Source organism: Erpetoichthys calabaricus, chromosome 2 (assembly GCF_900747795.2).
Source record: "Erpetoichthys calabaricus chromosome 2, fErpCal1.3, whole genome shotgun sequence".
Taxonomy (NCBI): domain Eukaryota; kingdom Metazoa; phylum Chordata; class Cladistia; order Polypteriformes; family Polypteridae; genus Erpetoichthys; species Erpetoichthys calabaricus.
In genome coordinates this window covers 78812930-78885018 of record NC_041395.2, presented here as the reverse complement: position 1 = coordinate 78885018, position 72089 = coordinate 78812930, and positions in this window count along the sequence as shown.

Here is a 72089-nt window from a genome sequence, read left to right as displayed (position 1 = left end):
TTCTCGACTGGAGGGGTTGAGGGCGAATGTTGACTTGGGCGATAATCAGCTGTAAATGTCAAAAAATACCCAGTTTCGGTAAAGGTAGACTCTCTTTGCTTGGAAGAATGTTAGACTCCTTGACTTGACATCTAATCAATGCATGTGCATGAGTAGCGAAGACCAAACAACGGCAAACGTAACAGCAGCATCTGGAGAGAGAGCAAAGCGAATGTGTACAGCAAAATATTCAGTGGACCACATTTTGCGTATTATCGCTGAATTACAACATTAGAACATTGTAGACGAGAACAGGCCATTCAGCCCAACAAAGCTTGCCAGTCCTATCCACTTATTTCTTCCAAAAAAACATCAAGTCGAGTTTTGAAAAAAGTCTTACTCTCTACCACAGTACTTGGTAGCTTATTCCAAGTGTCTTATCATTCTTTGTGTAAAGAAAAACTTCCTAATGTTTGTGCGAAATTTACCCTTAACAAGTTTTCAGCTGTGTCCACGTGTTCTTGATGAATGTCCACGTGTTCTTGATTAATTGGACTCTGACTTCTAGGACTCTGATTCTGGAGCAAATGCTCTGGAGATTGAAGTCAAAAATAAAAGTGAGGTACTGGTATCAGCTAATCAGTCCCCAGCTGATCGTGTTGCTGAACACGTTCTTGTAACTGATGCGCCTATGGCAATATTTACCTGGCAAGACCGCCACTTACAATGACAAGATGTTCAAACCAGATTATGTTGCAGTGTGACTGCCTCTGCCATCGCCAGAGTTGGAAATACTGTATCTGTGGATTCGTCCATCTGTAATGAGAAGTACTTGCACTTCTCAATATTTTCAAGAACTTCTGTTTGAATATCTTCTGCTATATCACTTATTCTTATTTGGATCGTATTACTGGAGAGAGTTATTATTCTGAGCTTCTCAGCCCCTTTTTCACCAACCATTATTTGCACCATACAAACAACTGTCAGTAAAATCAGGTTTTCGGCAATTTCATGTGGCTTACTGGCTTTTGCAATGCAAAATGCAACTTGATAACTTGTTAATAATGATTTTTCATTAGTGGTGGTTTGTCAAAGTAAAAATGGCATGTTCCTTGCAGAAGTAGTCCAGCTTTCTTTCAAAGAATTCCACAGGCTTGTCTTTTTTATCTTGATGTTTGGTATACAAAGTAACTTTGACAGCTTTATACTTTCTTTTGACAACACTTGACAACACTTACAAACTACACACTGGGGTTTATGGGAAATAACAGTAAACTATATTTGACATATTCACAGTCTATTTCTTTTTTTTATTCTCATCACTGCCAGATTTGGAAGGTTCCAGTGATCTTTTTAAAAAATGTATCCATCTTTAACAAAAATGCTTCTACTTATTGCTGAATATTCAATATTGTACTTGTTACTCACCAGCACAGTGCACAGCTTGCAAATGATGCCTCATTGCACTTCTCTGCTTATATAAATAAAGCTGAATTGAAACTTCCAGAAGTCTCCAGTGCTATTAAAAATAATTAACAGACACTTTCTTGAATGTGGTGGAACATTCAGGAAACATAAAGAACAAAGGCAAATTGCGCTGCTGGTAACAGATGGCACCAGTGTTTCTATTATTTGATAACTATTTCACTGCTGGTCAGCTACTGTTTGTTTACAAATGGGGTTGATTTTCGGTAGTGGGAGGTTGCAAACAAAATTCTCCAAAAAAAGTGGGTCATACCTTAAAAAAGGCTGGGAAATACTGAAATATGTTATGTATTATTTAAATATATATAAAATTGTAAAGGATGTCTGTTTGTCATGCAAAAACTTTGAAGCTTAATCTTAGAGTCAATCAATAGCTTATGCCATGACACACACAACACGACCCATGTGGCCCCGAAATATAACCTTGAGATCTTACCACAGCCATTAAAGACATAGCACTGCGCATCCCCAGTCATGAAATGAATAGTCATGTGCAAAGAGAACAGAGATGCGGCGTGCACGAGGCATTGCTTACAAACAGACTGACAACATCTACAGGAAAGCCCACAGCAGCACATGCACATTTCCAAGCACAAAACTAACTGATACACACCATGACAATGAGGCACATTCAACACGCCAATCATACACATGTTAACTGCGGGATAGAAATTGCAGGTGTGACAAACGCTGACAGCTGGATGACAAACAATAAGATGGCAAGACATTGCCACATATGCAAAAGCAAAAGATCCACCTGAACTTCCACAGGAAATGCAAGAATAAACAATTTGGAACATAATAATAATATACTACATTATACATATATAGCACATTTCCCATGACTCCAGGCACTAACACATACGCAGTATCAACAGCCCCTTAACTTTTACGTCCACGTGTGTATCTGTTCATAATTTCCCCCAGTAAAGTTCCTATGTGTTCAAATGAACTGAGGACAAAAAGTAAACTCTACTCTACTCACACACGCTTGACAGCTTCAATCAATTATCATAGCCATAGCTGATCCGACATCTAAGCAAACACTTTCATGGCCTACAACTACAGAGATCTCTCCTCTTTTCTTTAGAAAAGTACAATATTTCATTAATACATACAGTCCTTACGCCCAGCCATGCACCATGGAATCGATGGGGCCACTCAGCCCTGACCCCAGAATATTTTTTAGCCTACACTGACGTGTCGGTAATTCCGACAAAACTCTCTAAAAAAAAACAATCCCTAAACTGCCATTTCTCGACCAGTGAAATTCACACAATTGATACAACAACACACAGATTTAATCTTTATAATACCGCCCTGTCATATATATATATATATATATATATATATATATATATATATATATATATATATATATATATATATCACTTCTCCAGCCTTGTGGCAATCCCGACAAGAACACTACAATTCCCATCACGCTATGCAGCATTACAGCTTTTATCTTACACCATGTCTTTTTTACTTATTGTCAGCTACGTTTATCCAGATTCCTTTCTTCCCTTTTTTCAGCTACACCATTTTCTGAGAAATGTATTAGTCCAAAAGTGGCTTATGCAGTGTTGCCAATCACTACCCATGTGATGTTATATTTGACATTATCTACGCAGGTAGATTTGGCCCACCATCATGCACTTGGTCATGCATGCACTTTATTTGACTGTGTACACCACATGTATGAATCAACAATCACACTGAATTAAATAAAAAATAAGAGAAATGAAAAACAGATGAACCTAAGCAATGACTATAGCTAATGAAGATTCTATTTCCAGAATGTCACAAAAACAGACCAATGGAAGACGTAACTTTGCAGTGAGCTAAAGTAATTACTTTTATTATTAATACCCACTGTATGATAAGTTACTACTGACTTTTAACAGTTTTTTCCTTTGGACTTTAAATCATCTTTATAACATGAACTGAACAAGTGTTTCTAAATAAAGAACGACTTAAACATGAATACAAACTGCAAGCACAGACAGACATCATATAGCTTCCACAAGTTAAAAAGTACTTCCACACCAACTCCAAGGATTCTGAGTTAACGTTTCATCGATTTCCTGTATTGCTTTGTCTTTGTGTTTTCCACGCTCCTTTCTTTTTTCAATAACACATTTCTTTTGTTTTGGACTTCAACATACACTGCCTCTAACCATGTTTTCTGCTCCCTTTTATGTGAACATGTATGCTGTATTGGCATGCAGTGTGGCATAGTGGATAGGTGCCCCAAGTGGAAAAATAAAAGTAATGTAACCAAATTGTATCTCAAATGCTGTAAGTTCCCTTGGATAAAAATTCAGTCCAATAATAATAATGATAATAATAATAATACTATCAACAATTCCTTATGCTTACCATCCATGTAAGCCATTGTTTATGCTCCCCTAAGACATGATGCCTATGTGTTCAAAATTAATGTTCAACTTTATCATTATACATTATATTGCTTTTATTTGAGGATTTAGGTATGGGAAAGGCACTATATAAATAAAATGTATATTATTATTATTATTATTAACAACACCAACAATAATAATAATAATAATAATAATAATAGTATACAAGGAAATGCAATTCAGAGACATAACGTCAACTTTCATTTTAGTCCTGATGGTACACAGTTGTAATGTCTTTGTAGAGGTAAATTAGTGAAAATTATTTATCTCTACATACAAAAAATATGCTTTTTTAATGGATTGTAATTTGGGAAATAAACAATATTGAAGACCCAATTCAAGTTTTAGTTTCTTGAATCCATGTAGGATTACGTGTTATCTTCTGCAAAACTGAACCTATTTCTACACTTTCTAAAGCCTGCTTTCTCCAGCTTATACATATTGTGAAATGATGACAGTTTCTTAATTTGCAGGGGCTTAAAAAACCTAATTTGGTAATTTGTCTTAGGCAGAATTGATTATTGTAATTGTTTACTGTCAGGCTGTTCAACAGAATTATGATCATACAACTCCAGCTCTTAAATTGCTTCACTGGCCTCTTGTTAGGTTTTGAAATGATTTTAAAATTCTTAAATATATAAACCCTGAAATATCCCAACCATGTGCCCTTTACTTTTCAGAACTTATTAATACCTACTGTATACCTAAAAGCATATATTGCAGTCTCAAGATGTAGAACTGTTTAAAATTCCAAGGATAAGCAAAACTATTGTATGAAGCAGAGGCTTTAGGTATGGACTGCCAAGCTGAAGAAATGTCTGCCTGCTAATATTAGAGAAGATTCCCCAGTGTCAATATTTAAATCAAAGATGAACACTCATTATGTTAGCATAGCATACTTTTGCTACAGTTGTTGCCGAGACTATTTAATTGAGAATACAGGACACTTTGTCAAAATTTGAAATGCAAAAAATGCATACATACATACATACATAAACATAAATGTATATACTGTATATATATATATATATATATATATATATATACTGTATATATAAATATATTAGTTCTATATATATATATATATATATATATATATATATATATATATATATATATATATATATATATATATATACTGTATATATATATATATATATATATATATATATATATATATATATACTGTATATATAAATATATATAGTTCTGTGTGAATCCAGATCTCTAATCTCAGCCCAGTGACTTCCAGTCTTCCATTATTTTCACAGGTCTGTGGTCGAATGCGATTAATTCTGCAACAAATGGCGGTAGTTAGTGCTTTAGATTTAGTTTAATTCATGGAAATATACATTCATGGATAGTAGTCTGTTGCAGAATTTACTGCCTACCATTAAGGTTTTTACAGCAGAATCATTCATGTTTTGCTCTTAAGTAATATGACATGACTGCAGTACATCTGTTATATTTTAAATTTGCCTGCTGTAAGTTAAGTATTGACAATTTTGTCTCTTGAACCATCTGAGAGAGATTTAAATCACAAGCAACATACATAAATTGTGTCTTTCTCAGCCATCGTTAAAAGAATAACTTAGATCGGGGTTCCTAAATGTAAAGTTAAGTCTCTCTCTGGTCATGGCTCCACTAATATAAAACCAATGCTGCAAAGCAGAGCATAATCTCGGAGCTCAGTTACTGCTAACAGTAGTCACACTGGGTAATTTTGTATAATAGTAGACCTATTAATCAAACCAAATGCTTAACTACAGCAGACTATTGACACATATGTGATTAAACATCCTGCTATATCTCTAAGGCCAGGGGTTTTTCAACATTTCTTCTTGGCATACCACCACCATGAATTAAAATATGTTAAAGTACTATCATTTTTTTTCAGTCTTAATTTGTTAAGAACTGAACTCTTACTAGGCACAACTAAAAGTGAGATTTCTCAAATTCCACCCCTCCCTCTGATATTCAATTTGGGTATTTTAACACGGATGTGGTTGTGTATGTCTGTTATTTTTTACATATATCAAATGCTTTTTTTAATTATTAATATTTTTAGTATAAGAACAGTAGCATGGTTTGATAAGGAACATAATTAGAAAACCTAATTTTTCCATATTTTTAATTTATAAAAAGTATACAGTTATATGAGTCCAGATCAAAAAAGTAGAAAAATAACTTATATAAGACTTCAGGCTAAAAAAACAGGAAAAAAACTGAAATTCAATTGTGAAGTTTGAGTGTCTTTATATTTTATTGGGTCATTTTTGTTAATTCCAGTTTTGATAACTTTTAGCACAGTTTTACATCTAACCAGCCTATTCCTGCATTTTTTTAAAGTAAGGATGAAAGTTACCAAACACTGGCCACTTTGTTTGAAAAAATAACTTTCCACTGTTGATTAATATTGATAACACTAAAATGCAACGTTAGATACATGTTGTTTATATTTGTCTTTATTCATCATTGCATATTTCTCCCCCTTATTGTAGCACTTTCTAAAACTGTTCTAAAAATGATGGTACAAAAAAAATTTTTTCAAAACTTAAAATCAGCCATTTCGTAGGGTGGAGAGGGTGAGAAAGGGAGCATTCACCTGAGACATTCTGTTTCAGAGAAATTCATCAGTCTGGGCATGTTGGTTCATTAGTAGCCTTCATCCTGGCATGAATCATTCTAAAGAGGCAAAGTGACCATTGGAAAACTTCGGTTTGATGCAGTGGTGGACAAGGAAAAGGGGTACAGGAGTCAGAAAGACATGAGTAGAATCTTATAGCAGGACCAAAGTGAGTGATCAAATTAATCCAATTGTCTTTTAAGCTTTTTGGTTGATGACCACTGCTCTAATATACAACTACATTGATATCCAACTACTTTATCTATCAATTTAAGAACATTTTCAATTTATTGAAAAACTTTACATTTTAAAGACCTTAAAATTAGAATTATTTTTTTAGTAATGTCAACCTCCAGTTTGAAAACCACTGGGTAGATAGTGTGAACGCTGAGAGTTGGGAACAACAAGGAAACGGACACCAATATAAAACAAAAATCAAATTCTTTATTCTTGGTGAGAGGATGCTACAGACCCTGTCACGTTCCAGTGTGCTACAAACCGTCAGCCTATCAGCAGCCTGCCTGCAGCAGGAAAAGAGAGACTTCCTTAAACACTCAAGTCCATTGAAAAGAAATAAAAAAAAACATAGTTCATCTTGAGGTTATTACATGGATTGCTATAGCCCCTATCCACATTCTGAATTTGTACATGCAGAAAAACACTGTTTTTACAGATAAAGAGTTGTCAGCATTTTCACAGTTTTAGGAAATACACTTCTGCTAGCTTGCACATACATAAGTCCAGTTACAGCAAGTTTTCCCTAATGGTTATAGGGTGTATGCAACTCAGCGGTTTTAGACAATGCTCACTTCCTTATTCTTCTGCACGAACAAGGTTACAACACTTCAACGGCTATGTGGCAGTTACAATTTAAGAATCTTATTATAGCTTACGGGCGGCATGGTGGCGCAGTGGGTAGCGCTGCTGCCTCGCAGTTGGGAGACCTGGGGACCTGGGTTCACTTCCCGGGTCCCCCTACATAGAGTTTGCATGTTCTCCCCATGTCTGCATGGGTTTCCTCTGAGCGCTTCCGGTTTCCTCCAACAGTCCAAAGACATGCAGGTTAGGTGGATTGGCGATTCTAAATTGGCCCTAGTGTGTGCTTGGTGTTTGTGTGTGTCCTGCGTTGGGTTGGCACCCTGCCCAGAATTGGTTCGTGCCTTGTGCCCTGGATTGCCTCCAGCAGACCCCCGTGACCCTGTGTTTATATCAGCAGTTTGGAAAATGGATGGATGGATTATATCTTACATTTTGCACATAATGATCATCACACATAATAATTGGTTATACAATATCAAAAGCTACCTTAAAAGTTAGTTTAGTACTTTTGTCTTACAGGAATACACTCTTACAGCTTAGTGCCTGTATTAGATTACATTTGTTCAGTTAGCTTAATACATCCTTATTTATTAATACATAAGTGACATGTTTCTTATAGTTCTATTAGCACCATACTTTATTATTTGGAAAGACTGAAGCATCTTAATTCTAAATATTTCTTCCTCAATTTCCCCCTTTGCACAATAAATGTGCACTTTATCAGTGAGACTTCCACATCATCATAGTTGGGAAAAAGTTCGTGAAAGAGGTCAGGGGATGAGAGAAAAGGTGTGTACTGGGAGTCAGGGTCAGCACTGAGGAGATAAACCCTAGTAATGGAGGCGCTGATAAGCCTTTGTAAGAGGGCACAGATGCATGGGATAAGACAGCAACCAAAAAGCATGAAAACTGCCAGAGAATAAGGACAGTTGTGAGAATACTTTTAATCCAACTGGCCTAAGAACCGAACCATTTTTGGAAGAGTTCATCAAGAGGGTTAGCTATTCCTGAGTTTTCTGCTAATTCGATAGATAGGGAGGTGAGGCCAGCTAAAGCACGGGTAATGGAACCGTCAGGGGCAGCGTTGTTAGGATTAAAGGTACAGCAACTGTTGCTGAACACAACACACACAATCCTCACTTTTCCGTTAGGAGCATTTCTAGCGTGTACTTCCTGACATTAAGATACACTTGAAAGAGCAACCAGGAAAGTTATGTGTATCCTTAAAAATATCACAATTAAAAAAAAGTTATTGGGAACGAATGCATCTAGGAGATATGGTTTAGCATTGGCACATGCATAACAAGAATCTGTTCTTAATTGTGTAACAGTAACCTTCAACCACTTATACCGCAGATTATCCTCTAAGAAAAAGGGAATAATCCCTTGACAGAGTCCCAACACAGAAAATCCAAAAAATAAAAAAAAATAGCAACAACCTAATGATTCAGTCCACTTTTTACAGTGAGAGACGTGCGTTCAAGAAAGGAGTAAACCCCGATTTAATTATAGATAACCTTGTTTTTAAATCATGCTCCTGGGCTTCCCATGGATTGTACCCCCAGTCCTGAATTCCAGTGTTTGCAAACACATCACTCCAGCTTGAACATTCAGACAGGCTGGAGGAGGAGCTTGAATCAGATTTATACCTGAGCCAAGTCACACAGATGTATTTTTCAGACCATCTCCATTTGTCTTGTCTATCCAGTGAGCAGGGAACAACCGAGCAAAAGTCAACCTGTACTGAGGATGCTTTCCCTACTTCATAATTCAGAATGGGAATTTGATGTCTATCAATCAGGATTACAGAGTGAAACAACACCCAGATTGCAAAAATTATGGGTGCCATCTTTTGCAGTGTAAGATGTGGATCCAGGCAGGAAGTCCTTCGACTTGGTGTGAGGTGTAGATAGCAGCACCTGGAATGGTCCCCTCCAGCGAGGTTGATGCCAATGTTTCCTTCGAGTGTCTCTGACCAGTATCCAGGTTCCAAGGGGGATCTGGAACTCCGTTGGTGGGGGACCGGTCCGCCAAGCCTGGATAACCTGTTTGGGGACTTCCTTCAGGGAGGCTCGGAGACCTAAAAGACTGGAGAGAAGATCATTGTCCACAGTATGCAAAGTGACATTTCCAATAACCATGCCAGTGGGCATAGGACGTGCAGTTAAAATTTCAAATGGCGACAGTCCCAACTGCTGATGTGTCCTTCCTCTCAGCCCCATCAAGGCCAATTTTGATTTTAGGGTGCCACTGCATCTTTCTATAATACCTCCACTTTGGGGATGGTATTTGCAGTAATGATGTACATCTATCTGGAGCCAAGTAGTCAGCTCATTTATTACAGAATTCACAAAGTGGGTACCGTTATCGGTCTGCAGTTTCTGTGGTATTCCCCATCTTGGAATAATTTTTTTTATTACAGCTTAGGCCACAGTTTTTGCATCTTTATATTTAGAGGGGAAAAGCTTCCACCCATCAGGAGAACACATCGGCAATTACCAAGCTATAACGGTAGCCTTTAGATGGTGTTAACTCAATGAAGTCCATTTGGAGGTGTTCGAATGGACCCATTGGGTTAGGAGTGACGGCGGGGCTTACCTGAGTACCTTTACCTATGTTAAACCTTTGTCATTGTGCGCATCGTTGGCAGAACTGTTCAGCATATGCAGAGAACCCTGTGGTTTCCCAATGTCACTCAACATCCTGAATCATAACGTCTTTTCCTGCGTGATCCAGGCCATGTGCGATTTTTGCCATTCCTACAAAAGAAGCCTTTGGGAGGTGAGGTTTGTTAGTTTGCTTATGGGTCCACACCCCATCAGAGAGGGATACTTCTCGGGACCACTTTATCCTTTCTTGGTCAGTGGCAGTGCTCTGTAAAGAAATAATTTGATTATCAGGGTCTTTGTCATCCTTCTGTTGGAATAAAGAGACTGGTGTGTTATTATAGGCGGCCTGTTTAGCAAAGTAGTCAGCCAGTTCGTTTCCTTGGCTGACTGGGTCTTGTTTCTCAGTATGGGTTTGGCATTTAACTATTGCCAGTTTTGATTATTTTGTTATAGCTTCGAGAAGGGATTCCACTAATTTCTGATGTTGTATGGGCTTACCAGTACTGGTTTTGAATCCCCTTATTTTCCATAATGCCCCATGATCATGGCAGACTTCAAAGGCATACCTGGAATCGGTGTAAATAGTGACTTTTTTTTTCCCTCAGCCAGCTGACAGGCACGGGTGAGCACTATAATTTCCACTGCCTGCACACTTAGTACGGATGAAATGCGGTTTGCTTCAAGCAGGCAGTTTTCTTTGACTATAGCATAATTCGCAGACAACGTCCCATTTTCTAAGTGCAATGAACAACCATCTACAAATAATATATTCCCTTTTTTACAGAGGTACCTCCTGTAAGTCAGATCTGAGTTTCAAGATTTTTCTGATTTCGTCATGACAATTGTGTGGTTCTCCTTCTTCTTCTAGTGGCTGGGTTTAGCATAGAACATCTTTCAATTGTGACGTTCGAGAGAGTGCACAGTACATTTTGATAGTGTATTGCTTGCGCAGTAGTAACATGTGATATTTTCACTTGCATTAAGATAGAATGAACTGCATACGGTACTTTTACCGTTAAGGGGCTCATGAGCACAATGTTTGAGCATGCTAATACGGCCTCTGTTGTTGCAGCAGCTGCTTTCAAACATGCCGGGATTGTAGCGGCCACTGGATCCAGTTTTTTAAAATAGTATGCAACCGGTCTTTGTCTATCTCCTTGTTGTTGAGTTAGTACTGCAGTCATATACCCCCCTTTCTCGTCCACGAACAGAGTGAAAGGACGAGACTAGTCCGGAAGTTCTAACGCAGGCGCGGACATAAAAATTTATTTAAATATCAGTTAAAGCCTCCTCAGCCTGCTGCATTCATGAAATTTTATCAGGTAAGTCCAGAATAGGAGAATTTTCTAAATCTTGGAGTGGCTGTACTTTTCAGCAAAATCTTGAACCCATTGCTGGCAATATCCTAGCAATCCAAGGACGGATAACCAGCTGCCTTGTAATAGGATAAGGTAAAATTTTAATAGCCTCGATCCTATCATTAGACAGTGCACTTTTTAAATCACATAGAGCCTTCTCAGCCTGCTTATTCCACTGTATGTGGCCAGAAAGAGGAAGGTCGACAGTGTTAGCTAGATTTTGTAAGGGCTGTGCTCTTTCAGAAAAATTTAGGATCCATTGTTCAAAATAACTAAGAATGCCTAGTATAGACGTAACCTGTTGTTTTGTGACTGGTCTTAGGAGATTTTGGATGGTGGTCATGTGGTCTTTTGACAGAGCTCTGGTACCTCAAGTGATGTCATGCCCTAAGTACTTGACAGTGGTTCGAATCAGCTGCAGCTTTGTTTTAGAGACTTTATGGCCAATTTCCGCAAGATATCTTAATAATGATTCCGTATCTTGCGCACATGCTTCCTCTATATCGCTACAGAGCAATAAATCATCGACGTACTGTATTAATGCACTTCCCCAGCAGTCCAATCATGACCCAGGTATTTCACTTTTCTTTAATTAGTTGCAACTTTTTCCCGGGTCACCTTGTGCCCGTTTTCTGCTAGGAAGACCAACAAAGCCTTTGTGTCTTCTTCACATTATTCCTGAGCCTCAGAGCATAAAAGCAACTCAGCTACATAGTGCACCAGGACACTACCCCCCTTTGCCCAATAACCTTTCAATTTTTATCTTTTCTAATTCTTGTCCATACAAACACATGCACACACACGCACACACACAGAGCCTCTGTATATCCCTGCGGCATCACAGTTCAGGTCCAACGCTTCCCTTTAAAAGTGAATGAGAACCAGAACTGGGAAATCAGGGTGAACAGGAATTGAAAAGAAAGCATTTGCGAGATCAGTAATAGAAAACCACATAGCAGTAGACGGGACTGTAGAGAGAAAAATGGAAGGATTCGGGAACTATAGAAGTCCTAGGGTATATAGCAGCATTGACTCTGCAGAGGTCCTGAACGAACCGTCATGAGTCATCTGCTTTCTAACTGGAAGAATAGGAGAGTATTGGATCGTAATAATAGCACCCCGCTTAACTAAGACAGCATGAACAATGGTAATATTGGCCTCAGCCTCAAGCGAAAAAGATATTATGCACAATGTAAACGGAAGGATGACTTTGGGAAAATAACCAAGGGTTCAACATGAGCTATTCAGACAAAATATTATTTCCCTTGTACCCAGAGAGATGAGTGGAGTAAATCTAACTTAAAGATTTAAAGGGTAAACAGCATGGGTGTAGGTGGAGAGGTGGAAGATGAATGACAGAGCGATCGGGTTACAGGTACAAATCGTCCTACTGCAATTTTCTTAATAGATCTGGGGTGGACCAAATATTAGGTCTCACATACTCCCAATCCTCCCCTTCCTGACATGCTAATACCCATTGTCTCACATCATGCCACTGAAAGCAAGCGGATTTAGCAATGGGGATTTGTGGGATAGAACCACTCCAGAAGAAATGCAGTTGTAACAAAAGAGAGATACTGCTCAAGCTGACAGCAGCAGCTAAAAAGTCAGAGAGCCAGACTTCACCATAATGCAGTCCAAAAATCATGCAATACAGTAAAAAGATTTTGAATACTATAATCCAAGAGGAACCCAAGACAGCAGAGATTTTTGCTGTTTTGAGAAAAACATGAACAATCAAGGCACCATAGATGCAAGTAATGGTGATAATCAGTGCAAGGGCGGTGTGTTGTTCTGATGTGACCTTCACTCCCTTTTTCGTAACTGAGATGCAAAGGCACAGGCGGGCCATCAAGTTTTGTCCAAACAAGTTCACTGGGCATTAGAGAGCCGAAATATTTTACATTTATTTGTGCTTTTAACTGTCCACTGAACACTGAACTGGCCACTATCAACCCCCTGTCGACCCAGAGTCTCTGTCCATTGCCCTCTCACATCATTCCAGCTTGGAATTAGCTTCCTTCTAAGGACCTGAATCCATTCTGCAGCATTTGGCTTATACGTGTCATCTAACTGTTTCTCTGCCGTCACAAACTGGTTCAGCAATTCCTGCACCACCTCTTTTAATTCTTGCAGGTCCCAGTTTCTTTGCACTATCAAGGTGGGACGGTTTTAATCTGAGTCAGGCTGTTGTACATTATATTGTGGAATGGGCACTTGTATTAATGGTGCTTGAAATTCCATCCTTTCATATTCATGTTTGACCCTGAGGGGTCAGAATCGGGGCTTATGAGGCATCCCTTTCCCTCTTCTTCATCCCTCTCTGGCTGAAACTGTTCATTTTAAAAATCGGGACCATCTTCTTCCTCTCCCTCATTAATTCCTCCAGCTGCCACAAGGGGTGGTGATGGACAATTGTCCTCAAAGGCAGGGGAAACGCATGCTGTTGCTAAATCAAGGTATAATCTGTTCTTCTTTGTTTTTATTTATATTATATTTATTTACTTATTTACTTATTCTTCCTTCTTTTGTCCGGACTTTTGGGATGGTTCTTGCATTATCAAGAACAACTTCTCTTTTTCTGCTTAAGTTTCATTTGGCTTTGCAGTCCCTCAATGCACTTCTGCATCACTTTCCGGGATCTATCTTTAATTATCAATTCCCATCTATCAAACATTTCCATTTTATATGGCCCTCGACTACAGCACCCTCGTGCATTTCTATATACAATCTTTCCTAACTTCCTATATTTCACTCATATCACCAGAGCCTTCTACTGGCCACCTGCCCCCGCTCTGTTTATTCCACCGTTTACATTATTTTTTAAATCTAACCCCGTTTTCTGTTCTATGTAGCATGTTGGAGAGTCGCCTTTTTTTTTTTCTTTTTCCCTTGGTACGTTTTCCTAAAACAATTCTCCGAACAGAGGCTCCTCATTCACACCCTGTTTTTTCAATTTCTTTCTTTATCGAAATCAGAAGGTACTTTCCCTTTTTATTAAATGTCCACCTATCCCTTTAAATTATGAGTCTACTTAGGACTCCGTCTCATTCCAAGAGGAGCTCTTATCGTTTCATCCCTAGTACCTCTCCCGGATGGTAAAGCAGTTGTGCTCACCAGTCACCAATCTTATTCCTGTCTGCAATTCGCACCTTCACTCAGGTTCTCCGACAGGAGGGGAACTGTTCGGGTGAAAATAAACTGTGGAAGTAACACCCGAGGAAGACAGGAATATTTCAATCAATTTAGTCTTTATTCAGTCACAGATGAGTACGTGGATTCATGCTTTGCAAAGCAGAAGAGCCAAGTTTTCTGGTTTCAGTCGGCTTTAATATTCAATTTCCTCCCTCACTTACTTGGATTTTGTGATACCCGAAATTAATCCTTCCAACAGGGGATTTTGGTTTCCCAAAGGAGTTTTAACCAGTTTACTATTAGTTTTCCTCATGGTCAGTTAGTTTTCCGCACTTTTTGCTAAACCAGCCCCAACTGTCGCTTCACTCCCGGTCCTTCCTGTTCCCTGGTCCACCGGGACAATCAATCTGATTAGCGGACTGACAGTCTCACCCGAATGCCGCTGGTTACTGCTGTTTTGGTGATCGATTCCCTGAGTGACCCGTTGAGTTCAGGATATAACCAGACTGTTAGAGCAAAGAGTCTCGCCCTCCCACAACAGTGCTTTTTCCCAATCATGAAATGTTTGGTTATTTATCTATTCTTCCCACTCCCTTTCTTTATTTTGCTTTTAAGCCTCAAAGAGACTTCTCCTTTCCCTAGGGAGTGTACTAACTCATGTCCTTAACAGTCATAATCTTTACACTGTTTTATTTTCGAGGTTATCTATACATTCCGGTCCACTCACTGCCTGGTTTCTTTTCCGTGGTCAGATTCCCTTGGTCTACTCACCAAGAATTTTTCCCTCCCATCTGGAAGTTCCCAGTTAACTTGAGTTTCAGGAAAAAAATCAGAGGAGGTCAAGGATTCCCCACGCAGGACTCGGCAGAGGCAGGCCAGTCCTAACTTTTTCCGGAGCTGGTCCTCCCGATCCGGCCAGAATCGGCCCTTTTGCTGGTCCTCTGGACGATCCCACTCAAGCAGTCGCTTAGCAATCTCTGATCCGGGTCACAGCACCAAAAAACTGTGGATGCTGAAAGTCAGGAACGACAAGGAAATGGACACCAATATAAAATAAAAATCAATTTCTTTATTCTTGGTGAGAGGAGGCTACAGACCCTGTCACGTTCCAGTGTGCTATAAACCGTCAACCTGCCAGCAGCAGGAAAAGAGAGACTTCGTTAAATACTCAAGTCCATTGGAAAGAAATAAAAAAAAACATAGCAGTTCATCTTGAGGTTATTACATGGATTGCTAAAACCCTTATCCACATCCTGAATTTGTATGTGCAGAAAAACAATGTTTTTTACAGTAAAGAGTTGTCAGCATTTTCACAGTTTTAGGAAATACACTTCTGCTAGCTTGCACGTACATAAGTCCAGTTACAGCAAGTTTTCCCTAACGGTTATAGGGTGTATGCAACTCAGCGGTTTTAGACAATGCTCACTTCCCTATTCTTCTGCACGATCAAGGTTACAACACTTCAACGGCTATGCGGCAGTTACAATTTAAGAATCTTATTATAGCTTACATGTTCGCACAAAATGATCATCACACATAATAATTGGTTATACAATATCAAAAGCTACCTTAAAAGTTAGTTTAGTACTTTTGTCTTACAGGAATACACTCTTACAGCTTAGTGTCTGTATTAGATTACATTTGTTCAGTTAGATTAATACATCCTTATTTATTAATACGTAAGTGACATGTTTCTTATAGTTCTATTGGCACCATACTTTATTATTTGGAAAGACTGAAGCACCTTAATTCTAAATATTTCTTCCTCAATAGCAAGGAGTGTCAGACAAAGCATGTGCTAAATGCACTAAATACGATTAAGTATTAACTAATGCTTTTACTTTGAGATCCCTAAAATATTTATATATAATATCTATACTATATTGCTAAAAAAAATCAGTCTCAAATTTTAAATGTACTCCCCTCTCAATAACAGATGTTTGAGGAAGGAAAGTCACCGGTATACAGAAGAATTACAAGTAACTATACCAGTATACCAAGACCATTTTTTTTCTTTGTGTGGAATTAATTTCACTTTTAGTTTCCCTTTTACAAGCCCACATGTGTGGTGTGAGTCCACAACTGTTCAACTGGCAATATGGGTAAGATTTGCACTGTGGACAGGTGAAGTGTTGTGGCGACACTGCAAAGAGATGGTGTGGGTTGACAAAGTGAGATCAACTAACATCACCAGGGAATCACACCACTCACAGTAGTCAGAGACCGGTGTTGTGCTGCTGACAGATGGATCTCTCCATTTAGCTCATATTGCAAAGCACTCGATTCTGAGCCAGAGAACGTGAGTTTGCAGTTCTCGCAAGCATTTCACTACAGCGCTTTGAAAAGTATAAACATTAAAAATTCAAAGTAAACAAAAAAAACAAAAGTAATGTGTACAAGGTCAATGCTGGTGACATACTGACAGTCATCAGTAGCCAAGGAGTGTAGTTGGGGAATGGAAAGAGAATCACGCCCACATTCCCATAGTCACCAGCTCCTCGACCGCTCATTAGGTACATTTGAGGTTAAAAGTATAGTAATTACAAACTCAGTACAGCATTTACTTCAAAGCTTTTATGAATTTAAAAAAGGAGTGTATTACACTTACATACTCAACTTGAATAATGAGGAACCTCAATAAATCAGAGTGCAGATAATTGGGGTTATACTGTATATACCAGGAGTCCCCAACTCCAGTCCTGCAGGGTCCCAGTCGCTGCAGGTTTTCATTCTAACCCTTTTCTTAATCAGTGCACGGTTTTTGCTGCTACTTAATGTCTTTTGAATTAATTTTAATTAACTTGTTTTTTAACATTTGTTCCCCTGAATTTATTCATCGTTCCTCTGAATTGCTTAATTTCTTTCCTTAAATGGCACCCAAACAGAAATTAAATGTGAAGTGATTGAGCCAACAGAAGACCAACTAAATCAGGGCCTGAAACTCCAACCAATTTCACTCCAACCAGTTGCTTAATTAGGCGCCAATTCTAGTTGTTAATTAAAACCATTCTTTAATTTCATGCGTTGTTGCTGCTCTCATTGTGCAATAGCACACATTTCTCAAATTGTTGATTTTCTCTTTTCTAAGAGCAAATAGTTCTTTAATGATGGGTTCTGTTTCTTTTGCTTTAAATATAGAATGGTTCAAACTTTACTAAAAAGGGAAATTTTGAGCCCCCATCTCCCAGTAGTTGTATGCTATTTCCAAATTGCCATTTCTTCCCAGAGTCCTTTAAAAATCAATTTTGTGTCATTGTAATACCTTTTTGTATCAGCACAGGTTACAATGTATTAATGTAAATATGGGTGCTGTATACACAGGGTGGTGCAACTCCATGCATTGTAAGGAGCTCTGCTCTGGCTTTAGAGGTAGCAAGCATAGACACATGAAATCCCCATTCCTGTTTTGTTATTTCCTATTATCTATAGGCAAGCTGGAGAGAGGACACATGATATATTAATTTAATCAGCCTATTTTAAATTTATGAGTGTAAAGGCTTTTTCAAGTTGACACATAAGGGATTTTTGGAACAATATCTCATTGCAAGTACGCCTAGGAAATGCACAGTTTAGCAATTGGTAAAAAGGGTTGAACAGTTGGTTCTTTGAGTGATGCATTAAAACTAAGACACCCTCCCAGCAATCCTAGAAGTTGTCACCTGCAGTGCCTATCATATGCCAAGCAATACTGTGAATATTACAACAAAACCTTTTGTCATAAAAGTTATGTCAGTAGATGTGGGCAAATTTGTTGGTACCCTTAGAGCTCATTGAAAAAGTGCTGTATGCCTCCTGAAAAGTGATTAGCACTAGAATCCCTGAAGTCTACGAAAAAAGTTGTAATCTCGGCCCACCTTAAATTCCTTTGCATCTTCTCAACAGTGTCTTTGTTTTGCAAATGTGTCTATCAGCACTGGTAGCAAGTAGCCTACTATCCCACCTCTCACCGACACAGCTAAAGTTCTAAAGGCTCTTTATCTGGGTGTGAGGTGCATGGAGTTGTATAGGGTAAATAATATATCGTTATTTGGAATACATGCATTTCATGTGTTTTCCTCCCTGCAAGAAACGTCCAGTAACCCATAAGAACAATGCAGCTGCACCAGGCGTAATGGCCAATGATGGCACATTTTGGATGCGGCAACAGGTTGGGTGTCATCCTGCCAATGAATCTGCCCCACGCATGTCCTTCAATGAAACAACAGGGCCTACAGAGCTTGCCAAGGTATTGTGCAAAGTCCTATTTGTGATTATGTTTTTGATGGTCTTTATATGAAAAAAATGTATATGTTACTTATATAAAAGCCACATCGAATATTGTTTATCTACATTTATTTACTTATCTACCTACAGTGTAAACTCACAAGTAGACTTCAGACTTCACACCCTTTAAACTTGACACAGCTGAAGCAGTTTTCTCAGGAAGAGTGGGCCAAACTACCTGCTGACAGGTGTAGACATCTCACTGAGAGCCCCTGGAATTGCTCGTTTGCAGTGATTGCCTCTAAAGGTTGTGCAACAAAATATTAGGTTAAGGGTTGTCTCATTTTTGCCCATGCCATTTTCAGTTGTGTTAGTATTTGAAGTATTCTGTTGAGTTAAAACTGTAAAGTCTATTTTTTGTTAAATATGGAAAAAACTAAGACGGTTGCCAATCATCTTTTGCCATTTTAAAGTTATTTCAGAGACAATTGTGCATTCTTTTTTGATCAAGGAGGGGTTACGACAAATTTGTCCATGTCTGTATACTCCATGATTTGTGAGTTACATATTTATGACTACATAAGAGCATAATTGACAAATGGGAGGAGACCATTCAGTCCATCAAGCTTGTTTGATTAACTAGTATCTAAGCTGTCCTAATATCTCATAAACATTCTTTTTCAAGGTTTTCACGTTTTCTGTTTCAATTACATGTCCTGGAAGTTTGTTCCAGCTTCTCACAACTCTATGAGAAAAGAAGTCATTCCTGCATTCAGTTCTAAATGCACTTCTTCTTAATTTCCACTGGTGTCCTTGTGTATGTGATTCACTTTTAAGTTGGAAGAACTCAGCTGGATCTACTTTATCAATGCCTTTGAGGATTTTAAATGCCTGGATTATGTCCCCATGCAGTCTCCTCTGCTCAAGACTAGACAGGTTTAATTCTTTGAAAGTTTGTTAGAGTAGGACATGTCTTTAAGTTTGCTCTCCCCTTGTTTGCTCTCCCCTGCCCAGCTCCAAGTGCTGGTATATTTTTCTTATACTGTGACGATGAGAACTGCACACTGTACTCCAGATGTCTCACTAGTGCATTTTACTGTCAAAGTCAATGTCAATTTATTTATAGAGCACATTTAAAACAACACCAGTAATGCTGTAGCCAAAGTGCTTTACATTAAAACATACAATGAACATAAATAAAATAAATAGAAATAAAGTACAATGAAATGAAATACACCCAGCGGTGAGTTAAAGAAAAGAATGAAGATGACTGAGAGTTGGGCAACCATCAGTATCAGCGAAGGTCACTGATAGCTAGAGAATAGTTTTAATAGTTATAATAGTTTTAAACAGTTCAATTGAAGGTGACTCCTTAATGTAATAAGAGTGAAGAGTTTCACAGATGACGTGGAGCAGCTGCAAAAGCCCTGTGCTCCTTAGTTTTACAATTAGTACGAGGGACCATAAGAGACAACTGACCAGTAGATCTAAACTTTGTGGATGACTGGTGTAAAACACATAATTCAGATAAACAGGCAGGAGCAGACCCATGTAATGATTTAAAAACTAGCAACAAAATTTTAAAGTCAGTTCTGAAACTAACAGGCAGCCAGTGTAAAGAAGCTAATTTTGGAGAAACAGACTCAAACTTCCTTGCCCCAACCAAAAAACGGGCAGCAGCATTCTGGACCAACTGCAACCTATGTATCAGGAATTTGCTGATCCTAGAATACAATGAGTTACAGTAATCAAGCCGAGAAAAGATAAAAGCATGAGTAGGTTTCTCAAGATACCTAGGAGATAAAAAAGGTTTGACCTTAACTAAAAGTCGAAGCTGGAAAAAGCAACTCTTTACTACTACTAGTTAATCTGTTTCCCAAAAGAGAGGTTACTGTCAAAAATGACGCCAAGATTACGAACCTGAGGTCTGCAAAAGTCAGCGAAAGAGCTGAGAAGTTCAAAAACAATTTTTATTGTTTTTATATTCCATTTTATTTTGCTTGAGATCAAGAAAATTGTCAGCCATCCAAGATTGTGGTTCAAAAAGACAATTGTGCAGCTGATTAATTGCAGTGTTACAAACAGGAATATAAACCTGTGTATCATCAGCATAACAGTGAAAAAAATATTAAATTTCCTAAAAGTGGTTCCTATAGGATGAAGATAAATAGAAAATAAAATAGGAAGAACATCACATTTAACAGGAGCAGTAGAGAAGAAACAGGAACTGAAAGACACTGAAAAGTGTCTACCAGTAAAATATGACCAGAATATTATCTAAGCGTAATGTCCTTTGATTTATATTAAACAGTTTTTATGATATAACTTAACATTTTATTTGCCTATGTTGTAGCTTCTGCTGATTTGCCTAGATGATGAAAATGTTGTGTCAACATAAACCTCTATATTCTATTCAGAGGTTGCTCCTTTAGGAAAGTGTATCCCTTCTTGCATTTATAATTGACATTCTTTTTGCTGATGTGCAGTAGTATTTCTTTCGATACATTGACTACATGGTGCGTTATTCTGTTGCTGATTCATCATTATGTTTTTTTTAATGTTCATGCATGTTATTGTGTTTTATTTTCTAATTATACTGTGTTTATTTTAGTGTAAAGTAAGCTCAGCTTTTTAGTGAAAGGGTACTTTATAAGAATAAAGTAATTTCACTTAAACCTAAAAAAAAAAAAGAAAAAAAAACGGTGCTGCCCTCTGGACCTCTCTGTTGGGGGCGATGGTTTATCAACTTATTGTGCAACACATCAAATACCATATCATAGCACTTCTTCTCTGATCTTGTCTCTCTTTCTGTTTATCACAACCTTGATCTCTTGTTGTGAGTTATTTCACAAAGAACCACTGGCTTGAGCTCATGTGAGGATCACTCCTAGGGTCATGTGTACATTTGTTTAGTTAAATCTGCTACAGCATCCTGTAGGAGGTCCTTAAGTTTCTGACCGACAACCTTTTTGTAGACCACATTAGTGAAGTCCCTCAGATCATTACCAAGACGTTTGTCTTAGAAGGGGAACACAGACTACACCTACAATGGCAAAGCTAATAGTCTAGAGATGTTTTACTGGTTTCCTGTCAATCATTTTCAGCCCCACATTTAATGGGGCAACATGCTATAAGCATTTCGGGTTAGGTAGCATATGCAGCATTGGCACCAAATGTTTTATTTTTTTTTTTTGTGCCATTTTTGCAGGCAGACTATATGGCCCTCTAGCTTTCTCTTTTTCAGTGGTGTGCAGAGATGCTCTGTTGCTGTCAGTTTTTATTTTTCTCTGGGGATGGTCCTGTTATGGTGCTTTCATTTTGATAGATTTATTGCAGCTATACATCCACAAAAAAAAAAAAGATTAACACTTTGAACAGGCAGTACGAGTTAAGTCATATCTCGTTGAACCTGTCAAAATGCGACATACGAGAGAAGTCATATCTCAGTATACATTCACTATAGAAGTATCCAGCATTGCTGTTGCATCTCAGTTTTCTACTATAGTGCTGCTATCTAATGGATAGCCATAGAATTGTTTTGGGTTTTGTTTGCGGAAAATAGTGATATAAATAGTTATGTCATTGTGAAAAGGTATAAAGCTGCTTATGTTTTGAAAAAAAGATTAATATTTTCATGATAATGACACTAATCAAGTGATAATCAATTGGTTGATGTGGAACCTGTAGTCTCTGGCAGTGATGCAGATTGTCGCCCCAAAGGCATTAGTTACAAGGCGTCTGACTTGTTCTGTCAGGAGAGCTGTACATGGACATTTTGCCACCCACTGAACTCAGTCACCAACTACCAAATGTGTTGTGTGCAAGAAGCATAGACAGTGAAAAGAAACGTGCTATACAGTATTTGGGGCACATACAGTATATAAGTCTGAACTTTTTGAGGTGCCGTGCTTCTCAGACTTTCATTCAAATGGAGACTTTTAGTCATGTTGCTGGTAAAAATAAATTAACAGTTTCCTTACATTTTTGCCAGAGTTACTGTTAATAATAAAACTGTTGTTTTCTAATACATTTCATTTTTTTAAAAGTTTTGATATTTAATATTTATCATGGGTGGCACGGTGGCGCAGTGGGTAGCGCTGCTGCCTCGCAGTTGGGAGACCTGGGGACCTGGGTTCGCTTCCCGGGTCCTCCCTGCGTGGAGTTTGCATGTTCTCCCCGTGTCTGCGTGGGTTTCCTCCCATAGTCCAAAGACATTCAGGTTAGGTGGATTGGCGATTCTAATTTGGCCCTAGTGTGTGCTTGGTGTGTGGGTGTGTTTGTGTGTGTCCTGCGGTGGGTTGGCACCCTGCCCAGGATTGGTTCCTGCCTTGTGCCCTGTGTTGGCTGGGATTAGCTCCAGCAGACCCCCGTGACCCTGTGTTCGGATTCAGCGGGTTGGAAAATGGATGGATGGATATTTATCATACAGTATATGTATAGACCTATACTGCAGTGTCCTGGAAATAAATAGTGCGCAGTCGATGTGTTAAGGATCAAAATAAATGACAACTAATAAAATAACAAGTATAAGGTGAACTGTAGCAATGGTTATTGTTGACATTTTGCACACTCTCTTTGTATTTGTCCATTTTCTTACCCACTTAGTCCACTAAAGGGCGTCAGTAGGCCAAAGCTTATCTTTGTTGCACTGAGTGCAAATTAAAATACAGTAAATCTAAATAACATGCCATTACATCACAGGGCATACTCCTGAACATGCTAACTTAAACTAGGCCAACATATATATTTTGGAATGTGGGAGGTTTTATTTAAAAGTAATTATCATTTAAAATGAGTTCAAAACAATTAGCAGACGGAATATTCAAGGAATATATAATACTAAGAAGTGTGGGTGGGTACACTTCACAATCAAAAAAAGGAAATGTATTCACACCCTCGGGGCTTGCGTGGCTGGTCTGTCAGTTATGCATTTTTAATTGTATTTATTTATAAACATTATCATTTTTGTATTGTTTATTCCTAGGAAATATGATTTATTGACATGCCAGCAAAGCTGTCTTTGAGTTTGAATGTATTTCACCCTCAAAATGCATGTCGTTCCACTTGCGGCAGCCAGGATTAAATATGTGTATGAACATTTATAATACATCTAATGGATATGTAGATAATCCTACAGCAGCGAGAAGAAATATGTATGAAGTGCCTTGGAAGAAAATGTGGCTATATATAACTGAAAACTGACAGCGTAATCAATTTGGCCTTTCTGTTAATATTAAGAATAAGAGCAAAGACAGTTTTTGCTTAGAGTTGGGAATAACCCTAAATCACTGAGTATTTAGGAGACCTCACTATTTCTATTCACAAATTAAAAGTTTGCAACAGTATTTTTAATTTTAAACAAAGGTTAGCTGGTAAAAAGATATTCATCATATATCAGTGACAGTTATTACAAAATCAACAGCTAGGAGTTCAGTATTCTTTCATAAAAGGACATTTATTATAACCTTATACGTCTGTTGCTACATCCAACAGTTAGAAAAGGTAAAATAGTTGGAAAAGCGGACGACATGGTTCATAAGTGCAAAAATTTCATAAATATAAAAATTGCCTTACATCCTGAAAAACTTCACATTTTGAATTGCGTTTTCAAGCAAAAATAGTGTCACTGAAGCAGACCACAGACATCAAAAAAGGTTTGGGGCAGCCACCCGTATATTGTGCCTTGGCTGCAAGTGGGTTGAAGTTTGGTTGTGATGTTCACAGGTTTGAGTCCAAAACAGAACTAATTGTAAAATGAAAAGATGGCAGCTTTAAAGCCTGAGACAGGAAGTGATGTCATCAGGGCTGGAACCGGACGTGTCATCTTCTGAACCGGAAGTGACTCCTCACTGGCCACCAGGACCACAAGTGGTGTCTTTGGGACCGGAAGTGGTGTCATCCATGGTGCTGGGACCTAGCGAGATTTCTCGTGGATGGTGTGCAGAAGGTTGAGAAAGAGAGTTGGTGCAGTACTATCCTTAAGGCCTTTCAGCCGTCTTCCAATCGCACACGAGTGACAATAGTTAGCACCTTTTCCATTGACTATGGGCATCAGACAAAATACCATTTTTAAAAAATCTTGTGTCCTGTGTTAATTAGCGTTTGGAATTTTCTAGATTCTTACATGAAGGTCTGCGGGATGCTCGGGCTCATTGTTCACAAATGGGATAAATATCAGTACTGTTGGAGTGGGTGAACTGCAAATGTAGCCCATGCATTGCTGAAAGAAGTGACAAAGCACCTAAGAATTTGTATTGTGGGAAATGAGCTGTGATTTGTGAGCTTTTGTGTTCTTGTGAGTGAAAGTACTATGTAACAAGCAAACTACTATATATAAAGTATAATATAACAACTTTCACCATTTTTTGTTTTGTGTGATTTTTTAGACAGTTTGCAAAACTGGTCATTAATCAAAATGTCCAGTTTAATAAAGAAACTAATAATATTGATTGTTAACATAAGGACTATACTGTATACGGTTCTGCACTGTAATGCAAACACCCCTGAAAAAAGTCAAGGGCAACAGAAAATGCAGAAATGGGTATCTGGGCATGAATAACACTTCTAAATGTAATAGACACCAAACAAGTTAGGTTGTACACTTAAGTCAACCCTCTTTTGAGTTTCTTGGGCTCAGATATCCTTAAACATATATACGGTATATATATCCATAGCTCTGATGTAGAACACTACAATTGGTCTTCAGGAGAAAGCCCCAGCCATCATAATTAAGTGCTTGCCTCATTTGAAGTGGTTCTCAATTCAACCCTAGTAAATAAAAATGGTTGACAAGGTTGTGTTTATAAATCACAAGTAATCATTTTTAGGTGCATTTCTTCACTGTAAATGTTAAAGTAACAATACTCTATGCCAAGTAATGTCTAAGTAGCCTGTGAGTCTTTGTTTTCCAAAAAGCCACACTTATTGGAAGCAGTTGAAAGTAGCCTGCTATTTTTAGTGTATCAGCAGTCTTTCAGTTTCATAATGGGATACTCTGTGAGTGAGCAAGTCAAGGATGGACTTCACTTTCTACCAATCAAAAATGTATACTGGTAGATGGCAAAATTATATGTCAAAGCTAATATGCATTTGCCATCAATACATCCAGGGCATATCCATATCCAGCATCATCCACTAATAATTCAGAACATCTAAACTGGACTTTATATTATACACATTCATCTGATCGTTCTCTGCTCTAGTCTTTTGAGTTGATCTGCTTTCATCTGCCTCATCTCACTTCCATAGACCATACTACTCCTCATAATGCCTTCTAAAAATTAAATTCAGCCTTCAGTGCCAGGGAGGTTCCTTTAGAAGTCAGAATGGAGGTAGCTCCCAGAATTTCTTTCCTGCACCTCTCAGCCTGGCTATTACATTCACACCTTCGTCTTTACTCATCATCACACATCAGTAGCAGAACTTCCTTACATTCTCCAAAACAAAATAAATGGCTGATATCTTCATATTCACTTACTAAACTGGCATTCTGCACCATTTTCTCACAGTTTCCACAAACAAATGTCACACTCAAATTTTTTATGCATCCATTTCTGACAAACCGTGTACTAGGTTGTGTTTCAGTCCAGTTGTTTACCTCATATGCAGCAAAGACATGTATGAATTTCTTTCACATGTTGTTTCACTTTTAAATACAACAATCACCTTGGTTTCTTATGCATTTATCTTGACGCCTTTCTCTTTCACCATCTACTCCTTCAATTAAACTTCACTTGTTGACATCAAAACAAGATCATTAGTGTACAAAGGCTGTCAATCCTTCACACCATCTGGTCACCACTACCATTGGCTTGGTCCAACTAATAAATTGTGATATAATTGAAAAAAAAAAAACATTCATACAAGACATCCCAGAAACAGAAATGAATTTAAAAAGTCCTGGACCATTGTGCTCCCTAAACAATGCACAGGTCTGATTAGCAAATACAGCAAGCACTAACTACGAAAAGGTCAGTGTTGCTAAATGAGATTCCACCTAGTAAGTTTCCAACCTTGAATCTAAATACTTAAATAATATGCTCAATAAAGGTTTGGAAATATAACTTTTGTGTGTATTATCTTGTATCAACTGACAGGTTTCAAGTAACAGGCCAAAGCCCTAACATGTTGTCAAATGGAACAGAAGCTGAAAGGTGTAAAAACATAAAATGATGTAATTGAACAAAATGTATGTGTGTAAGTACAGAAAATAGGACAGAATGATCAAACTTGTTTGTGTTTTGCGTACGTGACAAAAAGCATATATACTTTCTGTAAGTTTTCTTTCAATGATGTGTGTGACAAGAAAATGTACCTTTAGGGTAAAGACTTTACCAATTGGAATAATACAAAATGAGTCAGGACGCTATTTTTATTACTTACGTGGTCTACGATCAGGAGACTAGAAAAGCTATAAAAGAGCAAGGACATCTGTGCTCGAGGCAGATGAAGTGCGGTGTCCTAGGACTGTATTTCTCTGTCATTTTACCCTTGCCTGGTATGTATCAATAAAAGGTTTTTACTAATTTTAATTTTCTTCTCTGTCTTCAGTCACAAAAAGTGTCCACAAAGGCAAAGAAGAATTCAGAGTATTTTGGTTGGTTAGAAAGTGCAGCTTTTGGTTCCAATGAGAAATGACCTTGAGCTTAATTGATAAAATTGTCTGCTCAATAAAAAGAGTTCTCTCAGTTCAGCTTAGTTTAGTGGTTTTTTGTTCCAAAAATTATCCTTTCTGTTAAACTTCTTTAGTGACTTTTGTAAAGAGCTCTGCTCATTTGTAAAGATGGGCACTTTATATCAGCTGGACACTTGAAAAAAGGGCTCTCTCTCTGGTAAGAAATCTTTCTTTTGGTTTTTTCGATTAAAGATACTCGTATCTAATCTGTAACTTAGAAACTGTGCCATTTTGGAACTGTCAAGTGGGACTGAATTAAGACTGACTAATTCTTTGTATTGCTTAAATTCAGTGCTGTTGGTTATTATGGAAATAAATATAATTTTCAAGTAAAGCTTAAAGCCAGTCTGTGTCTGATTGATTACCAGCATTGCCGAGTGCAAAGTTTGATCATTCCTTGTTTAGCTGTAGCCCCTTAAAGGATAAGTTCTGTATTTTTCAAGTCAAAATTATTTCTTCACAAACATGGTATGTATGCATTTGCCATGTGAAATTGGGTTCTAACGTTTTTATAAATGTAAAAAAATATCTAGCCCACACTTGCACAGTACAGAGAAGGATATTGGGCATGAAGCACCACCGGAATATAAAAGCATAAAGTCTTGCCACATACAACAGCACAACAGAACATATCTGCTTAATCAGACTTTTTATCTCCTGTATTACTATGTTTTAGATGAAGATCAAATCACAATATACAAGCTGTTCTTTCAGGATCTTTAGATTTATCTTACTTTTATCAGTGATGTCAGCTTGGCTTTTGTTACAGACCTGACATGCATGACTCACATGTCGGGCTTTATACTTAATTTTGCCTTTTTGTCTGTGAAGTTTCATTTTCTATTCAAAGGTTTTACTATGTCATGCAGTATTTGTAGATCAATGCCTGAGAAGACCTTCTGAACAACTTGGGTTTCTCAGCAGTACCTTTGATTGGTATCTTGAAACGGCTTTATAACCTAAGGTAAAAAAATGTATCTTGTTTATCCAAGAAAACTTAGTAAAATAATTAATGTGTACACCTTCCAAATTTGCAAAAGGGTAGTTTGTCAGAAAGGCACAGGGTAGTTTACACTACTGAGTTCAAGACAGAACTGATGACCAGAGGAAGGGGAGCAGCTTTTATGGAGAGTTGACCAGAAGTGATGTCTCCCTCGGGGCGGGGACTGGAAGTGATGTTGCCCTCAGGACGGGGACCGGAAATTATGTCGCCCTCGGGCCGAGGACTGGAAATGTCTTCTTCTGCCCTTTGGCATCTAGCGGGATTTCCCGGGAGTGGTCTGTAGGGAACTGAGAAAGAGAGTCAGTGCACCCCTCCGACCCCTGGTCAGATAAGTTGTTACGATTATATAAGCCTTTCAGCTGCCTCCCACTCGCACTTGTGTGACAATGTTTTATTTGCAAAATATTAAATCTGGTTTCCTAGCTTGTCTATTTTCAGGATTTTACTTTTGTGTCTGGGTGAATCTAAAGTTTTCCACTCTTTGGCCAAACATCATTCATATTTACAGTATCCAAATTTCTGTCAGTCTTGTAGGGTTGTCTGTTATTAGGTATTAGGTAAAATCATTATGAAGTTTTAGGGTGCTTAAAAGTCAAAGACACTTAGATCATGTGCTTTCTATTTATGCCAAAGCACTTCTGTCCATGTTGTGCAGACTCCTACTCAGAATCTGTAAAAGGCTTATGGATTCAGATTGAGAAATCCAACAGTCTCATCAGCTGCTGACACTGTTGGTCTTTGGACAATTTGTTATTAGTCAGTGTCAAACATTATTCATATTCTTTTAGTAAAGTTTCCTTACTATGCTTAGTAGGTAAAGTTTTCCTGGAAATTCAAAGATTATCAGTAACTGTTGCGTTATAATCTTTACTCCCATGTTTGTCCATTCATTCCTCCATGTAATGAACCTTCTTACTCCATTCCAAAATCATGCAGTGCTGTAACCTATCCCATCAACTTAAATCATACAATGAAACAGCCATACACAAGGCCACCATATTGCATATCAGTTTCAAAGTTAAAGTAACCAATCCACCTAACCTGCACATCTTCAGGTTGTGGGAGGGGCATTTTGGCAATAATTAATGAAGGCAAATATAGAAATACAAACTACATAATTTTTGGGCTGGAATATGAACTTGGCACTCAGAAGCTGTGAGTAATTCTAATCATCATGCTACCATGTAGTCTCCTTTTACATTATGCTCAATTTTTTTAGTGAAAGGTATTTATAGCATGTGGTGTGTGCTTCTTCTTCAGCATATTGACCTATTAAATTCACGTTCTTGTTATAGTAAAGTAGTTGCATTTGATTAGTTACTTTTGGAAGTTTTTGGAAAAATCACAATTTTGTGTTTTTACACCCTTTGAATTATTTTCTTCTTTTTCTTATCATTATTCCTGTTTGTCAGTTTCTTCCTTATTCAAGAAGAAAAATACCTCTCCTTTTTAAGCCAGCTGTAAGCTGTGAGAGGCTCTTTCTAGTTGCAATACACTTAAGTATACAATTATGAATGAATGGTGAACTGATACACAGTATGTGCCAAATGACTGATGTCTACTCTTAAAACATTTGACTGTGTATTCTTATTTTTTGCTGTCAGTCTTGACAGTTGCGAGGAATGGAACCTAATTTTTCAATGATTAGCAACTAACAGAACTAGAAGCTGATTTTTACATCATTTGGTAGAAACATCCAAAAAAACAGCAGCCTTTAATCCATTATCGATAGACTATAACAAGTTAATCTTAAACTACCAATTGAAGGTCTGGAAGCATGCATATTTTAACCCCATGAATTCAAATTTGCAAGTTAAATAACTGAAATTGATTTTGCATTACAAAGGCTTATTTGAGCAATCAGTGTAACACTGAATGCCCATTGCCCTGTAGCTGACATTCCTCATCAAGATAAATTAGGAAATTTAGAAATCAACCCAGAGCATAAAAGTGTTAGGTATATTTAATTATTTATGTCCTATTTTTAAACTTATATGAAATGATTTGGAAAATCAGCTGTTAAAAAAGCCTTATACCCACTGAAATTGATTTCCTGGGATGTCATGAAGATATAGCTATGAATCGTTAGAGTTTAACTATAGTTTGATAGGGTGGTGGGGTGAGTTTAGTCACTTAAAAAAGCTGCAGTTTGAGCTTAGTTTAGACTTAATGTTCAGTTACAAAACACCACTATTATTGTTGTTCACACATCTGTTTTTTCTGAAAGTGAAATGACCCTTTGTTTCATCATATCATTTTTATGATACATTAGGATTTAATACCATTGGTTAAATGCCAAATTTATAAAGGAAATTATGTATAAAGGAAGTTATCTAAAAATGGTTTGCTGGATTAGCATACTGTAAACTGGAACACAGAGTGTACTTTATTTATGCCCCCTACCTATAATAGATATCATTTGTATTCAAGCAAATCCCCACCTGTCAGTGTTTATTTTCTTTACAGCTTCATTTCAAAAACTAAGTGAGCCATCATGTCATGACAGTTCTGGGTGAGCTCTGTTTGCTGTTGTCCCCAGTGGATTGAATAATGGGCATAGCTGCAAATGCATGTCCCCTTGAGGGCAGACATTAGAAGGCACAGACTGTGGAGAGCTGTCATTGCTTGTGTTCATCTGGGAGGAATCCATCAAATCATAAATGCGAGCTGTTTTAACTATAATAGTACAATCAAGGACTCTCTTGTTTTCTGCTACTTAAAGGCTTTGTTGCCCATGTTTATTGCTATCTTCAAATCAGACAAATTTTGTAAAAAGGAAATATAATTTCATTGTGTTGTTTTTCCTTCTACTTAAGACTTATTAAATTAGTTTATTGGTGAGGTATGGAAGAACTCTTGTGATGTGAAGTAATCCCTTTATTGATCGTTACTGAATTATAATAACCTTTGATAAAAAAAGTTGCGAAAACACACAATTTTCAAATTGATTGTGTCTTCTTGTTTCTTGAAATTGAAACTCTTCCAAAAGTCCAATTATAAACTATATGGCCAAAAGAATGTGAACGCTCCTCCAAATTATAGCGTTCAGGTGTTTGAGCCACACCCATTGTTAGCAGGTGCATAACATTAAGCACATGACCCTCTCAAATGGAGATTGAAAGCTTCACAAAATAAGTGGAAGTAGAATGGGTCGTACTGAAGAGCTCAGTGATTCTAAATATAGATCTTTCATAGGATGCCACCTTTGCCACAAATCAGTATGTGAAATTTCTGCTCTGATAGATCTTTGCCAGTCAACCCGAAGTACAATTATTGTGCAATGGAAGCATCTAGGAGCAACAACAGTTCAGCCATGAAGTGGTAGACCTCACAAACTCACAGAGTGGGGTCACCAAGAGGTAAGGCGCATAACTTGTAAAAATTGCCTATCGCCTGTTGCATCACTCACAGCAGAGTTCTAAACTTCCTCTGGAGGCAACATTAGCACAAGATCTGTGCATCGGGTGCCTCATGAAAGCAGTTGCACAAACGCTTAAGATCCCTTTGGACAATGGCTGGCGTAAAGCATGTTGCCATTGGATTCTGAAGGAGTAAAAACATGCCTTCTGGAGTGATGACTCATGCTTCTCTATCTGGAAGTCTGATAGATGATATGATGGTCAAAGTCTGATAGATGATATGATGGTCAAGTGTCCACAGATGTTTTGCCATATACTCTATTTTATCAATGATGATGATTCACTCAAATTTAAGGAATACCATGTATATACAGTATTTCTGACACTAAGTATGACTCTATTATATATCATGAATTCAAATTCTAGAGTCCATTGTCAAACAGTTAAATAATTGTGCCGAGTAGTCCAAAGAAAGTTCACTGTGGTATATCCATGTTCACTTGACCTTTGCTAGACTATAATGGCAGACAGCTGTACTGTGCATGTTTTGAATTACCCACAAGCCATTGTAAACGTGTTGCATTGTTTCGTGTTCTATCCATTGCAGTTACCATGTAAATTTTCAGTTGCCTTTACTTTTTGATTTTAACTTTGTACCATCAAAATTTGAATAAAACGTTTCTTTATAAGGTCACTGACACTTGTTACAAAGTTTAATTGTGTAAGCACTAAATTGAGCCATAGTTAGGAAATTCAAAGTATACTTGACTAGACCAGCTATGAACCAATTTTTTGATTAGCAAACTGTCATTTAATTAGACAGACTTTATTCAGGCAAATTAGAAATTCCTACAAGTGTGTGTTTATGTTCTAGACAAAGTCAACAAAATGTTCAGTGGAGCATAGTGGACTGCACACTTCAATCTTCAGTTCTTCCTAAATTCTTTCTTAAAGAAGCTGTTACATGAGAAATAGTTCCAAGTTAGAAACCATTGTATTTCCACCTCATTGTTCATAGATAAGGAAAACAACTAAACAAGTACAAACTGTAACTGTTAAGAGAGTACACTGAAATAAAACAAAAAATGTGAAAGATTAATTGAATTCAAAGCACTAAAAGTCATGAAAACAATATAAGATCTTTGAGAAGTTCCTACAGAGATAAGCTATGCCCACTTAGTACTTTCTGGAGTGCAGACCAACTGCTCAGATGAATAAATCTGTGGTAACTGTCTATCTCTGGATCTACTGTAGGTTGCTTACCCAACATAATTATTATTCAGCTTGATCCTGACACTATTCTGATGTGCTAATTAATTCAAGGATACCATTTTGCTGATATACTTTAAACTACTGCCACATGGGCCCTAAGTATGCATTCGGTGTGGATTTTGTACTCTCTCCACATATTCAAATAGATTTTCTCCTTGTTAAACACCATAGCCACTTTAGATGGATGACATGAATGGAATGGTGAAATTAGTCAGTGTACGAAGTCACAGTTGTCTTTTTCTCCTACAAATGATGATTAGAAGCATTTTAAGATTCTTCTTAATTTTAATTTAGAAAGTCAGATTGTAACAATTTGCCTTTTTGGTATTTTGCTTCTTTTGTTGGTGCTTATGTTAACTTTTTATTTGGTTATTGGAATCTGGTCAGTGTTATTAGTGTCTGGTCATTAGGACGTGTCAGTTACGTTATTTACTTTGTGTCCATATTACTCATTTTATCCAGACAACAGCGAGGCATAGTAGTAGCTCCTTATTTTTCATCAAGTTGGGTTATTATGTTAACTGTCAATTTGTATCCTTAAGCTTGCCCTGTGATGATCTGGTAACTGGTTCAGGAATGGTTCTTGTTTTGATCTAAATGCTGTCATGATATACTTCAGCTCCCCCAGACTCCTATCTAGTCTGAGTACTCAATTTAGAAAAAGAAAAAAGAAAGAAAGGGGCAACAGTTTCTATGGTTCAGGAAAATCATGAAACATCAGAGAAAGGAATGGATGGGAGGAAGGAAAGATTTGTGTTAGTGAGTAACTCCTACTTAAGAGGTTATCCATCTCTGGAAGGAGGCAAGGATGGCCAGAATATAAAATAAGACCCACACAGGACAGTCAGAGGTTGTGTGTGTTTTTTGCAGTACATTAATGTCCCCTATCAATCTTCCTTTTATATGCAAAAAAAAACAAAAAAACTTTTTGGTTTGAATTATGCGATTTGACGGCTTTTTTGCATTTCTGGCTCAGAACAAAGGAATTTACCAATAATTCCAATAACTGAATTTAATTGAATAATTGAACCAAACTTAAAAATGGATACCCATTCATCCATTTGTCTATAAGGACCCTCTAATTTTTAATAATAATAAATTAATTGATTTAAAGAAACAAAATCATTTGTATTGTTTTATAGGCTATTGCAAACAATATCATTTTTGTACCCATCATATGATCTTGTATTAGCTCTGCTTTATATCATCCTAAAAACTGATAATATTTTCCTGCACACAGTTAACCTTTTTCTCTTGTGGCAGGTGCAGTGATGAAATACTTTAACCATCACATTATTGACAAGGAAAGCCTTATTAATCATCACACTCATGGAAAACACATTTGTTCTGACTGAGTGCTGATGCACACTAAGCTATCTGACAACTTTGTCGGGAGGAAATAGCACATGCATACATATCTAATGCCTCCACTAAACAAGCTGCTTTACTCATCTATGTAGCTCATGGAATTCACAAACGTCTCTCAGCAAACATCAAATGTAAGTCTATGTGTTTGGAACTACCCAAACATAATTTTTTAAAGTATAAAGCTACAATGGTGAGACGAGTTAGTAGCTCGCAATATTTATTTTTTTATTCTCTTTTCAAACATGAAATGAACATTCCCCTTAAATATGACATGTTCTTTGAGTTTTCAGGTTATCAATATGCTAGTGAATTTGTTTTACTGGTTGAATGTTTTTCAAAAATGTATAACCTATTTGTAAGAGGCACTGAATTTAAAAAGGGCATTTTTAAACAAAAAAGATGCCTTCCAAGGATTATAGATACCACAAAATAAAAGTAGAATAATTACTGTTTTAAGATAATAATTCAAAGAATATTTTGTGTGAAAAAAAATCAAATATCCACCCATCCATTTTCTGAGGATTTTTTTCTTTATAGCATTGAAGCAGTCAGAATGTCTATCAAGTTTAACGTAGGAACCAACCGTGAATAAAGTGCTAGTGCTTTGTAGGGAACAATGTTACACACATTCACACTTACAAACAGCAGGCCAATTTAGAGTCTGGTTTTCAGTCCTACTGCTTGCTATTATCTGTTCCCAAGCCTCACTCTCTCTCTGTCAGTCTGAAAATCATTTCATTGCGTGAGACTGTGTGTGTCTTTTACTCCAGGTACTCCAGTTTTGCTTCCATATCACCAAATATCTCCACATTACATGAGTGTGGGTTTGTATGTATCAATGGGCCCTGTGATGCACTGGCATCCTGTCCAGAGTTGCCTCTGGCCTTCCAGAAGACGCTTGGATGAACTCTAGCATCTTGAGTTGGATTTAAAATGTACAAGGTCCTCTTATGTTATGTGTTAAGTTTTTCTTTTTTTGGGTAGAGTGCACCTTTAAGGACAGCAGGGTGGTGGCTCTGAGGCTAGGGATCTGTGGTGGCAATCGGAAGGTTTGAATGCCATAAATGCCAAAAGTGACACAACTCCATTGGGCCCTTAACCTGCTCTTGCTTTGTCCTGGGTATGTCATTCATCTTAATCCAGCTCTGCAAGCAGGTCCTCCAATTTACAGGGAAAACTTTGGGGTTGGTGGCAGGATTGGCACTCCACCCACCATAAAAAAAAAAACTCACACTGTTCCAGTGTGGTGCTTAGGTGTCACCCGCTGCACTCAGGTCCCAATCCACATGGTTCATTGTGTGGTAGGTATGGCAACATGCAATCAGCACATGCTCTCAACCACACCTTTAACACTATAATCCCTGAAACCTACAAAAACTGATAATCCCGGCCCACCTTAAATTCCTTTGCACCTCTCCATCAGTGTCGATCATCACAAGCAACAAGCAGCCTGCTATCCCATCCCCCGTCCCACACACCGACACAGCTCTAGTCGTAGACAAGATTCTCAGAGCTCAAGTCTTGTTTATTATCTGAGTGTGAGGTGCCTGGAATTGTAGAGGGAAAATAATATATTGTCATTTGGAGTACATACATTTCATCTGTGTTTTGTGTCTACAACGATCTGTGTAAATGTAGGACGAAATGCAAGGCAGGAATTGTTGAATACATAACTAAAAAATAAACATTTTTCATATTTTAGTAATAATTGACAAAATGTAGACATGAAGTGTGAAATGTGTGAACACTGAAGTCCAAATCATAAAAGGTACAAGTATAGGAAAACAAGTGTGCTTTTATTCAATAATATGGTATAACCATAAAAAAAGAAATTGGGTTAGGTTATGACACTGACATGACTGCTTGGGTGGTGCAGCAGTAAAAACTGCTGACTCATAATGAAGAGGTTCCCGGTTCCATTCTGAGCTCATCTGTTTTGAGTAGTGAGCTGCTCTTATTGTTACTATTATAGAATAAAAACATACATTTGATTTGAGTCTGTAACAGCCGCTGTAAATTTATGGTACTTGTAAAAGTTAGCATTTTGTTTTTTTGTTCAGTTTATTCTCTCAGTCATGCTCCCCCCAATCTGACACTGCTAGTTTTCAAATAAAGACATGCTATAACAGAGGTGAACTCAGATGGGGATGAGGGTTCTACATCGGAGAAAGGGAACAGAAGCCCTCCCCGCAAGAAATGTCCATTCACGTATAAGAACAACGCAGCTACACCAAGTGTAAAGGTGAAGGATGGCACCGTTTGGATGCAGCAACAGGTTGGGCGGCATCCTGCCAGTCTGTCTGCCACATTCATGTCCTTCAAAGAAAAAGCAGGGCTTATAGAGGGGAAGTGTGAACGTGACTGAAAACTGAAAAAAAAACACGCTAACCTTTATAAGTACCATAAATTTACACCAGCTGTTACAGATTCAAATCAAATATATGTTTTTATTTTATAATAGTAATAATAAGAGCAGCTCACTACTCAAAACAGACAAGCTTGGAATCTAACCAGGAACCTCATGATTATAAGTCAGCAGTACAGTGGAACCTCGGTTTGCAAGCATAATTCGTTCCAGAAACGTGCTTGCAGTCCAAAGCACTCGTATATCAAAGTGAATTTCCATATAAGAAATAATGGACCCTGTGTTCGGATTCAGCGGGTTGGAAAATGGATGGATGGATGGAAATATCATATGATGATTCGTTCCACAACCCAAAACTATTCATATAAAAATGATTAATACAAAATATAAAGTAAAAATACATAAAACAAATTAACCTGCACTTTAACTTTGAAAAGAATCATGGCTGGTGTGAGTGAGTTTCTAAACTCGTGGGATTCCACCCAACGGGACAACATGCGGAAGAGTGTCCTAAAGCAAATCCGACAAGATCGCGGACATGCTATAAGCGCCTGCCGTTGATGGGTGATACAAAGAACAAGGAACATTATAAATGCGCAGGGCACAGTACTACTTGGCCGCGATCCTGCCCGACTGCTGTGTCCGTGTATAGGATAGTGGCAGATCCGGCTACAATAAATAACCACACTGTTGCTGTTTCAAGCTGAATAAAGCTGGTGTCGCTAAAGTACTGAGACTCAGCCTCGTGTGCACACACACACACAGTCACAATGCTGTAGTAAACAGTATACGCTCGTACGGATGTTGACTATATAAGTGAGGCACACTGACTCAGACGAACAATAGGAGACAATTGCCCACAATCGTCTGCAGCAAGAGATACAGAAGAACCATCAGCTCAGTTGTGATCACATGACGCTCAGCAAACAAAGTGTATACATACTACTCATACTGCAAGACCTCGCTCGTTTATCAAGTCAAAATGTATTAAAAATTTTAGCTCGTCTTGCAAAACACTCGTAAACCAAGTTACTCGCAAACCGAGGTTCCACTGTACTTACCTCTGCACCACCCAAGCATTTGTGTCATAATTCATAAACCTAACCCGATTTCTTTTACTACGGTTATGTTCTTGAATAAAAGCGCACTAGTTTTGTTATATTTGTACTTTTTGTGAAAGTGTTTATTTGATATTTGGACTTCAGTCTTCACACATTACACACCTTATATCTACATTTTGTCAATTATTACTAAAGTATGAAAAATGTTTATTTTTTATTTATGTGTTCATCCTACATTTACATAGATCATTGTAGAAACGGAACACACATGGGGGGTGGGGGGTGGGATGGGATAGCAGGCTGCTTGTTGCTTCTGCTGATCGACACATTTACAAAACAAAAGACACTGATGGAGAGGTGCAAAGGAATTTAAGGTGGTCCTGGATTACCAGTTTTTCCATAGACTTCAGGGATTCTAGTTTTAAGAGAAAAAACACAGATAACATGGAAATTAATTCAAAAATGGAACTGCTGAATCCACAATTTGTTGTAGGTGAATGTAAGAATCACCAACCTTCTTATTATTACAATTTTGATTTCAACAATTAGCCATACTTAAAGGTCAAAGTCAAAGGGTTGCTATGAAAAGAAAAGTGGAAAGAGACATGATTAGTAAGAAAAAAACATTTATCTTTGTGTTGTGGGAAGAAGTTATAAAAAATCTACACTGACATGGGTGAACATGCTAACTCCACATAGAAAATGAATCAAACTCAGGTCACAGGAGTTGTGAGGCAGCAGCACTAACCTCTGTGCTCTCATGACACTTAAAATGACAGCTGTTTTAACCAGATAACTGAAAAATGTTTGTTATATTAGAAGAATGCTCTAATAAAATAAAAAGCTTTACTTATATTTATAATATATGACGTACACCTGTAAATTTGACATTATCAAAAAATGTACTTGGATATTAGAATGAATTGACAGTTAGTTCTCCTTCATAGTATGTAGGTCTTGAGCTGATGTCTGTACCAGGATGCATCTTGTTTGTGTATGTTCTCCCCTGTGGGTTGCCTCCCTTGGTACCAAGGCATGCTGTCAGGTTAATTGGCGATGCTAAATTACTTCTGCTGACAGTGTGTTGTCTGGCTGTGCACTATGTAGCAATCTGGGAATCCATTATGGATATATTTCTATGTTTTTGACAAGATTTGCTCAGTAGACACTTGTGACTGCATTCACAGGACAAGCAATGATGGAAAATGCAAATGTTGTTGGAGGAAAGAAGGTGAAATATAAATAGTCATTAACAGAAGGCTACTATTACATGTTGTATAGTAGTGTTTCCCAAACTCGGTCCTGGGCTAATTAAGTGAACTGTTATTTCCCAAGTTCTGTGTTTAGGCAACAATATAGAAATTAGAAAACTAAGTTTTCTAAAAAAAAAAATATTAAAATGTACCAAGCAGTTATATAGGAATAATGTAGTTTTTTTCTTTTTAACAGTATTTTCATCTTGATTTTCATTCTACTTTTCTAGGTCTTCTAATTGTTTAATCCATTATTTACTAATTAGTGGGTCTGACTCTAAAGTAGTTGCAGCCTTTGATTATTTAGTGTTGTTTGCCTGAGTGTCTGATCTGCTTGTTTTAAATTGTCATTATTAAGATACAATGAAGGGGGAAAAACTACACCGAGAAAGGGCAAAGTATAATGACATCAACAAAAGAGAGTTAAGCATTTAAATGTATAGCAAAAGCAGAAATATATCTAAATGTCTTATAAATGTAAAAATCATGCTGCTGTGCTTTTCTGAATGTCGAATAAAAGAAAAAAAAACAGCTAATTAAATGAGATCAGTGCTATCAGGTGTTGTCACTGATTAGGAATCCGGTTGGAACAAAAACCTGCAGCTACAAGGGGTGCCCAGGACCAAGTTTGGGAAACACTGTTGTATAGGTTTGTACAAATACAGACGGATGTTTTCTCTTCTACATATAATAAATATTAATATAATCTATACAATAAATATACAATATATAGAATACACAATAGAATAACAATAGCACAGATTTATGCTGCAATCATACTATGTGTAATTGCTATGTGTAACCTAAATTCTACAAAATTCTAAAAAATTCCTGAAAATTCTAAATTCTACAAAATTCTAAATTCTACAAAGAAAAAAAACAAAACCACATTACATGTGAAAAACAATTAGAGTGTGTGGAAGAATGATAAATACATAACCAAAAGGTTACATGTTCTCTTCTAAATGCTGATCTATGGAAAGCAAATAGCTAATAGTCACATTCTCAAAATTTGAATAATGGCAAAAAGTAAAAAAAACTTTATTTTCACTATTTTGATGCTAAATCCAGATTTCCTCAGAACTAACAGCAGGTCTGGGGGCTAATGGCATGTACCTGGATATGGCTGATTTCTTGAAGTCATTTGGTCTAGTGGCTCATAATTATTCATGGATTTAATTCAATTTTTTCATATTTACTCATTATTTGTTATAATATTGGTATAAGGACACCTACCCATATCTTTCCTAATTTTTATGTTCTTCACATCATAACCGATTTCCACAAAATTAGAAAGGGGTGCTACACTGCCACTGATATAAAAGAAGCTACATTGTATACAAACTATAGACAAGACACTGTTTATAACAATTAAAACAAAAAATGTAAAGTACATCAATGAGCAGCATTTCAGGTATGAAAGGTGCTATATAAATAAAGTATGATTGACTAATTGATTAATCACTAACTAACTTAGACTCAAACTGTATATCAAAACCAGTCATTATTGGTAATAGCAGCTAGCACACATTTTGAAATAGACCTAAGGGTCATTGTCAGAAGACATGTGATTGGTGAGATCTTTTCTGGTGTGAATAGAGATTTTGATTAAATGCAGTGTACCAATATATACTTAAGAAGGCACTGTGTGAAATAATATGCACAATGGCAATATCTACATAAGCCTGGCACTGAGAAATCAGTCATGTCTAAAACAAGGCCATTGTGATCACCCTGTAGATATCCTAAAAATGGCAGATGTTCAGAATAATAATTTGGCAAGGTTAATTAGTATCATTTAAAAGTGGAGGAAGGTAGAATGAAATAAAAATGTTCTCCCTTAAAAAATACACTGTGAACTGAAGCCTGAGAGAACCATGTTTTTCCTTTTATGAAGGAAATATCTGCATATTATGAAAATGAGTTACGGCAGCTTTAAGTGTGGTTTAAAAGGACCTGAAATATCCAAAGAGTAGCCTATATATATTTATGTACAGTGGAATTATTTAAAACTAGATTTCAGTTGTGTATAATGATTTAATCTACTTTTGTTATGTAAGTATTAAGTTTGTTATCAGTTAACAAATACTGTATTTATTTTATCTGGTGCCTTTCATAGTGCACATTATCACAACACTTTGTAAAGCACAGAAGAATAATTACTTTAAATATATTAAACACCTTGTATTAAAGAAGAATTAAATGTATTATTGATAATAAACTTAACCAGTATCAATATAAATAAGTTTTGGTGGTAAATTATTTAAAGCGACTGGTTAAATGATAAAGCATTTGAGCTACTCAAAGTACCGTGGTAGTTCACATGGCAGAATGGACATTGTGACTCACCACAGTCAATGAAGCCTAGCACAACAAACCAGATGAACCCACTCCCAAGTGCCAACTATCGAATATTCAAATGTGCAAAAGTAGGTGATGGCTTCATGTGAAAAATGATTGAACCAAAGAAACCTAAATGTTTTCTAGCTTTCCTGCTGCTCAATTCTAGTTGCTGCTCCCACCTTTCAGACCACAGTTAATTCCCTTTTCTCTCTGTCAGTGAAAGAGGGTGATTGGAATGGCAGCAGGGAAAGAGGAAGGATGATTTAAGAAGTTCTTTCTTGTAGGCTAAGGAGCACCAATGTGGGAAGAGGGTTTTGCAGGAGATTTCCCTCCTTCCACTTGAGCATCTCTGCTTCATAATTACTAGCCATGAACGTACGTTTATGAGTGGGACAGTGATGGACTGCTGGTCTACCTCGAACTGGTTCTTTTCTTCTGCATGGTGCTGCCAAGATGATCTCTGTCCCCAAATTATCATGAATAGAAGTAAGTGAATTTGAGAATATCTTGTAAATCCCCGCTCTTTGATATTACAATGGTTGTAATGCACAAAGAGAGTGCTGAGTCACTTTAAAAATGAGAAATTACTTAGGTGAATAGATATTTTGATTGAGATCTAACATGGCGGCGCACATAGTTGCAGCAGCTCAGTGCTCTCCCCTTTGGAGTTTTGTTTTTTGTGCGTGTGTGTGTTGATTTTAGTTCGTTCTACATCCTGTTGGGCGAACATATACTACAACCAAGACAGTCTTCTTAAGATCAGAGTCTGCTGTGACGGGAGTGTTACAGCGGAATTCATTCACTCGCACAGCATTCTGGTGGATATAGCCAGGACACCTGGCTCCACGTGGATTACCTTCCCCGGAGGCTGATGATGAAGGCGGCGCAGAGAGAGGAAGCAGAAACGAGGGTGCAGGGCTGGCGCGCTAGCTAGTCTACGGAGACAGCCTCACAAACCTCTGCTTCCAAGCCTTTTCCTCGCTAATGCCAGATCTATTGTCAACAAGATGGATGAACTGATGCATCAGGTTGCATCAGACCACATGATCAAGGACAGTAGCTTGTTTACTGATTGAGGTCATTTATGTTAGGTAGAATGCCTATAGGGGGCTGGGCTTGGAACCCCTGCAGATTTTATTTTTTCTCCAGCCGTCTGGAGTTTTTTTTGTTTTTTCCTCCCTGGCCCTCGGACCTTACTTTTATTCTATGTTAATTAGTGTTCTCTTATTTTAATTCTTATTTTGTCTTTTTTTTTCTCATTCTTCATCATGTAAAGCACTTTGAGCTACATTATTTGTATGAAAATGTGCTATATAAATAAATGTTGTTGTTGTTTGAGTTCACGGAAACCTGGCTTCATTCATGCATACCAGACTCGGCTATTGAGCTAACAGGCTATACATTGTGGCGCTATGACAGGACTAGAGATTCCAATAAGAGCAGAGGAGGGTGTGTGTGTGTGTACATCAATAATAACTGGTGCATGGACGCAATGATAGTGGATAGCCATTGCTCTCCAGACTTGGAGTATATGACTGTGAAATGTAGACCTATCTATTTACCGTGGGAGTTCAATGTGGTAATGATCACCGTTGTTTACATATCACCAGCTGCTAATGCTAACTTGGCTCTGAGACATTTATACAGTAGCATTAGCAGCCAACAGAGCCGTTACTCTGATGCAGTGTTCATTATCGCAGGGGACTTTAATCACATGGATTTAAAAGCAGTGCTCCCCAAACTCCACCAGCACATAAAGTGTGCTACTGGAGGAGCCAACATACTAGACAAGGTGTACTCAAACATCAAGCTTGGCTACTGAGCTAAACAGCTTCCACACCTGGCCCAGACTGACCACATGTCACTGCTGATGATTCCTGCATATTCCCCTCTCCACAGATCTGATCTTACCACCACAAGATCCATCACAACCTGGCCTGATGACACCTCTCTGCAGCTGCAGGACTGCTTCAACAGGACTAACTCTGACATTTTTGAAAGTCCAGACCTGGAACTCTACACCGACAGTGTATTGTGTTACATCAAAACCTGCATTGACACTGTCACAGTGGAGAAATGTATCCGTCTATCCAAACCAGAAGCCCTGGATGACAAGAGAGGTTCAGCGGCTGCTAAGGGAAAGGAACACTGCCTTTAGGTGTGGTGACAAGGCTCTCTACGGCACGACACGGTCCAACCTGAAGAGAGGCATCAGAAAGGCTAAGAGGGGCTATAGGAGAAGGATTGAGGAACACCTTGACAGTAATAACAGCAGGCAGGTTTGGCAGGGAGGTCATCACTTCACCAACTACAGGACCAGCCATGGAGCTGCTGAAGGTAACGCCTCAATGGCAGAGGAGCTGAACCACTTCTTTGCTCGCTTTGAGATGGAACTACCAGAGGAAGCTGTTACACACGCAGCAGCAACTCACAACAACATCACCCCCTTCCCTTAGGGTGGAGGAACACGAGATGAGATGCTCGTAATAGGCTGTCAATCCTAGGAAGGCAGCAAGTCCCAACGGTGTCCCTGGACGTGTGTTGAGGAGATGTGCAGAGCAGCTGGCTGGGGTCTTTACAAAGATCTTTAACCTGTCACTGTCCCAGGCCTCAGTTCCTCCCTGTCTGAAATCCTCCATCTTACTCCCTTTACCAAAAAAATCACCCATAACCTGCCTGAATGACTATCGGCCAATAGTGATGATGAAGTGTTTTGAGAGACTGGTCTGGAGTCATATCATGTCTTTCATCCCTCCCACCTTTGATGCACACCAATTTGCTTACAGGGCTAACAGGTCTACTGAGGACACTGTTGCTGCTGCTCTCCATGCTACCCTGTCCCATCTGGAGCACCAGGGGAGCTATGCACATCTCCTGTTTATTGATTTTAGCTCTGATTTTAACACCATCTTCCCTCACAGATTGGTGTGCAAGATGCTAGTCCTGGGACTCCCATAGTCCACCTGTATATGGATTAAAGACTTTCTGACAGACCACACACAAATGGTTAGGGTGGGCCCTTACATCTCCTCGGCCATCAGCATCAGCACCGGCTCTCCTCAGGGCTATGTGCTGAGTCCCCTGCTCTTCACGCTGTACACACATGACTGTGCCCCCGCCCACCACAGCAACACCATCATCAAATTTGCAGACGACACCACTGTGGTGGGGCTCATCTCTGGGGAGGATGAATCCGCCTACAGGGATGAAGTGGAGCGGCTGACAGCATGGTGCACTGACAACAACCTGCTCCTGAACACAATTAAGACTAAGGAGCTTGTTGTGGACTTCAGGAAAAAGAAAACAGACATCAAACCACTCTATATCAGAGAGGACTGTGTGGAGAGGGTGTCAGACTTCCGCTTCCTGTGAGTCCACATCATGGAAGACCTGTCCTGGGGTGTGAACACAGCTGAGCTGGCAAAGAAGGCTCAGCAGAGACTTTATTTCCTGAGAGTCCTCAGGGAAAATAACATCCCCCAAAAACTGCTGGTGTCCTTCTATCGCTGCTCTATCGAGAGTATCCTGTGCTACTGCCTCTGTGTGTGGTTTTCCAGCTGCACAACAGCGCAGAGGAATACACTTCAGCGGATCATAAAGACTGCCCAGCAGATCATCGGCTGCTCTTTACCCTCCCTGGATGAACAGTACAGCTCTCGCTGCCTCAGGAAAGCAGAAAATATCTTAAAAGACTCCTCACACCCCGCTCATGACATGTTCCACCTGTTGCCATCAGGCAAAAGATATAGGAGCATCAAAACAAAGACTAATAGACTGAATAACTGTATCTACACTGTTGCTATTAGGGCACTGAATTGCCACTTAATCATCTCCAATGCAGCAGTGCAATAGATGACATCTTGTGCAATAGTGTTCATGTGCAATTAAGGTCTTATGTTGAATGTTTATGTTCTACCTTATTTCTTCTTATCCTTTCTTATCCTTTTTTAATTATATTTATATAGGGACTGCACCTAATTTGGTTGTATTTGTTACAATGCAAATACAGATATTCTGATTCTGATTTTATCCCCATATCTTGAAAGAAGCTGAATATATTATGTTAATGGACATTGTTAATGGCCAGATAGTGTTAGGTTCTCCTTATGTTAGTTGGTCTGTAACTGTTTTGTTTTACTGTGTGTTTAAACAAATCTGTTTCATTTTCTGTATGCAGGTGGAGTGGTGGCTCTGAGGCTAGGGATCTGCACTGGCAATCGGAAGGTTGCCGGTTCGAATCCCGTAAATGCCAAAAGGGACTCTACTCTGTTGGGCCCTTAAGCAAGGCCCTTAACCTGCAAGTGCTTTGAGTAGTGAGAAAAGCGCTATATAAATGCAAAAAATTATTATTATGTATTTAGTAATTTCTAAAGTTTTAATTACACATTACATTTGAAGTTGTTACAGTGCCTTGAGACTGCACTCAGTGAAGAGCATTATACAAAAATAAACAATTGAATTTAATAAAATTAATATTATGACCATATTCATTTGTCTTATATCCAAAGTCGCTGCAACAAATTGGTTATTGTTAATCCATCTGTTTGTGCTGGATGGGGTGAGGGTGAAAATGTGCATTGCTTATTATTTATATATAATATTAACTGCAAAAGCAAAAATAAAAGCAAGCTAAAGGGAAAATTCAGGCATTTCTGGTATATGGAAAGCAGCAGATCAATTGAATTTTGCATGCAGGCTGGCATGTGGTTATTTCTTGTCATTACACTATGATGCTGCCCACAGTTTATTCAAAGGTCATACCTACTTTATGTCTTCAAAGAACTCTTGCTATATTTTACTTACTGTTTATCTTTTCCAAACAGGAGTCATCTTGCTTTGCATTCCTGGTGCAAAGTTTTGATAAGAAAACTATGGTCTCCAGTTGCTTACATAGAAATGGCCCCAGAGTTGTGATTCACACAGCATATGTGGCATAGCAAATATGCTATCCTGGGAACTCTTAGTAATATACAAAATATAAACCAAAAGAAAGGCAAAAAGCAATATTTAGACAACTGAAAAGGTACTGTCAGCACAAAAATATGCTAAACAATTCACAATCCTGAGCAATGCCTATATTAGTGTTTCTCAAAAATAACATTAATCATTTGCAATGCTTTGAGATCAAAGGAGTGCTTTTAATTTTGTGATGGTAAATCAATCTATACTTTTTAATTACATTTCTACCCAACCATCCAGATGCAATTAATCCAATTTTTGGAAGATGAGAACTAGAGTCTATAATTGCAGCACTGGGCAAAGCAAGAACCACACATGCATATGCACACTGGGCCAGAAAATAAGCCTGGTAAAACAACAGACATTCAGATTACAGACAAACTTTACTTATATAACTAGCGAACCCACAGCGTAGCATAGGCCGCCTAATTATTTATTGATGGCTGAACACTTCCGGAAAGACACAGTTGTCTGAAAGGGGTGGGTTTGAGGATACAATAGTAAGTGATTGAAAAGATGGAACTCTAGAGAGAGCACCATACAATTGTCCATGACTGAAGACTGGTTTTGGCAGATAGAGGCATATCTTTTTGAAAGTTTGGCCCTGTGCCTTATTAATTGTCATCGCAAAGGCCAATCTAATAGGAAATTGTCTTCATGTAAAAGTAAAAGGCAAATTTGCTCTGACAGGGTCAAGGATATCTAGGGAATAAGGACAGTTTGTGAGGTAGCAGCTGTGATAGTTTTACACTCCAGTACATTGCGGTGAATTCTGGTAACAGACAATCTAGTGCCATTACAAAGACCTTTTGAAGACGGAGGTTTCTGAGAAGCATGATGACGGATCCAATTTTAATTTTGAGTTTATGCGGAGGCATGCCAGTGGGAGTAGGACTATTAAGAAATTCTTCGGGGAATGAAAGTTGATCCGCAGGATTGTCTGTGACGATGGAGTCCACGCTCGTGAAAGTCACCTCGTCGTTAGGGATAAGTTTCAGCGATTGTTCATTAAGGTGTAGCGAGTCTTCATTGGTGACGCTTACTATAGCTCGCGTGCTGAGTTGTTCCAGAGTGACAGTTGAGAAGTCGATGTCGCCATACAGTTGTTGAACGGGATCAGAAATTAAAGGAAAACAATGTGAAGGCAATGTCACAGGTGTTCCATTTTTCCCGTCTCCAACATCGAGGAGCCATTGTGCGAAATGTTGTTCTTCAGGAAGAGCTTTCATATTTGTTGTCAGTGTAAGAACGTGCATGTGACGCCACAAAGGTTGCTTGTTAATGCAACTGGTGACAGTAAGCGCGCAGGAGCCACGCATAATGACGGGGAGTATTTGTCGGAAATCTCCACCCAATAGTATTGTTTTGCCTCCAAATGGCTGCGTATCACTTGTGAGGTCACCTAATAACCTGTCAACTGCATGGAATGCGTATGCATGTGTCATTGGCGCCTCGTCCCATATTATCAATTTGGATTGCAGAAGATGTTGAGCGTGTGGCGAGGTAGGTTTGATGCTGCATGTGGAAGTAGTATTCAGCTTCAACGGTATTTTAAAAACAGAATGGGCAGCTCATCCACCCGTTAATAATGTTGCAGTTATTCCTGTAGATGCTACGGTTGTTGGAATGTCTCCCCTAGCTCTGATGGTATGAATCAGGGTTTTGTACACAAAAGTTTTCCCTGTTCCTGCAGGACCATCTAAGAAGAAGCATCGGGGATGGGAATTGCTATATGCAGCGTGTAAAACAGTATCAACAGCGTGTTTCTGTTCTGTGTTGAGTTTGTCGTAGTGTTCAATAGCGTGTGAGTGTTCAGCCTGAGCGTCGAAGGTGGGAGATGAATGACACAGTGGAGGAATGTCAGTGGGGGGGGGGGGGGGGGTAGGTGTAATTTGTGCAGGTTGAGGCCATGTGGTTGTAGCATGTCATTAATGTCAGTGAGAGCATACATGCAAGCGGTGATTGTGGAATATTTTGTGAGAAAGTCCTCAGAAAGGGAGAGTTTATGCGTGTCCCAAAGGTGTGTAACGTTGTGTGGTTCGCCAAAGACACAGATGAAAACAAACATTTCTCGCAAGAATAGTGACATTCGTATCTGGGATGCCTCTGAAAGAGTATCATGCCATATCTTGTCGTCTTTAAGAAGACTTAATTGTTGGCAAGCTTCTTTGAAAGTGTCACATTCGATGCCGTTGACTGTTCGTAGATGGTGGAAACTTGTGACGCCCACGGAACGGGTAAGGAGAAGTCTGAGGTAATAACGTTCGGTGTCGTTAATGGCAACAACAGGCATTCTACCGATCACTTTTGTGCCTCCTCTGATTCTCTTTTTCCATTTTCCATAGGATTTTTGAAATGTATAATGTTGGGGAACATCACTGTAATGTAACTCCACAGCTTCAGGATCTGTTTTGTTGAGTTCAAACCATGCCAAGAGCATAGTGTTTTTGTTGGCTTGTCGCGCTGGTAGCGCTTGTTCCTCGAGACCCTCATGAAAGAAGATGATTTGTTGTTATGGCAAATGAACTGGTAATCGTGTAATCACGTGAGATTTTTCTGAAAGACTGTACTCGTTCAAACGCCACATAGCCTCAGGAGCACTAACATACCTACCGTCAAGAAAAGTCTGTATTTCGTCATGTTGGAAAACACCATCGGCTGGCTCCCTGTGAAGTGCAATGGATGCAGTGTTGTGTCCTTTGTAGACATACTTATAAAGATACTTAATACATTGAATGGACGCGCAAACTTCAACGTTAATATGAGCATTGAATTTCTGAGAAAGCCAGGGATGGTAAGGAACTATCCAGCGGTTGTCGATATCGTATTTACCAACAATGGCAGTTCTCTCCTGTCTTCGGCGGTATATGGGGTATATCCTTGTGTATTTTCTTGAGTCTCCGCATTAAAGTCTTTCGGGAAATTTTTGGTACACGTGTCGTCTTTCATGCAAGGTGATTTGGCGTTGAGCGTGCCACACGGACCATGCACCATGCATTTAGTGACAATTTGGAAAAGTCGAGGGTGTATTTCAGGATTTGGAAGCTCAGCGCAGACATATTTGTCTATATCATCCTTGGTCCTTATTTTGGATTGTGAGTCAAGTGTAAGTAACATATGACAATGAGGCAATCCTCGTTTTTTGGAATTCAATGACAAAGATGTAAGTGAGAACATTGCCGAAAATATTGTTTTCCAGAATATCTGTTAGAAAATGTCGCAGTTTGATATGAAAGACACGAGCAACAACGTCAGGTCTGTGTTCTGTTTGCTCATGATGGGAAATAGCGTTATAGATTTCTGGCCAAGCAGGATTGCAGGTGAAGGTTAAGAATAAGTCAGGCTTTCCACATTTGCGGACAATTGCCATCGCGTCTTGGTAGTTCTGTTGCATTTACCTTGGACTGCCTTGAAAGGTAGAGGGAAGAATGATCAATTGTCCAGGGCGGAGGTTATGGTCTTGTGCTTTTGCATTGACAGCATCCATAAGTCCCCTGTATTGTTCTACACGCAAATCTTGTTGATGGGACTGTAGGTAATGTAAATGTTCGCCTTCTGTTCTGACATATACGTTGACGATGTATTGCTGGAAGAGTTTGCCACTGGAATGCAAGACGCTAAATGAAGATCTTATGACAAGCCTGAAAGCATAAAATTGGAGCTGTGTGACTCGTGTTCTTTTCGCGGTTCGCTTTTCCTCCACATGGGTCAATTGTATGTGCCAGCCTGGATCTCCGTAAGGGAACAGCAGTGGATAAACCATGGGGTCACAGTTCATATTGAGAACAGAGATACGCTTGCAAGCATCTCCCCTTGGGTATATGCAAATGTTGCATTGTGCAGGAGGTTTCCCGTCTTCACCTACAAAGATCGCAGCAACATCAGTTTGACAGGATGGGGCGTTACACCATTCGTACTGCAGCAACAGGGTTACTGTGAGTGATAATGTCATGCATTTGCTTTTAATACTTTGCGAAGGGTTTAACCTGACGTATCCTCTTGTCTAGTTGAAGCAACAGAATGTCACTGCAAGCACTATTACATTCCTTTTGCAAACGTTGAGTGGTAGCCTCAGCAGAATCGAAGATATATAGCTGACCGTATCGTGGTGACGTGTCAGGATTGGTATATAAAGGAGAGACCTGGTGATAAATTTGACCATGGATTCGGAAAGCATACGGTCCGTGTCCAGATGGTTGAGCGATGTGTGCACCCATTGACGCGAAAGCTAAAGCAGAGTTGTATTCCCTGATATGATCACAGTAATTTCGGGACAGTGGGTTCTTGCCAGTCAAGAGGTCTTGTAATAAAAGAGGAGGTTTAGATAGCGGTGGCAAAGACACCTTGCCGGTGTGACAACACTTAGTGTAATGTCCGGATGTGTTGACCTCTGCTGGCCAATGAAGAGCATTGCAAAAAGTACATAGTGCGGTAGGTAGGCCAATGTTATGTTCTTGGACGGGAATGGCGTAATTCTCTTGAAAAGCTGCAGAAAACTGAATGCGATGACTGTGCATGTTGGAATGCGTTTTCGTATGTTTGTTGAAAAGAAATGATGTGTTGAACGATTTAGTGCAGTGTTGACACTGAAAGGAATTGGAATGAGTTTGTAAGTGCTTCTTGAAGGCACGAGTTGTTTCGAAGCATTGCTGGCAATGTTCACATTGTATAATTCGTTCAGTGGAGTGTGTTTTTAAATGCTTGTTGAGATATCTCTGCACTTGGAACGTTTTGGAACAAATGGTGCATTGAAAGATCTGTTTGGTATGCGTTTGTTCAGTGGAGTGTGTTTTTAAATGTCCTTTGAGATATTTCTGGTGCGTGAAGGTTTTGGAGCAGTGTTGACACTGAAAGGAATTCATCAGGGAATGTGTTTTGAGATGGTTAGTAAGATATCTGCGTGCGTGAAAGTGTTTGTTGCAAATTTTGCATACAAATGTGTGTGTTGAACAGATCTGCACATGGTTATGGAGATCCATCTCACCCGTGAAGTCCTTGTTACAAAATGTGGAATGAGTCTGTGTTTCTTGAAAGCGCGAGTTGTTTTGAAGCATTGCTGGCAATGTTCACATGGGATCATTGGTTTAGTGTTGTGTTTTTTTTTAATGTGCGTTCAGATATCTCTGCACTCGGAAGCTTTTGGAACAAAAGGTGCATTGAAAGTCCTGTGTGGAATGCGTTTGTTCAGGGGAGTGTGTGTTTAAATTGAGAGGCATGAGAACCTCGCAATGCCCATCATCCAAAGGACCGCTAAAGAGCAGGGATATGGAGAGACGTTGGGCTGGATTGTAAACTTGAGGAGAGGCATGAGGACGTTCTTGGAAGTAAATGCTGATAGTAGCTGGAAGCATTTGGGACATTGCCACAATTTCTGCCTCGCCACCATAGATTCCTGAAGTATTCATGTACTCAGCATATTGTTGAGCAGACTGTATAACAATGCTTCTGTGACTAACAACAACGGACACCACGTCACCGAAGATATCCCAATGTTGGCAAACAAAGCTAACAGCCATGTTGCGAAGTTCGAGAGCAACAGTTTCGTCGATGACATTTTTCCAGAAAATCCCGACTGATAGAAACAAACAGTTACCTGATGCAGGAATTTGTATAACATTGAAAGAAGTGTTGTTTCCATGAAATACATTTGAAGCGGTGGCCATGGTAGGCAAATGAACAGTTAACTTGGCTCACAGCTGGATGTGGACCGTAGCACAGACCAAAGCGAGTATGTGTTTGGCGAGCTGTTGGGGGCGGGGATATGAGTAAGCCGTGCCTCGAGAGCGAGGGTGTACGTGGGAGGACAGTTAGAGTTGGTGGGCAGGGCTCTGAGGTGCGTCCCCTATCACGATGGGAGGAGGGTTAGAGTTGGTGGGCGGGGTTCCGTCGTTTGGTGAGTTATTACGTCTGGGCACATGAGCAGGCAATGTGAATGCCTGGAGAGCGAGGGTGGATGCGTGCCGTGGAATAAGGAGTATTTTGTAGACAAATGTTTTCCGTCTTCCTTCAGGACCACCTAAGAAGAAGCATGTTTGGATTCGAATCGCTATATGCAGCGTGTAAAACAGTTTGCGATGGAGGACGCGGTTGTGCATCGTAACCGAAAGGAATAATGAAAAGTCAACGTGGCTCTGAGGTGCATGTGGACCGTAGCAGAGACGAACTCGACTAACATGGTGATTGGTGAGTTTTTGAGTCCGAGTTGGTGGTCGTGGCTGTAGCCAACCACGGCATAGCATATGCCGCATAATTATGTATTGATGAGTGAACACTTCCTGAAAGACACAGTTGTCCAAATGGGGTGGGTTTGAGGATACAACTGTAGGTGAATGAAAAGATGTAACTCTGGAGAGGGAAACATACAATTGTCCATGACTGACAATTGGAGGACCGCCGTCGCAAACTCATTCAGCGATTCACATCCGTGACAAACATGCCTCTTCTTACATGGTCCTGTCGCGTCCACCCTCGTTCTCAAAGCATACACACCGCCTGGTCATGTGCCTGCTCGCAAGAGCAACTCACGGAGACCCGCCCACCAACTCTAAGACCATGGCGTGTAAAACAGTTTGCGTTGGTGGTGCGTGCCTCATAACCGAAAAGAATAATGAAAAGTCAACGTGGCTCAGAGGTGCATGTGTGGTCTAGCAGAGACGAACGTGAATGACGCCCTGTGTTGTGAGTTGCTGCATCCGAGTTGGTGGGCGTGGCTCTGCGAGTTGTCGTCGTATCCAATGACGTCGTGTTTTGTGAGTTGCTGCGTCCGAGTTGGTGGGCGTGGCTCTGCGAGTTTTCGTTGTATCCAATGGTCTTAGAGTTGGTGGGCGTGGCTCCTTCCTGCGTGCTTTCATGGGTGTCTTGCTTGTTCTGCGTGCTTTCATGGGTGTCTTGCTTGCTCTGGCGGCGGCTTAGTGAATTATATATATAGATGATGGGGCAGGATTCAGATGCAGTCACCCTGAAATTTGAGACAGCAGTGTTAACCACTTTGTTATTTTGCTTTCCTTGAATAAAATTGAGTTGAGCATCTTAATTATGAAAAATAAGCTTTGAAAAGGCAACTATTTTAGGGGTTGGCATAGTAGAGCAGTGGATATTGCTGCTTCTTCTTGGATCCAGTGTCCTGGGCTCAAAAAACATACCCAGATATTGACTAGACTGGTTGTCCCCCCACATCCCCAAAAGAATCCTTGATAGGTTAAATAGTCCAAAGTGGTCCCTATGTGAGTATCAATATGTGTGTGTGTGTGTGTGTGTGCATGTGCGTGTGTGTATGTGTGAGTTTGCTGTGCAATGGACTAGCCCTCTGACTAGGGCTGTTTCCTGCCTTGCACCCAGTGCTCCCAGGTCCCCTTAAGGTACCCTGCCAATAGGCACAGCTAACCTTCCACGGGTCCGGGTCCCTGCCGTTCAATGGATACAACAGGGCTCCCCTTCCAAACCCAAGGCTTGGATCCCCAAAGGCCATGGCGCTTACAATGGTGCTCCTCAGTCCGAGCCTCACCAACTTCCGCTGACTTCCCGAACTTTTGTGGTGAGTTTCCCCTCACTCTGGCTCTCTAAACTGCTTAGCTGGAGCCATGACACTTCTTCAGCCCCTTCACCCATATGCTCCTCTGAAGGGGTTCTCCTTCCTGGCTGTCTGCCTCCTCTCTCTCTCTTATTCACACCAGCACTCTCCTGTCTTGCTGCCTGCTTTTTTCTCTCTCTCCTCTCTTCTCTTCTCCTTATCCTCTGTTCCCTCAATCGATCTTTCTCTTGTTTTTTTTCCTCCTTTGTTGCTTGCAGGTCCCTTTATTCTCTACTGCCTCATTGCGTACAGGCGCGAGGAGCCGCTCCCTCCGCTGCATCATGTAGGTGCCTGACTGATCCGCCCACCTCTGCACGTGTATGTGGCACAGTCAGCCAGTTCCCAAATTAAATGTGGAGTGAAACACACTCTCACAAACCCACATCTGTTGGTAGCCTCCATATTCAGGGCACGATTATTTAATGAAAAATCATCCACCATTTTCTGAGCTGTGGACCTGATATAAAAATGTGAAAAAAATCTTAGAAATCTAGTACACAGTATTTATTATACTGTATAACTGTTAAGTGAAGTTTTTCATCAAACTATTTTCTATTATTTTCAGTTTTGGTTGCTATTCTCAAGTGAAATTACATGAAAGCTGATGAGCAGGTGAATAGATTACTAAGGATGGAATAAAACTCATTAATGACCCAGTGGCATATGATTACTGACCCAGTTTAGTTTGTAAGTAAAGGTACTGCTAGGGGTTGATGGTGAAGAATGATAAATAGAAATAACATTAATCAAGCTTTTATATTGATTTAGAAAAAAGACATCTTAAATAGCTAAAAGACACAGTGCTTTCTCTAATCTTCAGTTTTAACTTGCCTAATTAGAATTAAAACTGTTTCTTTGATTAATTTGAAATCAGATAATGGATATGAATTAGAAGAAAAGGACTGATCAATAATTTCTGAAGAGAAACTAGACAGATGATAAAATGTGGTTTCAACACACATGTCCACAAGGGGACTTATCTAATTGTTTCTGACAGTTATATGACTTTCTAAAAGGATGTAAAATATTTTTAGATAATTAAGAACAAAATTATTTTCAAAAGAAATTAAACTTTGTTGTGTGGTTAGAGTTGCTACACAACAGTTTCAGGATCCTACATTCAAGACCTGTCCCAGGCATGATGTAGAATTAGCACATTCACCAAATGTTTGCAAGAATTTTTCTCCAGGTAACCCCAAAGTGTGTATGTTGGGTTAATTTATGACCTAGACTGCCCTCACATGAAAGACAGTGTAGCCATTTGTAATCTAAGAGCTGCCCCTTTCAACTTTATATCCTGATAATCCATCCATCCATCCATTTACCAACCCGCTGAATCCGAACACAGGGTCACGGGGGTCTGCTGGAGCCAATCCCAGCCAACACAGGGCACAAGGCAGGAAACAATCCTGGGCAGGGTGCCAACCCACCGCAGGACACACACAAACACACCCACACACCAAGCACACACTAGGGCCAATTCAGAATCGCCAATCCACCTAACCTGCATGTCTTTGGACTGTGGGAGGAAACCGGAGTGCCCGGAGGAAACCCATGCGGACACGGGGAGAACATGCAAACTCCACGCAGGGAGGACCCGGGAAGCGAACCCGGGTCCACAGGTCTCCCAACTGCGAGGCAGCAGCGTTACCCACTGCGCCACCGTGCCGCCCATTTCCTGATAATAATAAGTCAATATACAGTAATCTAAAAGTGTGGTGCAGCCAAAATAATTTGAGCATAACATTTAAAACACTCAGGCTGTGATCATAGATTCCAGGAAACAGTCACCTGCATGCTTACCTATCACTTGCTCTAAATGGCTCAACTGTAGGGACAGCAGAGTCATTTAAAATTCTGGGCACCGTGATGTCAAACATGGGATAAAACCTTCACATGTACTATTTAAAAACCACATCAGAGAATGTTCTTTTTCCACCAGTTATGGAATCACCCCCAAGCAAAATTAGTCCAGTTCTACACAGCCATCGTCATGTCCATTCTGACCTTATCAGTAACTGGTTTGGTGCTGCTTCTGCTCAGGCTATCAGCAATTGGCAGTGCATCATCAGAACCTGTGAACAGATCAAAAGCTGCAACTTATTACTCATTCAAGTCCTATATGAGTCCAGCATAAGGAAGCATGCTGTAAAGATCCTTGCTGATCCAAATCACCCAGGGCACCACCAATTGCAAAGATTTTCCTACAGCAAACATTTTTGAGAGGTGAAAGCTAAAACAACACGTCAGTTAAACAATTTTTTCCCATGTGCACTTATTCTGACTAACCAGGTTTCAATTTCTACTCAGTATATATGTATACATGAAACAAATTGGACTTTTTCCCTTCATATTTTATTTCATTTTAGATTTTTATTGCCCTTGTATGCTGCATCATATTGTATCTTTTTGCATTTTGTGTTGTATCAATACTGTGTTCCTGGCCAATAAAGTGAATTCTGATTCTGATATGATCCTGGCTTTGGATAGGCTTTGGTGTGTAGTGATCCTGAACTGGATTAAGTAGGTTCGATGAGGGGGTTATAAGACTTTATATATCAGGACTTATTGAACTGGGATCAAGATTAATTTGAATACCTTAGGACACATAAAATAAAAATATTGTTATATAATTAAAATGATGATAATTAGAAATTATTATTTTACTTATTTTATCAAAGTATATTTAAAATATAGAAATGTAGCAATGAATGAAGTTGTAGATGAAGGTTTCAGTAGATAATGATACCCATACCCTAAAGAGTCATGGATACAAAATTTCTGAGCATAAAAAGAATGCTTCCCATTTATGTCATCTGAAATGTAAATGATTATCATCATCATTTATCATTACGGGTTTACCTGCCATTTGTAGATTTTTCCAGATTAGGCAGTTGCTCCCAAATCTTGGCATCCACTTACAACCACAACTTCTTCTGCCTACCTCTGAGCCTCCTTCCTACCACTTCTTTACCTAATCATCTTCTGCCTTTCACTACACATGTTCAAACCATTTGGTCCATTTCTCCTCAAAAGTACACCTACCGCCACCACACCAAATCTTTTTCTTAATTTGCCATTTGTCTTTCTTTCAGTCTTTCACCCCACACATGTCTAATCATTCTCGGCTCTTTACTTTGCAGTTTTGCTTCATGTTTAACCTTCATTGACCATGTGTCACATGTGTCCCATTCATCATACTGCTCCTTACACCGCTTTCATAAACTTCATGCATCAATGTCAGAGTGTCTCCCATAGATGTCAAAATTTTCTCATGTGTTACAATATCAGGAGTAGAGAGGTGCTCTCTCACACATAAAAATACAGTTGTACACAATACATTGGAGAACCTTTATAAAATCTAATGTAAGACTTACAATATGTGAGTCATGATGCAATATTTATCTGTATCACTGTTTTTAATGCAAACTAAACTCACAACATTTACTTGATTAGCCAGTGACTAGCAGACCACACCACTTAAACTTATTTGGTACAAACTTAACATTTTGTCAGTAATCTGTAGCTGCTGAGAAATATTCTTGAGTATTTCCTCTACTAAGTCCCAATCCTGATATTCCTTGGAAGAAAGAGCACATAGTAAATGATTATCTTGCTACAACTGTCTTCCATCTCAAACATCTAAAAACATTTCCAAGCAATGTTTAAAATAATGTAATGATAAATAATGTGTATCAGTCTGCAGTCAATTGAATTAATTATATGCACAAGAAAGGGTTTTTGTCCCAAAAGATTTATGTGGATTATCTAATTGATACAACTTCAGACCAGGATAAAAATGGGACTACAGTTGACAATGAGAGACAATTTGTGGATAATGCGATCTGAGGACATACAATAAAACTAAGATGAAGTTACGGCTTTTATTGTGCCTGAAGAGCTGCTCATTTGTGTTTGCGCATTGCAGGGACTGAGTTGGCGGTTAGAGTCTTAACCACTGCTGACCTTGGGGATGACAACTAAGCATTTTAAGGTAAGTTTTCCCTTTGGACTTCTCATTAATTAGTAAAATCAAATCCTTTAATAATTTTTAGTTAATTAGTTTATTATATTACTAGCAAAATACCCGCGCTTCGCAGCGGAGAAGTAGTGTGTTAAAGAGGTTATGAAAAAAAAAGGAAACATTTTAAAAATAACGTAACATGATTGTCAATGTAATTGTGTTGTCATTGTTATGAGTGTTGCTGTGTTTTATATATATAAAATACACACACACACATATAAACATATATATACATATACATATACACATATATATACATATCTACATATATATATATATATATATACATAAACATATATATATGCACATATATACACACACACACGCTTTATGGGTGATGATTGTTTTACTCTTTTTATCTTTATTTTATTTTATTGTAGAATCAACTCCTATCTGCGCACAGCAGGGCAGCCGTGGGCGGATGCGTATGGTGTATTCACTCCATGTTATCGTGCATTGCGCTGTCAGTGTTATTTTGATAAAAGAATTTGAACAACATATAAGAAGCGTATAAATTATTAAACAGTAAAACATTAACATTTAAGAAGTAAAGTTACATGAAGTACTACTGCAGTGCCTTCGGGTATACCTCATTTTTTGTTTGCCCATTACATGCTTAAATGTATACATTTTTTGGTGCACCTACCCGAGAACACGCGACATATAACCGAGCGTGGGAGAAGCATGGATTTTAAACACGCGTTGAGTTCATCTGCTGGTCTCCCTCGTGGAATAACTGGTAATGTTTGACTAAAATCTACAGCGAGTAAAACGACATTACCTCCTATTTTTTTTTTTACGATCTCTGAGATCTTGCTTTTTTCGGTTCAAGGCTTCATAAGCTCTTTTATGTTGTATGGTGTACTTATCCCAAACCATCATCTTTGAATGTTGCAAGACTTTCGCCTTGTATGTAGATCGGGGTAATTACATTCATTGCATTCCTAGTCTGAATCACAATCTGATTGTATGGGTGGTTACCTGGCACTGTAGGGTTGCCACCCGTCCTTTAAAATACGGAATCGTGCCGCGTTTGAGAATGAAATTGCGCGTCCCGTTTTGAATCAATACTGGACGGGATTTATCCCGTATTTTTTTTATCATTTTTTTTTAAAGCAGCGTCTCATGCAAATCATCCCACACGCATTTTATGAAGATGCCTCCTTTCCTACTTTGGATTGGGTAATACTTGATGTCATCGTTAGTTTGATTGGTGTTTTTAACTGTCCAGTGAGGAGGGCGTGTCTTTTAAGTACAGTCTGCAAAGTGTTGGCACTGAGATGTGGCGTCAGCACCATAGTTGAAGCCCCTAACGTTGCGGTCAGCAAGTCGGCTAACATCCGCCATGTGCCGTCTTTCAGTTGCAAGAAGCAGATCATAGAATGGTTGAAACTGTTGCCCCTAACGTTGCGCCACGGCGTGTGGTTCGTTTATACCTCGTGTCTTCTCATTAAACTTTTATCTCGCGAATATGTTATTGCAATCCGCAGCGGGAGCGTTTCTATAAACTTAATTGAAAGTTACGTTTTACACTGTGCTTTGTTTCCCTTATGAACATGCTTGTATGCTTAACTCGCTCCGTTCTCAATTGTTTAATTAATTTTTTGCTGTTTGCGGCTCTTCCTCCATTTCCCCCTACTTCCCGTTCAATAAACTGATTGAAAATAGTTTTGCATTTACGTTTTTAGTAAAAGGCGAGCTTTTAAGCCTGAGAAATCACCCCGTAAATGCACACGTTTAATTGGACATGTGTTAATATGTATGGTTACACAGTATTAAAAGACAGTGAACAACGTCAGTTACCTTTCTTCCCGCGTTTGATAAAAGGTGAGCTTTTAAGCCTGAGAAATCACCCCGTAAATGCACACGTTTAATTGCACATGTGTTAATATGTATGCTTACACAGTATTAAAAGACAGTCAAAAATTAATGTCATTTACCTTCGTTCCCGCGTGTGACTCGTGCTGTAAATGTCTTCCTTGTTTTTAGTTCACGTGATTACGTAGGAGGCGTGATGACGCGATACGTGACTCCGCCTCCTCCATTACAGTGTATGGACAAAAAATATGTTCCAGTTATGACCATTACGCTTTGAATTTCGAAATGAAACCTGCCTAACTTTTGTAAGTAAGCTGTAAGGAATGAGCCTGCCAAATTTCAGCCTTCCACCTACACGGGAAGTTGGAGAATTAGTGATGAGTCAGTCAGTCAGTCAGTGAGGGCTTTGCCTTTTATTATTATAGATTAGGTTCTAATACATTTTTAATAACTAGTGAAATCAGTACGAGGGCCATGCATAGAGCAATGTTTATTATGGTTGTATGTGTTATTTTTATCATTTCACAATTTTTCCTTTGCAATTTAACTTTAATGTTGATGTAAGATGGTACAGTAGTTAATGCAGTATTGTTATTAGTGGTTTATATAGGGAGAACTTTATTTAGGGTAGGTTTAGTTTTTTATTTCTCTAGAATACTGTTTTATAAACAAAGAATCTTTAATTATAAGCTTAAACATTGAGCTGCTTCCTGATTGTTCAATGAAAATTAAAACACAGAATCAGGTTGCATGACATTTCACCTGACAAACGCAAGTTGACATTGCCCAGATTTTGTTTTGATATGTCAAAAAAATATTGGAAGCCTTTAAGCCTCATCATAGCTCATATCTTACGAGTCATAATATTATGCTCATCAACAGCCTTCTTGAAATTTTGTGCTGACTGGAACAAACAGTCAAGAGCCAACTCAGGTTAAAATTGCCCGCTGTTAGCAATATGAACTGCTTAAATAAATAGATTTTTGGTTAACATCTTTACAAGGTGGTAAAGATTTTATAGTTTTATATATAGGTGAGACACTCTGAAAACAATAAGGTTACTTATTGTATATGCAAAAGAATATGCTGCATATCTAAAACTATGATGGATTAGGACCATATGGTAGCAAAATGATTAATCCTCCTGCTTCATGACATCATTTACTCGTGTGTCTGTAAGGGCTTTTCTTTGGGTACTTCTCAAGTGAATTTGTTTCTGCATTCTTCCTGATGCTGCCAGGAGAGGGTCCATGCCTCCAGAACCCTAAATTGGATTAGACAAGTTTGAGCATATACATTAATCATGAAAATCTAAGTGCTAGCATTTGAGATGATAGATTGAGTGATGTGGAATTTCTATAAACACTGAACAACCTAAATGACAGATTGGCAAGACAGTAAGTTAAAGGAACTGAATCATTAATCAGACACTGGGTTTCAACTCAAATGATTGAATTTGTAAATCATTACATCCCTTTGGTGGTTTTAAAACCCTGTGATTCACATTTTACAACACTCTTTTTAATTTAGTTGAGATAGGATGCACAGTCGAGAGGATACAAGCCGTTAAAGTGATAGTTTTACTTGCTGCCATAGACTACATATTAGGAAAGTTTCTAAATTGTCTGCTTTTGTACTGTAGTGCTTGAGTGTTGTACTGTGTTAGCCATTATGGATGTAGTGAGAAGTTAAGGCAAAATGACACCTTTTATTGGCTAACTAGAAAGATTACAATATGAAAGCTTTTGAGGCAACTTAGGCCCCTTCTTCACATCTTGCCTGAAGAAGGGGCCTGAGTTGCCTCGAAAGTTTGCTTTTGCACTGATATTTAAATGTCTCTCCATTTTTTTATTTTATCTACACTACACAATTTTCATAAATATTTGCTAAAAGAGATTTTCAGGCAATTTAGTTAGTACTCAAAATATTATTTTTCGTTTTAATCATTCAAACAACATTGACAATTACATATAGTAAGCATGGAGAAGTTAAGAGGAACACAGTCTGTCTTTACTTAAAAAATCAACTATCTTCTTGTTTTTAAAGCTACATTTTTCAGAGATCTCCCATTGTATTTTTGGTGTGCACATAATGACATTGTATTCACTTGTAACTAAAATTATTTAATCTATGCATCCAGATCCAACCTCCTACTTCAGCCCGCCTCAATCTGGCACACTTCTTCCTTGCCATTAGCACTGAGATCAGTGAGGGTTGTATCATCAGCAAACTTGACTGATCTGATAGATACTGTAGGGTTTAAGTCACTGGTGAACAAAGAGAATTAGAGAAGAGACAGCATATAGCACTGCTTAGCTCTGGTATTCATGGAGCGAGAATCTGGAAAGGTGAGGGCCCATTTGTACATATTTCTTCTTGCTTATCGAGATGTTACAGATGCATTGACAACCGGAGGAGGCAATATTCTGTTAAATCAGTTTGAAATTATGTATCTTTAGTATTGTTTTATTAAAGACTGAGCTGAAAATGATGAACAGAATCCCTGCATTAGTCCAGTGCCACAGGATGTAGTGGAGAATTTTGACAGCATCCTTTGATGACTAGTTGGCTCTGCTTGCAAAATGGAAATTGGTGTAGGAATGAGTCTGTAATTGATTGTTACTTATGCAGTAGGTCTTCAATCATCAAGTCCAGTAGACTTATCATTATTTGGTACAGGAACTATGATGGATGATTTGAAATAGATAGGAACCATACTGTATAAAGCTTCAAAAAAATGATGGTACAAAAAAAATACCAAAATTAAAATTTTGCAACACTGGAGATCTGGACCTGAGAGAGGGAGGGAAAGACACACTGTACAGACTGCTCGTGTGGGTGGAGGGAGTGAGAAAGAGAGCATTCACCTGGGATGCTGGGATGGATCAGCCCAAACAGGTGTGGAAACAAGAGGGAGCTGTTGCCTAGGACCAATTGTGACCATTGAAAAACTTCAATTTAGCATAGGTGGTGGACACAGAAGAGGAGAATGGGAATGGGAAAGACAGGAGTGGAATCTTACAGGAGGACCACAGTGAGACTGAGAGATGGAATTGAAGTCAGATGAGTATGGAGATTCAGGTAAACTACTGTTTAATCAACAGTCCTTTTAAATCCCACATTTTACCCATTTTTTTTTATTTCTCTTTTTCTCTGTACCACCTGACAGTTGTTTGTGTTCCACATAAGCTGAGAATTGCTGCTCTTATGTTTAACTACATTAATATATGACTACTTTGATTTAACTAAAGAGCGTTTTCAGTTACTAATATGTTTATTTAAAAACTATACCATTTAAAGACAATGCTGTAGATTGGAATTATTTTTTTCAGTGATCTCAACCTCACTGGGGCTGCAATTTAACTAAACTCAACCTTATCTTTTAACAGTTTGAAATCCAATGGCTTAAAACGGATATGTTAAATGCGATTACGGGAAAGTAATGCATCATACCTTTGAAAGTAATCACATGCTTTAACTTTGACAGCCCTATCATTAAGATGTAGAGTATCCTGAATCTTAAGTAGTTATTTTCTAGAAAACCTCTTTACTTTTTTCCATTGTAATGAAATGAAACAATGTTATTTATATAAAATGAACAAATTACTGAAGAGTGACTGAAACATTACTATTGCCTCTTTTATCAACATCCTAAACTAAGATTATGGCTTTGAGAATGATGCAATTTACAGCTTATTAAGCCATTCATAAGAACATAAGAAATTTTTTCAAACAAGAGGATATCATTCAGTCCATTAAGCTCTTTTCTCTAACTAATAGCTAAACTGTCCCTATATCTCATCCAGAAAAGTCTTAAAAATTGTTAAGGTTTCTGCTTCAATTACATGTCTCAGTAGTTTGTTCCTGATTCCCTCATTTAAAAAGGAGTCTAGAAAATTCTGAACATTTCACAGATATTTTATAAGATTGTGTAGTATAGTAAGTATAAGATTGCTTTGCTAGCAGTAGGCAGGACAAGTTCTGATATGATGCAGGATAGAGGAAAGGCTAAATAGCAGATAACTAAAGAAAAAATCAACTTGAATGGTGAATACATGGTACTCTTCAAACCACTCTAGTTAAGCAAGGGCTACTAGGAGGTTTAATCGTTTATATTAACAGAGTACTCTTGAAACATCTTTGGAGGACACAACATAGAAGAAAACGTAAAGTTACAGACAGAAAGGTGATCCCATTACCCTTTATCTAACAGCTAGCCACAGACTACCCTTAAGTGTCTGTCTGATAAAGTAAAAAATCAATTCTAGATGAGCCGAAGGAGACTAAGGGCAATGTGGCTTGATTGTCGTATGATTTTGAAAGTACACTCTTGTCTCTTTAAGTGATTTTGCAGAAGACATAGTCAGGTTGAAGGTATCCCCTTGTTAAATCCATGTTAAATTCAGAGCCAGAAAGTGAATTTGGGCAAATGCTCAACTTAGAAATCACAGAAGGCTAGAGAACACAGAATGAGAAATTGTTTGGCCAAGGGGATAGGGGGATAGGAAATAAAGAGTCTGGAAGCAGTGTTTAGTCTGGCCGAATGGGGAACAGGATTTATTTTGTGCAAAGTTTCCTTTGATAATTTGATTTATTCCCTTTGTCCATCCCAAGCTATATTTTTGAGTAGTAAAACTTTATATTAGGTGCTTTTCAATTTTGCTGCTTTATATTCTAGATTACAGTGGGTGATAGGAGCACACCTCTGAAGTAATAAAAAGCCCAAGGACACAAAAATAAATGAAAATTGAAGGTCTTGTTAAAGAGAATATAAAATACCAGATAAATAGAGAGAAAAAAGAAGAAGCATGCTGCCCCTAATGGTAGGCCTATAGAGGGAATGAACTCGAACTACCAGACAAAATGGCTCAGGCATGTCAATTGTGTCAGCTTATTGACAGAATTATTGCACAGATTTCTGTAGTTGATTCCATGTATTTGCTGTTTTGCTAACATCTCCTATTATTTCCAGAATTCCAAGATGGTCAATATGCTGCAAAATCACATGGCATGTATGGTTGAGCTCACTGTGCTGGCTAGCCTGGTGTTTTTCAACAATGAGAACAGTTCTAGGGAGACGCTGCAGATTGTTAGCTCTTGAGGTCCTGTTGAAAAAGCTGCATTCTGACATGTTTGTGTTTCTGTATGACTAACTTTGCAGCTAAAACATTTCTTCACTTTCAGTTTTATACAAAACATTTTGGTGTTTCATTTTTTATCAGTTTTGTGAAGAGTTTTTGTTACTTAAGAGCCAATTTGTAATTAACTCCTTTTTGTGCTTTAAATCAAATTGCCCTTAGAGTGACCACCAGGGCAAATTATGTGTCCAAAATAATGGCTAACACTTTTCAGTTTTCCTGTAGTTAGTCACTGAATAGGCAAACAGGATAATGGACAATATGGACAGTAGGAAACTTATAAAAAACAGGAGGCACCCACACTAAAGGTATGTGGTAAGGTGGGTGCATTGACCTACAGTGGACAAAATGTACTTTTTAACTTTTTGTTAGGTTCTTTCAAGGTTCTGCTCAGAAGAAACATGCATGTTGTTTTCCCCTTTTAAGTCGCACATTTGCTGCATTTTTTTTAATCTACCTCCAAAATTGGCCACTTCAAAATCACCAGTAAGCACTCAGTTTCTCATTTTCTGTTCATCTATCTCGCTCTCTGAATTCTGGTCTTTTCCTTCCTCCATTTGATCCTCACCTTGAGGTGGCTCTAAACACCCTTTCATTGTCCCTTTCGCTAAGGCATTTAATCAATTGTGGAAGTAGGAGTGCCTCACTTTGATACAAGGGACATAAGGCTAACACTGTCAGCTGGCTTTAAAGAGTTAGGTCTCTATAGTGGCTTCACAGATGCATATCCAACAAAAGGTGTAATAACATCCCTTTCTTCCAAGTTGGACATCATGTTCTATCAGTGCTTCCCAGGCTTGAATCTGAGTAGCCGGTCCCCAGCTAGCGTCCATGTACTGCTATCTATAAGTTACAGAGTTTTGCAATCTCTCTTCTTGACCTCATTCTGTGCCTTCTTAGAGAGACAGGCATCCCTATCACCTGCTAGACCACCTGCACTGAAATATCTGTAATATGCTTTCACACAGGTCTCATGTCTATCTGTCACCTCTCTACTGTCCTTCCACAGCAAACAGCACACATTGACCACCCTGCTAGTGGCCCCCGCCTTTCTCTTGCCACAAGTCGTCCAATCTGCATCGGTAATCTATTATCATTACGACCATCATTATAAGGTAACACACAAAAGTTAACTAAAATGTTAGTTTGCTCTTTGATTTAGGAAGCACCGTCCTAAAAGAATTAAAGCAAATAAAGCAGAAGTGTTAAAGTTGTGTATTCTTTTTGAAACACATATGAACTATGCTTAAATAAAGAAAACAGAGTTAAATTGCAGTTTCAGAACCAGATTTATGAATTTTTTGTACCCTCTTTTCACTCCTAGGTAATCTAGTTTGACAAAACTTCCCTGCAATAATGTTATGAGCTCTTCTCTGTTCTGACAATATATTTTACTATTTCTTTGCTTTGCTTTAAGCTTGTCTGATTTTTGTAGTTTTGCTGCTATATTTAGGTTTATGTGAATTAGATAAAATCTGACCTATCAAGTACTGAGATTACAACAGTTGGTACTGCTGTGCATTCAGCAAAAAGAAAGCACTTGCATGAAAGAAAGCTAGGATTAAAGATAAATCAATGGAAAAAATGATAAAGCAATGGATGTTTCAAACATGCAAACTAAGATCTAGATTGCATCTTCTGCGTAGGAGCAACAATATCAAAATGTAATGAGATCCAACAGGTTATCATGGATGTCTAGTTTAGTGCATACCATTACTGACAGTCTATGGAACTTGAACACCAAAAATAGATATGTAAAACTACTCAAAAATTATGATAGCTCTCTTTTACAGATCAGAAACCTGAAAATGACAGAAAAATACAGGGGAAAAGAGCTTATAGAGAAAATGTATGAAAATAATTCAGTAAGTGAGATGGCTCTTGGTGATTGGAATAGCAAGTATATTGAGTATTAGCAGAAAAAAGAAATAGTTGGACATATTCTCCACATTCAGGATGAAAGAGGATTAGTATTAGGGGCAACACATGACAGCCACGATGTAAATGTCATCCTAGTGGAAATACAGCATGGCTTTAGGAGAGAGAAGGAATGAATGTGTTTACTTCCTTTCTGAAATAGTGTTAAATTTATTCAGCAGAGAGTTATAGTAGTCATTGGAGTGGAATAGTAACATATAGTAATCATAGGTACAGTTAACAGCTTTTACTAATGAACATAATTGACCCTTGGATTTTTTAGCTTAAGTAGTATGTATGTTTTCCATAGCTCTTAGCATGCCACAGTTAACTGTACCTGCCAAGCAACTCTCAAGAATTACCTGGCATGTCTAATAAGGTTAAATATATAAAGAATAAGGTCATTTAGGTGCAGGTTATATATAAGCTGCATGGTTCTATGAATTCCATCAAGAAAAGACACATGAAAACAAACAGAAATTGCTGTACAGTATGATTGCTGACCCCTTTGTGATGTGTTATTCAAATATTATTTACAACATTTGCCCAATAAATCGTATAATTCCATGCCAACCCCTTTTTGCAATTCTTTGCTTCTGTACACAAACAGTATTGGAATTTCTAAGCCTTCCCCTTCTAATGTTTTTTAGTTTTTCACTCTTATATATAAGGGTCTTGTTCTGCCCCTCATTTAGTATCTCATATTCACAATACAAACCAAAGATTTTTGAAGGTCTAACCAGATCACTGATGTGTGCTTTGGGTACTACTTGTCTGCTACCCCAGCCGCCTCTTCGAAATGTCTAACTGATTAATTTGGCATGATTGTCATCTTATAAATCCATGTTGGCATTTATTTGGCAAATTACTTTCATTATTTCTGATTATAATTTCCATAATTTTGAAAGGGAAAATATAACATCACAGATATCAGTGTCATCTGACAAACTAAAAACTGTATCATGCTGTCAAATACTGTTTCTCCTTGACCACACCACATTAGTAAATTTAACTTGATTACAGAAAAAGAAGTTATAACTTTAATTTCTAAAATAAAACCAATGACCTATCCCTTAGACCTAGTCGCAACAAAACTAGTGAATAGCTAAAAGTCTGTTCTGGCAGCACCCGTTCTTACATTATCAATAGTTCTTTACTGACTGCTTGCACTTGGTGAGAAGCTCTGTGGAAAACCAAAGCAGGCTGTACTACTGTATTGTGTTTCTGAGGTGGCAGTGGTAGACTGGCCATCTATCTCTGTGAAGAGGATTACTTGTGTTCTATTTTTTTAAATTTCATTTACCCCATTACTGACATCCACTGCACACCCAAACTACCTGCAAAGGGGTCTCCCTCTCTGAATTGCATTTTCCCAACAAGAATATCTTTTTGGGTAGTTTTTTCTCGTCTTTTTCGGGAGTCAAGACCCTTGTCAAAAAACAGGGCCTATTAAAGCCTATTGAGGCATTCCTTGTGTGATTCTTGTTGTTGTTGACTGACACAGTTCCTAATGGACTAAAAGTGTCAAAGGATTCTTGTTGTTGTTGACTGACACAGTTCCTAATGGACTAAAAGTGTCAGCTATCAGTCCGTTACTGAAAAAAAAATCAGAGCTATACTCACATACACTTAACGATTACAAAGCTGTTTCAAATGCGCTTTTCTTTCTAAAATACTTGGAAAATTAGTTGCCACCTGGACAGGCTACACTGACCGTGACCTTAGATTCTTTGCTATGTCGGAATATACATTATATCCCAAACTGTAGTACTACACAGCACCTTCACCTGGACTCTAGAAATGTCAGACATAGTATGCCCACTAGGTAGCTGGCGCTTCATCTACTAAAGTACAATTTTGCCTATAGTGCTATGTCACCGAAGACTACACAATGCACAGACCATCTATTAAACCTGTCTCTTCATGTTTCTGCTTACCAGACAGTATTGTCAACCACAGGCAGTTGGGTCTTCTGCCACTGAGGTAAACCCTTGCTCATATAGTGTCATTGAACCCCCGATTACATGATGTACAAAATATCTAATGAGAATGTCTTCTCTCAGTTATACTGACCTGGAATTAATAATGAGCTCGCAATTCCCAGAAGAGAAACTTCAGGCAGACAAAACAGTGAAAGCAAACTGTTATTCTACATAATAAATGCAATCTTAAGTGTTTTATCATAAACAGAAGCACAGGCAGAAGTGCAATATAAAATATATAACTTTGTACCTGCAGAAGTTTTAACATGCCAATGCTGACGACCAGCAAACACTTTATTGTATACTGCCCAGGAGAAATACTGTTAGGTTCTATTTATGTTAATAATTTTGGTACTGCTTTCTCTCCCTGTTTGTGAAAACAAATCTGTATTTTTTATATATAATTAGTAATTTGTAAAGTTTGTAAATGCATTTTACCTGTGAACTTTCTACAGTGCTGTAAGTGTGCACTCAGTGAAGAGCACCATACCAAAATAAATTGAATTAAATTGAATTGACAGAAGCAAGGCTTATTGCTCCATAATTACTAGGATTCCTTTTCCCCTTTTCTGGTAGATTGGAATTACATATGCAATTTCCCATTCGAAGTGACTGCTAGAATAAACTTTGTAATGATTTTTTAAGTAATGTCGTTGCTTTCCTTCAGCACTACTGGTAAAATCCTATCAGGGAAGGGGTTTATTTTGTTTTTAATTCATCAAGAACTTGACGCAGTCCATGGAGAATTTTAAGCTGTCTGTACTGGTAGTTGGGCTACCAAAGTAGTATTTGTTATATCCTGGGAATCATAAGATTTAAAGAGAATGATTACAACATCAGCACTTGATAACACAGCTTAACATATAGAGGATGCAAAGAAATCTTTATTTTACTAAATTAGTTACACAAGTAAACTACAAAGATAACTAAAAACCATCAAAATATGTACATTAGTCTCATGACACAATTACAGAGCATTTCAAAATTCTAATATAATGCAATGCCATTCCTTCCATTATACATTAAAAAGTGACTTAAATTATCTCATGACTAACTAGTCTAGAGGAAGGGGGTTAGACTGTCTCATGTCCTAAACCAGGCTAAGAGATTATTCTGCTTCATTACTATTATAATTACTGTACTTTAAAACACCAGACAGCCTGAAACTTTACATAAGCATTACCTTCCTTCTCTGGTTTCTTTTTTAAAAACAAAACTGCTCTGTGATGATAAAGTTTTTTTTTTGTTTTTTTTTTTAAAAAGAGGCTGCTGTGACACTCCCTTGATATGGGCATAACATTTCTTAGTAGGAATCTGATGCAATTCAAATACAGAGCAATCTGTATGCTTTGGACCTTAAAACACTGGTATCACTGACACATTCATGTCTTTTCTATTGTTGTTTCTTGCTATTGTTTGAAGCCTTCAGTGTAGGTTGTCTTTCGTTAATCGTATTAAGGACACCTATGGTGCTTGCCATGCTTTCTCTTTGAACTTAGCATGTTGGTATTTTCCTGGCAGGGTACTCATGCTGGTAAATCCACACTGAGTTCAGGCACCTCACTACCATATATGCTATGCCCTACATACAGTATTATAACATCTGAAAAGGAGGAGGATAGTATTTGCATTCTGTAATTCAGCTGACAATACAGATGATGTAAGGAAGATATTGTGTCATTGCATTACTCATGGGACAAAACTATAAAAATAACTAACAGACACATAACTATAGTGTATAAAAATCCAATGGGACATGTCATCAATCACACAGAAAGCATTTCAAAATAAAAGTTAGCTCATATAATGCACTGAAGTATTTAACAATGAAGAATACAGTATTTCAGAAGAAAGGAGGAGAGAAAAGCAAAACTTGATGACTAAAAAGAAAGAAAACATGGCAGTCCTGGTCATAATGAGGCATTATGCAGGTGTGTTGCTGTTGGTATAAAGTACTAGTATCTAGATACACTTCTGCTGAATGACTGGTTGGTTAAAAGTCCTTAGTGTCAGTGTGTCAGAGGGTGGATGTGCAGCATTGTTCATAATGACACTCAGTTTTGTTTTCATTTTCTCCTTTGCTACAACCTCCAGAAGGCAAACAGTGCATCCGATAACTGAGACTGCTTTTTTAATCAGCTTGTTGATTCGGTGGACATCTCCTGAAGTGATGTTGCTCATCACAGAGTTACAGAATATGTGAATAATGTCATTACCCCACACTAAAGGAGCAGTTAACAGCAGTTAAGGGAAATTAAGGGAACTCTAGATACCTTTATTACTGATGGTAGTTGTAGGTAAAGGAAAGTTGTGCTAAGAAAATTGAAGTAAGTTCATTTTCATAATGGTGAGAGGACATTGTAAAGACAGAAGAACATAGTTGTTAATATAAGATATGTACCTTACAAAATATGCAATGGTAGTTGTTAGAAGTTATGTCTGTGACTTTGGCAAGGATACCAGCACATAAATATCTGAAAATATTGGTCACAGGGATAAAGAAGATGAGTGAGGCTTGGCAAGACAGGTCATTATGAGGCAAAAGAAACAATTTAGTACAATAACCTTTATACTCATAATAGATTTGAAATTACATATCTTAAAATGTCAGATATATTGGAAAAGTATTATGTAAATAAAATAAGAACATCATTTGAATTGATTAAATGATTGAAACAGAGAACTGTTAGGAGCAGGGTGTTTCACATGGTGACTGCTAGCAGTTCAAAAGATTCAAAAGTTAAAAAGCAGTGGGTAGAGGCCAGCCCTGCTTGGTTCCTCTGTTATCTAGGAAGGGATGCAAGATAAAAAAATTGTCAGGAGGACTGCGGAAGTGGAAGAGTATGAAGTTTTAATCAAATTTATAAAACCCGTACCAAAGCCTATCCTCTCCAAAACATATGAAAGGACAGTTTTACATGATAAAATGCCTTTTCTACATCAAGGGAAAGAAGAGTGCTTGGATTTACAAGGAATGAAACAGAATCAGTGATATTTGGGCCTGAAACTGGGACACAGAGTAGTGCCCTTGATTTGTTTTGAATGTAAAGTGATCACTGTCATGTTAAATCTCTCATTTTAAATAAGAAGGATTTTGTGTGCAATGACTTGTAGGCGTTAGAACCACACATTATGGTGGACTCAAATTTGTCAACCAGAGAAACTGTCCTCACCAAATGTCTCGATGCATGCTCAATAATCCAGGTAAGGAAATTCTAGAAAGTAGATTCAGTTCAAAAAAAAAAAAAACTACTTTGAGCATGCATCGAGACATTTTGACTCACTTTGACAAGAACTGCCTAAAGCTTGTTTGTGAATATGAGCAAACAGCACGTAAGATGGCAGACAG